This window comes from Rhinolophus sinicus, linkage group LG14 (genome assembly GCF_036562045.2).
Source record: "Rhinolophus sinicus isolate RSC01 linkage group LG14, ASM3656204v1, whole genome shotgun sequence".
NCBI classification, from domain to species: Eukaryota; Metazoa; Chordata; class Mammalia; order Chiroptera; family Rhinolophidae; genus Rhinolophus; species Rhinolophus sinicus.
This window is the reverse complement of record NC_133763.1, coordinates 20,393,845-20,465,933: the sequence shown is the minus strand read 5'-3', so window position 1 is coordinate 20,465,933 and position 72,089 is coordinate 20,393,845.

Here is a 72,089-nt window from a genome sequence, read left to right as displayed (position 1 = left end):
TTAAAAAAAATTCATTAAGAGTCATACCTGGACATCAGGCATAAACCAAGACTGTCGGGGACTAAGTGAGGCATGTGGTTATTGTACCTTTAACACCTAGGTGGTCCATTTTATATTTAGCTAGTTTTAACCAGGCTTGATGTTCATTCTGTCACACCTCAAGGCCATTACCAGTTCTTTACTGCTGACATTCACTTGGAGGTTTGCAGCCAATGGAATATCAGTTGTTAAATATTTCAAATATCATCACCATTTAAAATGTTCTTTCTTTTATGAAACCAAAATCTATAACTTTACTCATTGGTTATAATTATCTCTCTTTGAACCATGCAGAACCAATTTAATTCTCTGACACACATTCTGCACACATAGTATCCATTTAATTATTTGAAGATGACTATTTGGAGAAATCACTTTAAAGCTTGAAATAAAGCTTTAGACAACCTATGATTTCCAAAATACTGTTATAGCTTTATTAAATAATTAAACATAAAAAATAACCCCCAAAACCTAAAAAAGTAGAAGAAAATATTAATGTATATTTGTTTATCTTCTAAATTGGAAAGAATTTGCTTAGATTAAAACACATTGGAATGAAATAGAAGAGTTTAAAATTTTTGTGTACATTAAAATTTAAGACTTCTATAGGCAAAATGATGAATAATAACAAACCCAAAGAAACTAAAAAAATACAAAAACAAACAAACAAAAACACTGACATATACAATAAGGAAAACACTAAGACTAATTAACTGGCCAAATTATATGAAAAAAGAATTTACAGATGTAGAAATTAGATGATTAATAAACTTGAAAAACTATTCAACTTCACTAATAATCAAAGAAATTCAGATTAAGCAAAACAAGATAGGAATTTTCTTTATTGGAAAATATTTTTGAACTAATACCAAGTGCTAGAGAAGGATTCTTAGCCATTTACCAGTGGCAGAAAAATATTAAAAAACAATTTAGCATACATATGAAAAGACTGCATTTAGAAAGCACTATGATTAAATGAATTGCAAAAAGGCTTCTGCACACAAATATGCATCCCACTGATACTTACAATAGTGAAAACTTGGAAACAATCCAAATCTTCAGCAGTGGTTAGTGATATATCTTTACAGTGAAACAGTATGTGTTCTTAGGAAATGGTGTTTATGAACACTTTTTAAAAATACGAGCAAATACTTATGTCCCTATAAATGACAAAAAACATGCAAAAATTAGAAAAATCTATCAAATGAAAGAATATTTTTAAAATTATGCACGGAAAATAGTCCAAAAACAACTATGTATAAAGTCATGTTAACAGTGCTTGTCTTGATTTCCAGTCAAGATGGTGGACTAGGTAAATGCTCTGCTAGCCTCCTCTCATGACCACATCAAAGTTAAAACTAAGCTACAGAACAACCATCATTGAGAATCACTTGAAGTGTAGTTGAACCAAGTCCTACAACTAAGTACAAACAGAAGAAGCCACCATGAGACTGGTACAAGGGCACATATGTGGTCCTTCACTGGCTTGTGACCATTAAAAGTCATGAGGGCTACCTTAGCTATGGAGGTGCCCCTTGGAGGAGTGAGGGGTCTTAGCTCCACACCATGATCCCCAGCCCCGTGTTCCAGTGCTGGAGAGAGAAGTATCCATAAATTCTGGCTGTGGAAACTAACAGAGACTGGCTGAGGGAGGTGGAGGGCAGCTATGGAGTCCTCTTAAAGGACCAGGCACAGACTTACTTGCTGACAGACTCATTCACTCTGAGGTCCAGCAGTAGGGCAGCAGTTTGAAAGAAGCCAGGGACATATGGGGAGAAACTGAGTAGTCTGGTCTCAGGGACAGGACTGGAGGGGCAGCTTTCTCCCAGAAAGAAGCACTAGCAGAAGCCATTCATTCTTTGCTGAGCCCCTCCCGCTCCCAGCATGCAGACACGTGGCTGCCATATGTGAGTCTCCATCAACTTGGCTAACACTGATTGTCAACTCCTGCCCTGGTGAGTCCCTAAGACTCTGCCCTACCCAACTTGCGGGCACACCCAAGCCAATTCCAGCAGCTTTTCCATACACATGGCCTGTCTCGGCTCATGCTGCAGACTTTTCCAAAATCTCTCACAGGTTCACAAAGCACACACAAAAGCATCATCTGGCTTCAGCATGTCCCATGCTTCTTGCTGAGCAGCCCAAAGCCAGTCACTAGTGGCAACTGGCCTTGGTATATGGTTTGGACGTCCCAGGTACCTCTAAGCCTAGCGAGGGTGGCAGCCATCTACAGATTGTTTTGTGGTTCATTCCAGCTGGCCCCAGGCAGGGCACAGGCTGAAGCTGAACTTAGCCTGTGGGCAGGGTCCCTCCCACAAGGCCTGGGGCTAGCACTCCCAGTTGCCAGCATTGGAGTGAGCTGAAGCATCACCGGGTGGACAATATACCCAAAGGGCAGACTGGGCAGATACCAGAGACCTGTTAAAGTGGATCCTGCTTTCATAGGGTCAGCATCTGCACAATAGCTCCTCCGCTGTAGTCAAAACCAGTCCTCAAAACAAATCAGCCTATGGGTCAATCATTCCCATTGATATGCAAATAATAACTAAAGTTCAACTACAGCAGGAGGGCAAACACAACCCACACAAGGGACAAACCTGGAGCACCTGGCTCTAGTGACCAAGGAGACTGCACCACTGGGTCCCATAGGACACCTACTATGTAAGACCACTCTACCAAGTCTGAGAACTATAGCAAATCTACCTAATACATAGAAACAAACACAGGGAGGCAGCCAAAATGGGGAGACAAAGAAACATGTCCAAAATGACAGAACAGAACAAAACTCCAGAAAAAGAACTAAAGAAAATGGAGACAAGCAATCTACCAGATGCAGAGGTCCAATCATTGGTTATAAAGATGCTGAATGATCTCAGGAAGAACTTCAACAAAGAGATAGAAAACATAAAAATTGAGCTAAATATATATATATATATATATATATATATATATATATATATATATATATATATATATATAAAAGTCAGAAATAAAGCATACAATAAAATACACTGAGATGAAAAGTACATTAGAGGGAATCAGCAGTAGCTTAGATGAAGCAGAGGATCAAATCAGCAATTTAGAAGATCAGGTAGCAGAAAGTACCCAATCAGAAGAACAAGAATCAAAAAAAAAAAATTAGGATAGTTCAAGGGGCCTCTGGGACAAGAGCAAGGGTAACAGCATTCATAGGGATAACAACACCAAAAGGAGAAGAGAGAGAGCAAGGAACTGAAAACCTATTTGAAGAAATAATGATGAACACTTGCCTAATCTGGTGAAGGAAATAAACATACAAGCCCAGGCAGCACAGAAAGTCCCAAACAAGGTAAACCCAAAGAGGCCCACACCAAGACACATCATAATTAAAAAGCCAAAGGTGAAAGACAAACAAAGAATCTTAAAAGAAGCAAGAGAAAAGAAGTTAATTACCTACAATGGAACACCCATAAGTCTGCTTCACTGATTTCTAAACAGAAACTTTTCATGTCAGAAGGGATTGGCATGAAACATTCAGTGATGAAAAGCAAGGGCTTATAACCAAGATTACTCTATTAAGCAAAGGTATCATTTAGAATCAAAGGATAAATAAAGAGTTTACCTGACAAGAGAAAGCTAAAGGAGTTCATCACCACCAAACCAGTAATACAAGAAATGTTAGAGAGACTTCTTAAAGATGAAAAAAAATATATGAATAATAAAATGGCAACAACTACATATCTATCAATAATTATTTTAAATGCAAATGGATGAAATTATCCAATTAAAAGATAACATGGCTGAGTAGATAAGAAAAAAGACTCTTACATATGCTTCCTACAAGAGACTCTCTTCAGATTGAAAGAAACACACAGACTGAAAGTAAAGGGATGGAAAAAAGATATTTCATGAAAGTGGAAAAGAAAAAAACAAAAAGCTGTGGTAGAAATACTTATACCAGAAAAAATAGACTTTAAAACAAAGGCTATAACAAGAGTCAAAGAAGAACCCAATAATTCCTCTTTTGGGTATTTATCTGAAGAAAGCCAAAACGCTACTTTGAGAGGACGTGTGCATCCGTATGTTCATTGCAACATTGTTTACAATGGCCAGGATGTGGAGACAGCCCAGGTGTCCATCAGTGGATGAATGGATAAAGAGAAGGTGGTACATATACTCTTGTGCAATGGCCTTGGAAAGGAATGGGTTCTTGCCATCTGTGGCAGCATGGATGCACCTACAGGACATTGTGCTGAGTGGAGTATGTCAGACAGAAAAAGACAGATGCAATGTGATTTCACTTATAGGTGGATTCTAAAGAACAAAATAAATGGACAAACAAAACAGAAACAGGATCATAGATACAGAGAACATTTTGATGGTTGTCAGAGAGGCGGAGGGTTGAGGGGTGGGTGGAAAAGGGGAAGGGATTAAGAAGTATGAATTGGTAGTCACAAAATAGTCATGGGGATGTAAAGTAAAGCATAGAGAATATAGTCAATAATATGGTAATATCTATGTATAGTGAGTGCCAGGTGGGTACTAGACTAGTCAGGGGGATCACTTCTTAAATTATATAAATGTCTAACCACTGTGCTGTACACCTGAAATTAGTATAAAATAATATTGAATGTCAACTTTAATTGAAAAATTTAAAAAGGAAGGAAAAAGGTGAAGGGGAATAAGCTGTTCAAATTTCCAGGTATAAAACAAGTAAGTCATGGGGATGTAATGTACAGCATGGGGAATATAGTCAATAATATTGTGATAGCGTGGTACAGTGTCAGATGGTTGCTGAACTTATCATGGTGATCACTTCTTTAGGCATATAAATGTTAAATAACTATGGTATGAACCTGAGACCAATATAATATCATTTGTTAGCTATATTTTAATAAAAATCTTTAAAAAATACAGTGTTTTTCTTTGGGTGGTAGAAGTATGGATGAAGTTTCTTTTTTCTCTTTGGCAATTCTGTAGTTAGAAAAAGGTTATTTTAAACAATATGTATTTAAAGATAATTACGGCCTTTCCATTGATCCTTCTTTGCTCTTAAATCTGAATAACTTCTTTCAGCTCCTTTTCCTATTGCTTCCTCTGCGACCCACGTCATCCTTTGCTGGTGTGATACAAACAACTGAATCAAATACTTCATATCTGAGATAATCATTGAAGAACATTATTGCATCTTTTTTGTTTTAGATGCCATTTTGATATTAGTTAACTTTTTTGTATGTTTGCAGTCATATCCACTGTTGTTTTCTATGGAATGAAGTTCTCTAAGTTAATGCATATTAGCATTTTTTCCTGTGCAACTCACTTAAGTAATGTAGCCCTGCGCATATTCATGGCAGTGGTTCGCTCAAGGTGAGAGGTTGGGGTGGGGAAAGGAGAGGGTCCATCAGAAAGTTAGAAAGAGAAGGAATGGTGAGCAGATGCTGGGGTGGAAAAGGCTGATTGCTTGCCAAATTTCTTGTTTCCTTTTTTTGAACACATCACTGGACTAGAGTTCCCAGCCTCCCTTAAAATTGAATAGTCATGTAACTGAGTTCTAGATTATAGATGAGAGAGGGAGTAATGTTTGCGATTTCAAAGCTACACGAATGTCTTCCATACAAGATCCTTCATGCTCCTCCCCCCTGTGGCCAGCTGAAGCAGAGAAGGGATATTGGAAGCCATGTGCTAAAGATGGCAGAGCTCTGTCAGCCTGTATTCCTGAAGGATTGTATGAAAGAGGCTGCTCTGCCAAATCTGCTCACCTGCTCAGCATTGTTACGTAAGCAATAAATAGTTTCTTCTTGTGTCTCAGCAATTACATAATTTGGGATCTATTTATTAGAGCAGTTAGCCAATTTTAACTAATACAATATGTCCAAGTGACCTTAGTATTTCCTTGTATTTTTTCCTCATCTCTTTTGCACCAAGGGGGAGAATTTGCCCTAAATGCTTATTCCCAAATGATCCAATCAAGACACAGAAAGCCATGCTATATGGATACTGTAGATTTTATAGACCAAGATATAAGACTCCATATTTTATATTCATAAATTTCAACTTGTTGGGTGTATCTTATCATTTTGGCTTTTCAAATATTTATTTTATTTTAATTATATCATTCCCTATTTCTTGCCCTCTTCACATTTGATAAACATCCTTCCATATTCTCAGCAAAGCTCATTACTAAAAGTTATGAACCAGTTACATTAGTGAGAATTTATGTAGTTTATTAAGAATATAATTTAAAATATGGTAGTATATTTAGTTTTAAGCATTTTACCTGGAAAAAATGCTATTGCTTTTACCAATTAGCTTTTGCTGTATAACAAACCATGACACAATTTAGTGGCATCAAACAAGCATTTATTATTTCTCACTATTCTATATCCTGGCTGGATAGTGCTTTTGGTTTGGTCCAGCTCGGCTGCAACTGGAAGGTCCAGGATGGCCTCACTTACAGCCCCGGGACTTCGCCTGGGATAGTAAGAAAAGCTGGAAGGCTGGAACTGACCCTTCATCAGGAGGTTAGCTCATGCTTGTTCACATGGGGTCAAAGGGTTCCCAGGATTAGAGGAAATGGAAAGCCCCCTAGAATCAGTTGGGAGGCCCTACTCATGGGAAATCATGGTGGCCACTTTGCAACAAAACTACAGTGCTCTTATCTATTCATTTAAATGTATTTGCTATTTATAGCTACACCCAAAATACTGAGTTGTAACATGTAGAAGAAGTAAAGATATAAGACGGAAGTAATGAAGTTATGGGGTTTGAAGGACTATCTATACCAGAACACCTGTGCTAAGGGAAGCTGCTACAACTAACCACAAAGCTTATCTCTGAGCTTCTTATTAGTTGGGGGTGGGGGGTAGAGTGAGGGGGAGGATGAATATAGACTTCCTGATGGATTCCAGCTTCACAAATTCAAACCTGTTATACGGCAGCAGGCAGCATCCACAGTAGCATGTCAAATCCTAAGTCTTCCCTTCATATTTTCTCTATTTTCCCTCCATTTTCCTTTCCCCAATCCTCTCCTTATGCTCACTCATCCTTCATGACAGTGCTGTAGGGAATTAGCAAAAGCAGGCAGTGAGAGAAACAGAAGACGATAAAGCAAAATGGAGTGGTGATTGGAAAAGAGTCAGTGAATACTGTAGGCATGGGGGCCTTGAGAAAATTCAGACAGAAAATCAATTTCCATGTGAAGCTCAAGCTTGCTGCAGGTCTTTCACCTGTTCATCCTGTTTCCTTCCCCCGGAATGCTGTTTTTGCAGACCTTAGCCTGGTTCTTCCCTTCATGTCACTCGACCTCTGCCCTGGCATCACCTTGTTACAGACGTCTTTCCTGACCTCCACTACCCCAGTCCCACCTTATTCTCTACTCCTTTATCCTAAGGTTTATGTTCTTACTAGCCATAATCAGTCTCTGAATTCACTCATTCATTCACTGTTTAGTACGTGACTCATAAACTAGAATTGCATAATAGTTAAGCTCTCAAACTGGAGCACCTACATTCAGATCTTTACTCCACTCCTAATGCTGTTTTAACTATTTTCTCCGTTTCTTCATCTATAAAATGATAATGCACATAGAACTGAATTGTGAGCTTGAAGTGTGTCAGTTCACACAGTACACTTAGCAAGTGCCTGGCACATGGTCAAACCATGATAACTCGCACCAGTTCTCTCACTCACCGCCATGACTTCAGTCCCCAGAAGAGCACCTGCCACAGAGTAGATGCTCTTTTTTAAATAAATAAATAAATAAATAAATAAATACTTTTAAAAATAAATAATAAATGTTAGTTAAATATTGAATACATGTATAATAATCACAATTAACTCTTATTGGGTACTACTCCCTGCCGGTCATCATAGTGCTACAAAACTATGAACAAAGCATTGTTCTTCTTCTACCTAGTTCACATCTGAGGAATCCGAGCCTTTGCTTAAGTAGTTATCCAAGGTCACAAACTGGTATATAGCAAAGCCAGGGCACAAACCCAGGTTCGTGTGATACAAAACACATATTCTTCACCACTTGTCTTTGCTGCTTCTTTGTTTACTGCATTTTGATAAAGACATACATACTGTAGCTGTTTTAACTTAATTTTTGGAAGAATATATAATTCAAAAATACTTACTTGCTATATCCTATTATTTGTTAATCACAAGCATTTTTCTGGTCTGACATTTAAACCTGACCTTGAAGAAGGCAAGACAGAATTAATAGACCTAGAAGTGTAAGATAATTTCTTTGAAAGGATACTTCAGTCCAGTCTAGCCCTTTATTCTTAGAACTCCCGGACCAGTGTCACCAAATTGGCATATACCAGGTCTCCATTTCACTGTTCTATAGTAGTTAGGTTAACATGGTGTGAGTTGCATTTAATATCATTTCATAGCAGTGAAATACGTAACCACTCTTTTTGTAGAAGCAACAGGTGAATCTAGGACAAAGACTGGAATATTCAAATTTCTGTTTTGTTGTACTCTTTGTTGTGGCTCTCTTCTTGGTTCCTGTCATGTTATAACAGTTAAAACAAAACTGGGGTACCCAAACAAGTATCGGGAAAAAAATTATATGACATGTGCCTGGGAGAAGACACCAGAGTAACAGCTAAGCCAACATTATTTGAGATGTGCTGCTGTTCTTTTTGCCATCAGTGAACATCTGCTAAACTCAGGGGTAATTTACAAGTTCTCCTGGCACAGTTTGTAGAATGGTCAGTTGGTAAAGTTGTAGCTGGTAGGAAAGGAGACCTGAGGTGTTATTCTCCCATTGCCGGGTACATGAAGATGGTCTGAGCAAGTTACATGCTCGATAAAGCACTAGCAGTGTTTGAGCACCACTGCTACAACCCATATTCAGACCTTAATAGAAAAAGATGTGCAATGACGTCCAGCATGGCCTTTATCATAAAGCCATACCCTCAAAATCATACCATTTTGAAATGTGCTGTCAGAATTTATAAGGAATAATTGTATCTTCAAATAAGTGAATATTTCCTTAAAAATAACCAAAGATCATCTGCTGCTACCAAATGTTTTAATACTTCAGTCTTGGGTAGGAAATTCACAGCCCAGAGTTGAGATCAACACGGTCCTTATTTTCGGAGAACTTATAATAAATAAAAATGCAGGATTTTAGCAGCACTAGTCATGTGTTCATTCCTAGTACATTATGATGATTCTGTCTTATCATTGCTGTTTATTGAAATGTGTTGACTCTGGGGTGAGCAAATAATAGCGTTGCTATTAGAATGGAGTCCAGAAACTAATTTTTAAATTTAAGCATGATGTAACAGTTATCTTATTAGTTGATATTATTATTATTTTTTTTAATTTTACTGTAGATCATTTGCCCACTGTAGGGAAAATCATTCTTATCCTTGGTTTTGGTCAAGTGACAGGTGATTTCTCTCCATATAGAGACAGAATGGGGCAGAAGGGTCACAGGAGAACTTGAAGAGCTCCCTAGATTTAGAGGTGCAAACTGTCATCAGGCCACTACCTCAGGTTGCACACACACATGGACACACACACACACACACACACATACATATACACATGGACACCACATACATTTTTAATGAGTGCCATTTTCTAACCAAATAATCTTCCAGTCGTTGGTAAAATAAATATTTGCTTCTATTTTTGGTCATTTTAAGTGGTTCATTCAGCAACACTAGTGGATGACTACTCTGCTTTTATCAATTTTTTCTTTAATAGTATTTTTTTTTTTTAATGAAGTGATTAACTGCTGAGGACAAAACATCTGACCAGTGATTTTGAAATATATACAATTTTTCCTGAAGGGGGAACAATGTTCTTGGTATGTAAATGAGAATTAAATATCAAGCTTTAAAAATAAAATTATGTCTTCTAAAATTATGAAACAGGAATATTTATAATAGACAATTTTCTTCTCCTGATCTTTAGTTCCATGACCTACTGGAGGTCATTTTCTTTAAAGCTCTCTGAGGAGAAAGTGGCAACATTTTTACCCAACTGCATGCCCATGGCTGGGGAGGGGAACAGGCAACTAATCTAATCTCTTTGTCAAAAGCTGCTTCAAGTAGCTTTTGAATGACTAAAGATGACTTAACAGTAGCTTACGCTTCCCTGTGATGAAGTATAGTAATGATTGCGTAATTTCTTAGAATCCCAGTCCTCAAGGCAAAAGGAAGAAAATAACAAACATAAGAGTAAAACTCAGGCTCCCCATACGTTAGGATCCTTCTCTGACCTCCAAGGACTTGCTTGATTCCTCCCTCCTTTGAACTCCTCTTCTCCTTTTCTGCTTGTCCCTGGAGTGTGTCTCTGATTTCTAGTTGGACTCCATACTCATCTCAGGCTCCACACTCACCTTGGGCCAGATGACCTGCATCCATAGTGGCCACTACCATCCATAGCTCAGGGCTACTTGGCATCTTGGTCTGGGCATCGTATAATTACCTGAAACTTGGCATGTCTAAAATGGAATCAATCCCCTTTTCCCCAAACCCTCTTCCTCCTGTTTCGATGTGTCTTGACCAGTAACATAACGGGCATGCGGGACTCTAATCTGGACACCATCATAGACAAGACACTTCTTTCTCTTTCACCGCCAACCTCCAATTCGTCACTCATTTTATCAATTATGTTTCCATCGCCTCTCTTCTTCTCCATCCTCTCCATTTCCTCTGCTCCCCCTTCGTTCAGGCTGTCATCACTTCTTGTCTGGGTTATTGTGATTGCTTCTGAGCTGGTCTCTTTATCAAAAATACCACCCCAACCTTTTAATCAAGTTAATATCCATGAGTAAGTGTCCCACATAGTAGACTATCAGCTTTATGGAGAGAGAGATTGTCTCTGCCCTGACTTTAAAGCTCCAGCTTCTATCAGTGTCTGTGCCAAGGCACTGTCTGGGCATAGAGATGAGTTCCTGGCTGTGTGACTATGGATAAGCTACTTAACATGTTTTGCCTCTATTTTCACATCTGTAAAATGGAGCTAATACTGGGATTTACTGTATGCGTTTGTTTTAATATGTGTAAAGGGCTTAGATTAGTGCCTGTCACACAGTCAGCACTAAGTAAATGTTAGTGTTTACACTAAGCATTTAATATTTATTTGTGAAATGAATGAATTATTCCTAATTTAACTTTAGCTTGTCTTGTATTATTCTCTATTGTTTTGGGTCAAGTAGTTCCCAATAGATTCTAAATTTCTTGAATCTGGAGACCATGGACTTTCACTGTACCTAGAGAAGTGCTGAGCATAGTATTCATTCAATAAATACATACTTTTTGATTTATTATGCTAGAGAAATTAAATACTTCCCCCTGATAAAATCTTACAGTGTACTGGGAGACCATTCTTACAAACAGAGGCACTGACAGCCTTTGTTTTAGGTTCCCTTTTCAAGGAAGTTTGCATCATTGAACAGCCTGGAAAATAGAGCTAGGGGTTCCACTGGAACAAAGGGCAGGTTTGTTTGCTGTCCAGCACAGTAAAGATAATGTCTCTGTCATGCAGGGTGTCATGCGGGGTCTCTGGTCCCGCTCCCCACATAAGAATGCAGGATATGGTGACGTCAAAAAGGAACACCCAGGGAGTCATAAATAGGGGAGTCATACCACTATAGTCTTGCTGGTGGCTGGGTTGGAGACACAGGAAGCAGGAGCCACACTATCCGCAATCTGCCGTCCACTTCTCTGCCAACCAACCAACCCCACTTGCTAGCTGCAATCCGCCATGCTAACTGCAATCCGCTCTTGCTAGCTCAGCCACCATCTTCTTGCTGCCCCCCATTTTCTGCTAGCATAGCCATGGAAGTTATGTTAGTGGCCAATGGCTCACTGCTTACAGCTGATGGCCAACTAGCCACAGCTGATGGCCATCTAATCACAATTGATGGCCATTTACCACCTGAGCCAGCACCTTTCCACGTGAGGCCAAGAGCCTGGAAATTGCACTCTCAGCTCTGTCCTGTCCCCACAGTCTCCCTCCAGGGTAGAAGTTGGGTAAGTTTGCTTGTAGCCCATTATAAATGATTGAGGGAGTTTTCAGGTCAGGGCTTCTCAGCTGTGATACAAATCACTGGGTTCTCAGAACCACCAACGTGTGCCATTCCACCTTGTCCCCTGTGGGACATGAGGGGCAAGTGGAAACCACATGAACATGAAGCTCAGGCTCCTTGCCATGTCTTGAGTAAAGCTCCTTTGTCTCTGACCCAGAAGTCTCATGTCTTCTGGCAGCATCCACGATACTGTGACAGGCTCACTTGGTAGCTTGCAAGTAGAGTGAAACTTCAGACCCTTTACCATTCATGACATAACGTTGAAAAGAAAAGCATATTATTTAAATTGCTTGGTATATATGGTTCCAACTCCATTTAGAAGCATGGAGAAGTAAATAAATAAGACATCCAATTTAAATTCTCTAGGCACTGCATGCTCGAATTCCAGTTTCTCATGCTGCCTTTCAATACTGTTATTATGTGCTTCTGACCTGCGGAATAGAACCGAGTGAGGAGATCAAATAATGTTTCTTTGAATTTTGCTCTTAAACATAAAGAGTGCGCCTGAGAACATATTTAAAATACCAATATTTAGCTACAGAGCCTGGCAAATTTATGTGGTTGTACATTTACAAGAGGGCAGAGTCCAAGGAAGGTGGACTGTTTTAAAAAGAAAGAGGTGTGTTCTACTTAAAGCACAGCAGCATATGTGGCCAGGGTGGTGAAGGCGCCACAAATCCTGTAGTGTGGTGAACATTGAAAGAAGAGTCTAAGAGTTTCAAATTGAAATGTTTTCCTCACCATAGGCATGAGTTAAATGGGGCAGAATGACTTAATCAGACAGGCATTTGAACTAGATAACTTCTAAGATTTCCTAGGAGTTTAGAAAAGCAAAATGACTATGTTGACTTAAGTTAATAATACCTGTGATGTTGCTGTCCATGTAATTAATATATTTGATCCTGTGCCTTGATAAACAGAAGAGGCTCTTTCTGTTTGAATTTGATTAATCCACTGACAGATGGTTTTGCTGACAATGACTGCTGTTTGTCTCTGACACTATTTCTACATTGTATAACCATGCAGTCACGGTGTCTGCTCCAGCATCAAAACAAAAGTCTCTCATTGGTCTATCCATTCCCCAGGTCTATCCATTCCCCAGTGAGACATAACAATCCTTAATTCTAGACAATATTATTAACCATTTTATGCAAGGCAGGCACTCTGCTAAGTACTTTCCATGTCGTACCCCATTTAATTCTCAGAATAACCCTGTGATGTTGGCACTGTATGACCCCATTTTACAGATAAGGAAACTGAGATATAGAACATCATGTTGTTATCGAAAGTCACATAGAGTAAGTACCAGAGGGGAATTTGGATTCTGGGCAGTCAGAGTTCTAAGCTAGTGCTCTTATCAATTACACTTTTAAAATGCAGAATCAGATGTGGAGAGAAAAAAAAAATCTAGCAATTTATTAAGGAGGCATGAAATGTAAAAATTTTCCTAAGGTGTTAGAGGAAAAGATTCACGTGTTTTTCCTAGGATATCGAAATAACCCAACTGCCTTTTGTTTGTTTCTGTAAATTGTGATATTAAAGCTGAAACTCTGCAGGTTATTTTAAAAGAGAAAGTATTTCACAAAATGAACAGAATGGAAACTTTTTCTTTTTTCTTTTAAAGAAAACTTTGTTTTTTGATGACACTTTTGAACTTGCTGCTCAGTGGGAAACAAGCAGGTTTAAAAAGCTAGAGGTTTCTAAATACAGTTCAAAATCTGAACACGTTATGCCTGGGGAAAATTGCCTTCATAGTAAGAGTTTCAGTCAGTCATATGATATGACTATTCTACAGTTATGTGATATTTTAGGACTCTTCAAAGTTGGATATGTGGCAGTTCTTTTTTCCAGACTGAAGACTCAGGGTCAGTGCTGATGGATCAGGGATAAAAACCATTATCCCTTCAGGCTCAACAATAAGATTGTTAATTCTCGGATGACTGCTCTTGTGACAAGTAAATGATGAAGATCTGTTAAAAGTGGATTTTTAAAAAATAACAATGCTACTCTTCCAATATAAAAAAAAGTAATTAAATAAAGTTAGCTTTAAAGGGGGCACAGCTTTCCCTGAACTTAATGATATTTTCAAAACCATTGAAAAAACTATTAGGTCCAGATGGTTTATATTTGGGACTGGCAAACTGGGGCTAGACAGTAAATATTTCAGGCTTTTTAGGCCACATACAGTCTTTGCTGTAACTATTTAACTCTGTCATTGTGGTGTGAAAGCAGCCATAGGCAATACATAAACAAAATGAATTTTATATATGGACAATGAAATTGAATTTCATATAATTCCAATGTCACAAAATATTATTCTTTCCTTTGATTCTTTTCAATCTTTTAAACATAAAAAACTCATCATTAGTGCACAGACCACAGAAAAACAGGCAGAGGGCTGGGTGTAAGCTGTAGGCAGAGGGCTGGGTGTAACCTCAGGCCATGCTTCTTTATCCTGGCTTAATCTGACTTCATTTGGCAGTGACACATAGAATGAGCATAGCAGGTCAGGTTGGTGAAACGGTCTTGGCACATTGTCAACTCTTCTTGCTGCATCCCCTCTCCACTCTTGTGCCTCCCAAAGATGACTCGCATCCATTCAGGAGAGTGTAATATATACAGAGTGCATCAACTGCTTTAATGATTATAACTGCCAAATAAGGATGCACTGTTACAGTGTTATTACCTTTTCTTTAACTTTGTCAGTTGTCTTCATAGGAAGTGATTCAGGAGTTGCTACTGACTTTTCCTCAAGCCAGATAGCTTAACTGTGGTTTTTGCAATTATTTTTAACCTTTTAAACCGCAATTACTTTTGCACCAACCTAATAGTTCAACCTTTAGTGATAGCAAAAACAAAATGTTCTATGTTTCCAGCTGCTCAGAGATGCTGCTTATTATTGATGCAAAGCCTAGTCAGATAGACCCCATTACCTCTTCTTGGAAGACCACGTTTACTGACCTTCCTAGCAATTAGGTAGAGATTATACGACTGGTTTTGGCCAGCAGAATGTAGACCAAAGCAATGTATGTCATATGCAGGCCTGACTCCTAAAACATCCAGTTATCTTTAATGTCCTCCCCTTCTCTCTCTCACCTGCCCAGCTAGAAGCAAAGATGGCAGAGATATTGGACCTCTACCACAGAAGGAGTCACAGAACACAGAGCCCTCCAGAAGTGCTGCTTGACTTACCCTGGATATAGACTGAGCAAGAAATAAACTCTTACTGTTTTGAGCTACTAAAAACGTGGGGCTGTTTCTTAGAGCAGCTAGCATTAATTACACTGACTAATATAATTTTGCAGTCCTACCCAAGGATTTTATTCAACTTCCTTTCCTTGTCTTTGATGGGGTTTATTGACGATATTTTGTATTGCAGCAGTTGTACGTTTGTTGCTCATAATTATAACAGTAAGGAAAACTTGTTATAAAAGTTCACAAAACCATTAGTCATCTTTCTGGGTATTTGTCTCAGAGAAATGAAAATTTATATCCAGACAAAAACCTGTACAGTATTGTTCATAAGTAGCTTTATTTACAATAGCCAAAAACTGGACAACTGAAACGCCCCTCAATAAATGAATGGTTAAGTGAACTGTTATATCCATACCATAGAACACTGCTCAGGAATAAAAAGAAACAAACTATTGAAACATACAATGACTTGGAAAGATCTTGAGGGCACTATGTTGAGTGGAAAAAAGACAAAATCTCAGAGGGTCACACACTGTATTACTTGTATTCCATTTACATAAAACATTCCAGTAATGACAAAATTATACAGATGAAAAACACGTTAGTAGTGAATGCCAGGGGTTAAAGATGGTGGAGGTGGAGTTGGGGTTAAGGGTGGGAGTGGGGATGAGAGGGTGGGTGTGTGTGACTTCCTGGGTGGCATGAAAGAGGCCTTTGGAATGATGGAATAGTTCTGCATCCTGATTATGGTGCTGATTATATGAATATAACATATGATATGATATGATATGATATGATATGATATGATATGATATGATATGATAAAATGACACAGAAATATACACATACATTGTAGCAATGTCTATTTACTATCAAACTATGTAAAATGAAGCCATTGAGGGAAACTGGGTGAAGGGCACAGGGATCTCTTCATACTCTTTTTGCAACTTCCTGTTGCAAAAACAACAGTTGTTACAAAACAACCACCATCTATGAAGTCCTTACTCTGTGTTAAGCTCTAAGTGTTTTCCCTGTGTTATCTCATTTAATCCTCACAACAACATTTTGATGTAGGTATTTTTGTCCTTGTTTTACAGATAAAGAAACTAAGGATTTGAAAGGTAAAATAATACAGTGAGGGTCACACAACTAGAAAATGATGGAAGGAGGATTCAGTTAATTCACTTCCACAAATCCTGTTCTTCTCACCTATCTGTACATCTACCCTTTACTTCCTAAAAACAATGCCCAATCGCTCTAGGACCACTTGGTAAATGGTCATTCTGATAAGCAAAAGAAAAATATCAGAATTTAAAATATTTTTATGCTAAGTAGGAGTTCTAGATGACACCTACACATATAAAAATGGGTGGCTACATAATGTCAGAGGCAGAAGTCTCCACAGCTAAACATTCCAAAATGAAAGCAGAACACAGTTGCTTACTCAAATCTAACAATGTTTGCTAATTAACTATAGCCAAACTTTCCTCATTTGATGTGTAAATCCTATCCTGGCATGGAAATGATTTTTGTTTTTACTTTACTTTTCTGGTTGTATTTTATATCCAGGAGAGCATATAAATCATTTTTTCCCATAAATTTAAACAGAAAAATTCTGGGACTTCAAAATCATTCCACTTTTTTTTTTTTCTTTTTAAATTCAGAAGAATGCACGTGAGAATACAAAATTGGCTATGGGAATTTGTGCTTGTGGACACCTGAGTAATGCTCCCCTCTGGCTCACTTGATTATTTAGACTGGATTGGGTTTTGTAACTACATCCCAAACACAGCATTAGCCACTTCATGCTGGGCACCAGCACTGCCATTTGGGCATCTCTATGGGGTGTACCGACAGCTAAATGGACGTGTTGCCAAGAGCCCCACAGGGTGAGTGACGCTGATTGTGATCGTTTGTGTGATGCACCTAGGCTGCATGTGACAACAATGAATAGTTATTAGGCGTAGAGTGAAAATCTGCGATAGCCAAGAAATGGTAGGCTTTAATTTTAAGGGAGAGTTTAGGAGGAGAATAGCTCAACGATCAAATCCAAACTCCTACCGGGGGCCTGTAAGGCCCTACAAAATCTGCCCACTGCGTCTCTCTCCAAACTCATCACCTGCCAGTCTTCCATCACTCACCATGTTTTCAGCACATTGACCTTGCTATTTCTTGAGTGTGCCAAACTCAGTTCCACCACAGGACCTCGCACGTGCTGTTCCCCTGCAGCACACTTCCATGGGACCTTCACATAGCAACTCCACGGGCTTTAATCAGGCCACTCTTCAAATTACTTCTTCCCAGAGAAGCTCTCTCTCAAATATGGGCATTATGTGTCATTTGCTTATTATCTGACTCTCTCAATAAAACATAGTTCCTCATGGGCAGGGAAAATATCTGTTTTGTTCACTGCTGTATCTGAGCACTTAGAATCTATTTTCTGGCACATAATAAGCTCTACGTTTTACATGTTGAATGAAAAAAACAAAACACACATGGGTAAGTACTGGGCCCACTATAACTTGCCCTTTTGATCCAGCCAGGTGTTTATACTATACCTGCCAGCCCCAGGCTTGTTGTGTTTGGGATTTGGTTATTGTCTTTATATGAATCATGTGCAGACTTCTGAGCTACAGAAAGTTTATTGTCAAGGTTTCCTTCTTGTTAATGCCGTGTATGTTTTCTGAACCATCTGTCTGGGTTCAGGGCCTCTTGTTTCATTCTGGTCCTGTCTTCTCTAGGTTGTAGTATCCTTGCTGCTCATTCTGGTGCTTCAAGATTGACTGATGACTGGTCTTGGACCACTGGCTGGCAGTGACCTCTAGGCCCAGAAGAGGCCTCCACTCTAGACTATGGACCTGCTGACAATCCAGTGTGGCCTTGCCTACCTGCTCATTTTTATTAGTTATCTTGAGCCCTTAGCCTTCATTCAAATGCTCAGTCCAACTTCTCCCTCCAAGCTTACCCCCTCACAGGGCCCTATCCTCCCATCTGGACACAGCCCTTTCCCAGGGAAAAACTCTCAGAGAGACTTCATTGAAACTTAATTTGGGCCCTAAGCCAGGTAGCCCGGTATCAGAACAGTAGAAATACTGCACATGAAAATATGGCTTTACCATCCATCATATTCTACGAAATATCCTTTTGCTGTTTGAAAGGCCTGTTGTACGAGTCCTGCAGAAAGACTTGTCCTATGCAGATTATCAAATTTCATTGTTAAAACTACCTGAGGGATATTTAGATGGCAGTATCTAGATCAGAAGACCATCCTCACCCTTCAAGATTACTCTGCTTCAGTCTTCTAGAGTCATTGCCTTGAAGGCAATCATCTTGAGCCTTCCACGTCCAGGTTTTCTACACAGGAATTTTCCATGGAGAGCTTCCAGTAGCCTCAGGTTTCTTTCACAGGGCACACCTGTGAAATTTAAGTACTATGATGGATTGGGCAACTATGGTATTATCTGCGCACTTCAGACAAACTTAGAGAATTATAATGATGGGAAATATAAATAAAATTATGGGAAAAAATAATGATGGCAACATGTACTACCTTCTTTTCATTACACAAGAAAACAAAGTGTAGGAAATGTGCCAGATATATTTTTTTTACCTCTCCAGAGATCCGTCCAAGGCTTGCCAGATCTCACTGATCAACTTGCCTCGGATAAAACATTTCAGATCTTGATAACAAAGGAAAATTACAATGTAGTTATGCTTACTGTAGGACCATTTGCCAGTGGTCTGCCTTGAAGGTATAACCATGGAAATGTTACAGTGAACAAGGGACACAACAGAGGACTATGAGGAGTTATTGTAAAAGAGGCAGTTTATGCAGTGTCATGGATTTCAGTTTGTGTGATAGAGCTGGGCTTTTACAATTTGAAGTGGTAATAGCTTAACATGCTTAAGCCTGTAATTAGGTAATTAAACCTTATATTATTGTCTGCTTATAAACTTTAAATCATAAAATTGCTGTGATAAAGATAATTTTTAGAAGTAAATGAGTTTAAGCCTCTTACTTCTATATTTAAACAGGATTAAATCTATTGGATCTTGGCAAATAATTATCAATTGTTAAAAAAATGAGAAAAAGACCCATCATTTTTTTTTTTACGTCTATTAAAGGATCCTATCTGACATCCCAGCTCCTTCCAGCAATGTATAGAAAGGAATTATACACCATGACTAAGTGGAGCTCATTACATGGATGCAAGACTGGTTCAATAGTTGAAAGTCAATCAATATCACTCACTTTATTATCAGGCTAAAAAAGAAAAGGGATCTGACCTTATCAATTGAAGCAGAAAAAAGCATTTGAAAAAAATTCAACACCAACTATTGATTAAAACTCATATAGAAATAGGTATAGAAGGGAACTTTTTCAGCTTGATAGTTTATAAAAAACTTCCAGCAAATTTCATACTTACTGGTGAAAAACTGAATGCTTTTCCCCCAAGATAGAAAATAAGACATGAATGTCTGCTCTCATCACTGCTATTTAATACATTAATGGAAGTTTGGACAAGTGCCATACGGAGAGAAAAATGTAGTAAAAGACATATAAATCAGAAAGGAAGAAATAAACTATAGGTATTTGCAGATGAGATGATAGTCTATGTATAAAATCTCAAGGAATCTACAACAAGACTCCTAGAACCAGTAAATGAATTCAGCAAGGTCACAGGATACAAGATCAACATACAAAAAAAAAAAAAAAAAAAAATCACTGCATTTCTATATACTAGCAATAAACATATGGAAACTGAAATTAATAATACAAAACCATTTAAAATTGCTGAAAAGAAGTTAAAAGCTTGGGTGTAAATATAACAAAGCATGTATAGAACTTGTATGTTACTAGCTACAAAATGGTGAAATAAATCAAAGATCTAAATGGAAAGATATTGTGTTCGTGGCTTAGAAGACTCAACACAGTAAAATATATAATTCTCCCCATCCTGGTATATAGGTTTATTGAAATTGCTATAAAAAATATCAGCAAGGGTATTATTTTTTTGTAAAAATTCCATTTTTAGTTGTTATTGTTGAAATTATTCCAAAATATATAGAAAGGCAAACGAACTAGAATACCTGAAAGAACTTTGAAAAAAAGAAGACAGTATCTAATTTCAAGACTTACAGTAATCAGAACTATGTGGTATTGGTAGAAGGAAACACACATATAGATAGAACCATGGAACAGAATAGAGAACACAGAAATAGCCCCACACAAGTATAGCCAACTGTTTTTTGTTTGTTTGGTTTTTACAAAAGAAATTCAATAAAGGAACAACAGTCTTTTAAACAGAGCATGCAAGAAAAATTGTACATCCGCAGGCAAAAAAAAAAAAAAAAAATTAACCCCAACCTAAACTGTATATGTTATACAAAAATTAACTCAAAATTTGTCATAGGTTCTTCCTGCCACACCATGGTCTTACTGGGGGAACCAGCCCTCAAACAACTAAATGCCAACCTCAGACTTATTTCCTTCTTGCCCCTCAAATCCTGGTTGACTTTTCCCAACAAGCTATACTTGAGCCATAGGGAACATAATAAGGTTAAATGATAATACCCTATTAGCTGACTTTTGACGAGAGAGAGCTACTATAACCATGGAAGATATGTAATCTGATACACCAAAAAACAAACAAAAAAAACCTGTTACCATAGGCAGAAAGAATACGGCTGCACGGAGAGAGGGGGAGAAAAGGAAAGAGGTGGTAAGGAGAGACAAAGGAGGAAATAAATGAGGTCATCTTTAAGAAAAGTGCAGCTACCAGACCAGCTAGAACTAGATTTCAGAGGCAGAGAGCAGAGCCAGTACACCATCATGTCACTTTAGGTGAACTTTAGCTATAATAATTATAATGGATTATAATATAATTAGCATGGCAGCCAAAATAAATATCCACTCCCTGTGTCACCATGACAGTTCCGACAAGAGCCAAATAAGGACAAAAATCCCTCCTCCCGACAGGAAAGAGTGGCCAGGGCCTGCCTAGGAAGCCTATCACGCCACCCCTAAAGCTTGAATATTTCACACCCTCATTTTAATAAATTCCTAAGTCTCTTAGTTCTTTGGGGCAGCTGTTCTTCTCCAGGCTGGCCTGCTCTCCCCTACCAAGAGTGTACTGGTCCTTCTTTAATAAACCCACTGCTCGCTTGGCTTATTTGGTGCATCTGCATCCTTGAATTCTTTCCTGTGAAAATACCAAGAACCTGTGTTTTAGCAACAAAACAACTTTTACCTGATGCTTAGTGAGAAGGGAAACTTTGTTCACTCCCTGCTCATGGATATCTCTTGCCAAATACCAGGCAGGGTGATGACCCATCAGAGATGGGGAAAGCCAGACACTTGTCAAATACAGAGACCCTCTTCTTGAGGACAGGTAGTTATTTCAGACTATAGTGAAGGAGCACACTTTTTTGAAATTCTAGCCCTTCATAATTTGGATAGTATGTTGAGATATAGAAATTTAGTTAAAAAGACCCAATCCTTAAAGTCTGAACTCTGAGTTATTATAAATTGACAAAGAAATTACCTGAGATTAGTAACAGAAATAGATCATGATTAGAACTAACATTTATTGAGCATTCCACAAAAAAATATTATGAAGTAGGTACAACTATCGTTACTATTTTACAGATGAAACTGAACTACTTGTCCCAGCCAGAGGGCTAGTTAATGGAGAAGCAGGATTTGAACTTAGGTCTGGTCATGCTCCTCACCACTGATGGTGAGACAGGTTAGTTAGCATGTTGTTAGGAAGACAGGAAGGTCCCTGGTGGAATAAACAAAAGGCAGCCATATCCTGAAACTCCAGGTTCTGGAATAGCTCCTTCACTGCAGGACAAAGATATAAGAATGAGTCTTGAGGTTAATAAATTATCTCATAAATCCCTTTTGGCTGGACAAACGGAACAGATCTGATAGATAGGAATTGGTTCATTAATCCCTTTAGGGTGGGCAAACAGAACAAACCTAATAGTCGAATTCCATCAGAAGCTGCCAGCTCTCCTTCCCCAAACAGACAAGGGAAGGTATAAAAGTAAGAGCTTTTGCCTCAGTCAGAGGGCATTCCATTCGGGAACCCCCTCCTGCTCAAGAGCTGTAATCCTTTACTTTTAATAAACTATCCTCTTTTACAACTCCTCGCCTTTCCTTGGTCGGTGCTTCCATTCTTCAGTTTCACGAGACACAATCCCGGCACACTCACCCAGAAAATATTCCTACATCAATGAATCCTACATCAATGTAGGAAGCAACCTTTTCCCATGCAGAACCACGTGAGAACAGTGAACCATGAGACACTTAAAAGCATAGTTGCCAGATTTTATATTTCACAGACCAACATTATTTAAAGAAAACAAAAAACAAAAAACAAGTAAACGAAGAGGGAGCCAAAACAATATAGAGTTGCTAGTATTTATTGGGCCAAGTAAAAATATTTTTTAAAACCATTTTCCCCCATTATTTCATAAAAGGAAAAATATTACAATGTCAGAATGCATAAGAATATAATTTTAGAATAAAAGAAAGCCCTTTAAATTGAATAAATTTGTTTTATGAAAACCTTACTGCAGTAATCTTAATTTTTCTTTCTTTTATTTAACTGTTATGGAAGTCTCGGTTCTTCTTGCCAATGCAGTGAAGAACCAAAGGTCAGCAAGCTGATTACTATGCAAGCAGAGTTTATTAGTGATACATTCTCAGGGAAGACAACAGGCCTAGCTGAGGTGGGGGACAAGGGAACAGAGAGAAAAGGAGGGAGGGAGGGAAGGAGAGAGGGAGAGACAGAAAGAAATAGACAGCCCTTGTCCCAAGGACTTATTGCTTTCTGGGTGGGGTGAGGGAGTTATATATTGATTTGGTGGGAAAATTTGCACAGGCTCTTCCACAGGAGGGCATGACCTAAAACGGGTGGAGGTCTGTTGACTTGAATCCTTATCTTGCTCCACACCTCCTCTTGTCTGTTGTTGTAAAAACAGATATGTGGCTGCAGGCAGTCAATCAAAGCTAGTGATGAGCTTTTCCAGTAGGCACTATGGACCCCTTCCCATCCCTCCTCTTTCTCCTACATTTTCTAACTTCTACCTAACATAACTACGGATTAGTGAAAATGTCACAGATCGGCAATAGTCTACGGATTATCATTTGGAAAACACTAGTTTAAGGACCATGGAGAAATTCACTATGAAAGATGTAAAGAATCTGGACAAGACAAGGACAGAAATAACTCAGCATCTTCATCTGGGTGTTTGCTCAGTGTTGTTTGGAGTCATAGAAGTTAGTATCTCTCGAGCCCTGTAGAACCTCTCACCTATCTCTGTCTATTGGGAATTGTTAGGCCATATTTAGGCCAGCAACAGGAACCTTCTTATTTTAAAAGCCATCTTGTCTTGCTTTGTACCTTGTACTTGCTGGCTTGTGTTTGCCTTAGGCCTGGAGAAGCCACCTGGAATGTAGAGACCATCTTATCCTGTTTTGCTTTGTACTTTGTTTGTCTCATAGGGGGCTTGTGATCAGCAGGGGGGAGGGGGGCCTGGGCGGCCTGGGCTTCCAGAAGGAGGCCTGGGGGCCAGGTTGTGGGGCCAGAAGGCTTGGTCATGCCCTGAAACCCTTTGTTGCTAGAGACAATGCAGCAAAAAGCCCCTGAAGCATTGAAGGGGGAACAACCTCGTTTACCCCAGAGAGGTCATGGCCTTTTCTAGCCTGAACTCCCACAGCTCAAGCTCGTCAAATAAATTATAATTGACCAATTTTGGTCTCCCACGACTCATTCATTTCTCCAATGGTGCCTAACACACAGGTGTTTTAACCTAGATGCACAGAAACAATGGACAGGCTTGCGTAAGGAAAAAATAAGCCTTTTACTAAAGAAGTTATATGCTTGGGGTGTCACTATCCATCATGACCTGCCCAATTACCATAGGAATTTATGATCAGATCACTCTGAGAGTTTACTTTCCATAGAACCCTTTTTTCATTTACATTTTTAAAAATTCAGTGGCCAGGTCTTCCCATCTAGGACTTTGTCTCCCCTTCCACCACAATTCAGATTTTCCTACAGATTCAAATGTAGGTCGCTTTGAGTAAACCACCCTTCCCAGCTCAAACATTCTCGGAATCCTTATCTCAGGGCCACACCCTTGGCAGGCAGCTTTACCACAGGTTTTACTTCTGTTTTACAAGAAAGAACTCGATAATACAGAAACTGACCTATTATCTTATGCCAATACTGCAGTCTGTGTAATTTATAACTTCTATGTAGACAACATCTGCTGTTTTTACTTGCAAGGCATTCCTTACTCCTTTTGATAGCACTCCAGTTTGACTTTGAGGCATAATTCACACCCCTTGAAAATATTCTTGGAGGAACTGTCAATCAAGATGCTGCAGTACTGCAACCCCCATCCCCATCTTAAGGGGTTGGCACAAAACTCATGCTAGACCAATCAGAGTCCCTTCCAGGAATTTACAATTTGAATCTCTAACCTAGTAGCACAGGGTGGAAAAATCATTAGAGCTGAAACATTCCATTCTTGGCATCTTGAAGAGATTGTTTTTAATTCATGAAATGCAGGTTCCCGTAATTGTCCAATATCCTATTTTTCTTGATTTAGTCTTCCTTTCTGTTCTCTGCTATTTCGTAAACCTCCAATTATCCCACCTCTCCCACTCCCCCTTTTTTTTGGTTAAGTTAATCAGAATCTATTTTTAACACTTGCAATCACAAATACTCTAGCTCATACACTTCATTTATTACTCATAATATTCATAGTAAAAATTGCTGAAGTATATTGAGGCCTTACCATACCAGCATTATGTTAATTGTTTAGTATGTTTCCTGATCTCCACAATGACCTCAGGGGATGACACCTAGCATTCTTGCCATTTTACTGTTGAGCAAATTGAGGCTTAAAGCGATTAAATAGTTCACTTGAGATTACGACACTATCAGGTAGAGAGGGAACGAACCCTGGATCGGTCTCACCTCTCAAACTGCTTCTAATACTGACAAGTAAAGTGTATGTTGTTTTGATTCTATGGTATGATGGTATGAGCACAGATATTGTCAATGAAATGTATAAAGCCTGCAATTAAAACCAACCCTTTCCTGATCTTTTTATAGATAGTATTCTGAATATTTGAACTGTCAGTTTTGAGACCCATACTGAGAAATTATGGATAATTACTTTCAAGCATTGTCTTATTAAAGCCTTTATTTTTAACTGGCTATGCCATACATTGTATAAAGAACACATCTAGATATCTAGAGCAGTACTGTAATGCTGGCATGTCAAGCCAGAGGAAGGCATAGGAAGGAAAAGGTGGGTGATGGGCCCTCATTTAGTCAATCAACAATTGCTATTTGAGCACCTGTTCTGTGTTGTTTACACTATTAAACACTAGAGGTACTGAACAGAAAAAGACACAGCCCTTTGCAGCCCAAAGAGCTCAAGTGGATTAAGAGATAAATAAACAAACTAGAAAAATAATTTATGTGATAATTGAAATAATAATTATTTTAATTTAATTACAAATTTTGATTTACATAGATATATTGTAACGTATACACCACATATACAAAATTCAAATGAACACATTACAATGTTACATCAATGAATAAAAAAAGTTATTCAAACTGAAATAATCCTTTGACAATAACTAGAAATGATGAATACATCCAATATGCACTCTACACTATAATAATGATATCTTGCATGTTGCAATAGTTGTAAAACATAGTTTTAACAAAACAATAAAATTATGTTTAATGAAAAAAAATTTACATGTTGCGGAAAAGCGGCGAGGACCGAGAGACTCAAGCGGCATGCAGAGATCAGGGAGAACACAGCTTTATTATGCCGGCGAGCTCAGCAGGATTATTCCCAACAGATTGAGCACTCACTGGGGTCAGGCGCTTTGTTTTATAGGGTTAGGCCTCCGGGTTTGGGGGGGATTCGCGCCATTGCTATCGCGGCGCTAGGGATTGGTTAAATCTGGCTGGGGTGCTGGGGAGGTCCATCCCTAACAGCTGTGATCGCTCAATACTGTTTTGACGGGAAAGCCTTTAACTACTGTGCTTGCAGGAAAACTGTTCTGATAAGATATCGGAGGAGGGAGAGGACGGAAAGCTCCCAAGGCTGTGCTTGCAGGAAAAAAAACCATCCCAACATACACAGCTTCATTTATAAAATACACTTTTAAATTAACTGAACTTGGCTAACATTAAAAATCCATTTTCTCAGTTGCACTAACCACATTTCAAGGGCTCAGTAACCACAAGAGAAATGCTTGCTAAATAGTTAAACAAATATTTCAGAGTGATTTACATTTTCTCACTGATATCATACTGTATATGAATAAGTTAAATTTGAAGCATGAAGGAAGGAAAAGCTTACTTATGACCTAGCTATACAACTATGAGGATATATGTTGAAATGGAAACTTTTTATAATACAAATCAATAACTATTTTATAGATTCTACAGTATGCAGTTTTGGACATGAAACCCAGAGAGTTAACCTGTTCCTGATTCTCAATGACTCTTATTGCCAGTTGGTCTCTAGGCAAATCAGTTCAGTGTAGGTACCTGCTAAAGATATGGTCTATGTGAGGATTAGAAAAATGGCAGGCTAGGTTTTTGTTGTTGTTTTGTCATCCTACGGTCAGCTGGAGACTAGATCAGATCCTTCTACAAAAGAAATAGAAACAATATCTTTCAAAACTAGATTCCAGAGGAAACTACCAAGCCACTTCTAGGAATCAGGTTTGGGTGGTCTTTCCCATAGTTTAAAAACATGGATTGATACAGAACTCAGAAAAAAAGATGTCTTCATGGATCACAATTTCCCCAGACATTTCCTAAGATGGAATGAATTTTATTTCTTTTTCAGAATTACAGGTTATTGAAGATCTTGGCAGTCTCTATTATTGACAGAGTTTTGGACAAAGATTCAGAATACCTCTTTAACACAACTTGTGTGTCAATGTGCAACTCACAGATTTTTGGAGCTGCAATTTCCTTTTTATAAATGAGAACTTTGGGCTACATGATATCTCAATTCTTCTCTGATCCTAACTTTTAGAATTCCTCTTACCCATTTCATTTTTACTGTGTTGCCTACTGTGGTCTCCTTAGGCTCTTTAGCTGGGCTTTTCTCGTTACTCTTTCTCCTTCCCTTAGTTAAAGTGAGTCAGTGTGGGCTTCCATTGGAAAATTTTGTGAAGGCTTCTTCCTAGCAGGTCTACATTCCAAGCACTGGGTAGGGATGAGGAGCCTCTGTTGTCCAGGTCCTGTTGTAAGGTCAACTGGTAGTCATGTCTTCTTGATTACTTCTTGCAACAGAAACAATAAGGAACAAATAGTGACATAGCAGTCTTGGAACCAATCATATTGATAATTCCACTGTACAAAAGTGGTCTAAATACTGGAACAAGCAGAGGTTCATAGACTGAATATAAAGCAAAATTTAACCACATGCTACCTACAAGAAATGCAACAGTTTAAATATAAAGCAAATATAAATATAAAGTTGAGTTAAAAACAAAGATAGAAATAAGTATACCATGCAAATATTCACCATAAAAAAATATGGAAGGATTACATTACTATTATAGAAGTGGAATTCAGGACAAAAAATTGCACCCAAGATAAAGAATAACATTGCAAATGCTAGAAGACATAACAATCTCAAATGTGTATGCACCCAATTACAGAGCATCGATGTACATGGAACAAAAACTGAGAAAACTAAAGGAACTAGACATATTCATAAGTATAGATAAAAATTTCAACACTCCTCTTTTTGTCATTGTTAGAGTAAATAGACACAAAATCAGCAAGTCCATAGATTTAAACAATACTATCAACTAACTGAACCTACTTGACATTTATAGAACACTTACAAATCAGGCAGGTAACACATTCTTTTATTTTTTTATTTTTTCAGGGTCCACTTTATTCATTTTAGTACTGTACTCTTTATAAACATACCCACAGATTGTGCCTGACACATACCAATCAATAAGTTTCTTTTCACTAATAATGGCCATAACTTTAGAATATAAAATTAATTATAAACTGTTACTTTCCATAACACATTCATGTAAAGCATACTTGGAACATTAAACAAGATAGACCATTCCTTCAATCATTACAAAATATATATATCAATAAATTTCAAAAGGTTGAAATCATACAGAGCATGTGCTCAGACCACAACAGAATTAAATTACAAATAAATAACAAAAAAATTAGAAAATCCCCAAATATGTGAGAATTAAACAATATTTAAAAAAATAATCCATGAGTCAAACAGTAAGCATAAGGGAAATTAGAAAATATTTTGAATTGAATGATAATGAAAAACTAATGTCAAAATAATGTGATAAAACAGATTTCTGGTAAAGATGGCAGAGTAGATAAATGCTTTGTTCACCTCCTCTCAAAACCACATCAAAATTACAACTAAACTACAGAAAAACCATCATGGAAAATCACCTGAAGTCTAGCTGAACAGAAGTCCTACAACTAAGGACTTACAGAAGAAGCCACCTCGGGCCTGTTAGGAGGGACAGAGATGGAGAACAGGCTGGTCCCACACCCGCGTTTGGCAGTTAAAAATTGGGAGAGATATCTTGGCTGCAGAGGTCCTCTTGAAGGAGTGAGGGGTCCCAGCCCACACCAGTCTCCCTAGCTCAGCGTTCCAGTGCCAGGAAGAGAAGTCCCCATAACTTCTGGCTGTGAAAACCAGCAGAGATTGTGGCTGAGTGAGAGGAGGGCAGCTGGAGTTCTAGGCATTCCTCTTAAAGGACTGGAGCATGGACTTACTCACTGATGGACTCACTTGCTCTGAGCTCCAGCACTGACTCAGCAGCTCAAAAGGTGCCCAGGACATAAGAAGAGGAATGTAATTGTCTGGCTTCAGAGTGAGGGCTGGAGGGGCAGCTTTTTCCAGACAGCAGTGCTGGCAGAATCCTTTGGTTCTTTATTGAGCCCTCCCCCCACCCAGCATGGTGATGCCAGCAGCCACCATACCTGAGTTTCTATCAACCTGGCTAACACCTGCTGATTTCCTGAGACCCCACTCCACCCAAATATCCGGCACACCCAAGCCACTTCCAGTGGCTTTATCATACAAACAGCCTGTCTTGGCTCATGTTACATACTTTCCTAAAATCTCTTAAAAGTTCACAAAACACACAAAAAAGCAGCATCTGGCATCAGCATGTCCTCTGCCAAGCTGTCAGAAGCCTGGCACTAGCAGCCAGCTTTTATTTGTGGTTTGGCCTCTCCAGGCACCTCTAAGCCCAGAGCAGGTGGTGGCTATCTGCAGATTACTTGGTGGCTCTTGCCAGATGGTCCCGGGCTGGACAAGGCTGAAGCTGAACTCCACTTGCAGCAGGACCCCACCCAGGAGGCCCCAGGCTGGCAAGTTTCCAACCCAGGAGCATCACCTGGGGCCCCAACCAAGGATGACACACCCAAAGGGCAGACTGAGCAGGCACCAAGGAGGCCCCAGGCTGGCAAGCTTCCAACCCAGGAGCTTCTGCTAAAGTGAATCTTGCTCTGTAGGATCAGTCCCTGCACAACAGCTGCTCCACTGTAGTCACAGCCAGTCCTCACAACCAACTAGCTTGAGGGTCAATATTTACCATTGTTGTGCAAACAGTAACCAAGGCTTGCTTACAATAGAAATGCACATAAAACCAATATGAGGAACACACCTGGAGAACCCGGCTCAGGTGACAAGCGAGACTGCGACACTGGGCCCCACAGGACACCTACTACCTAAGACCACTCTACCAAGACCAGGAGACATAGCAGCCCTACCCAATACATAGAAACAGAGGGAGGCAGCCAAAATGAGACAGAGAAATATGTCCCAAATGAAAGAACAGAACAAAGATCCAGAAAAAGAACAAAACAAAGTGGAGACAAGCAATCTACCAGACGCAGAGTTCAAAACACTAGTTATAAGGATGCTCAGTGTTTTCAGGGAGGATTTCAACAAAGAGATAGGAAAGATAAAAATGGAGATAGAAAACATACAAAGAGCCAGTCAGAAATAAAGAATGCAATAAAAGAAATGAAGAATACATTAGAGATAATCAACAGTTGATTAGATGAAACTGAGGATCAAATCAGCAATTTAAAAGATAAGGTAGTAGAAAACACAGAATCAGGACAGCAAAAAGAAAAAAGAATCCAAAAAAATGAAGATGGTTTAAGGGGCCTCTGGGACAATATTAAGTGTAATAGCATTCACATCACAGGGGTACGAGAAGGAGAAGAGAGAGAGCAGGGATTGAAAAATTGTTTGAAGAAATAATGGGGATAAACTTCCCCAACCTAGTGAAGGAAATAAACATACAAACCCAAGATGCACAGAGAGTTCCAAACAAGATGAACCCAAAGAGGCCCAGACCAATACACATTATAATTAAGATGCCAAAGGTTAAAGACAAAAAAAAAAAAAATCTTAAAAATAGTAAGAGAAAGCAGTTGTTGCCTACAAGGGAGCTCCCATAAGACTGTCAGATAATAAACAGAAACTTTACAGGCCAGAAGGGAATGACATGAAATATTCAAAGTGATGAAAAGTAAGGAACTACAACCTAGATTACTCTACCCAGGAAAGCTATCATTTAGAATTAAAGGAAAGACAAAAAGCTAAAGGAGTTCATTACCACCAAACCAGTATTACAAGCAATGCTAGAGAGATTTTTACAAGAAGTAGTAGTAGTAGTAGTAGTAGTAGTAGGAGGAGGAGGAGGAGGAGGAGAAGGGAGAATAATAAAAAATATGAATAGTAAAATGACAATAACTACATGTCTATCAATAATTACTTTAAATGTAAATGGATTAAATGATCCAATCAAAAGATAGGGTGGATGAATGGATAAGAAAACAAGACCCTTACCTATGCTGCCTGCAAGAGACTCTCTTCAGATCAAAAGACACACAGAGACTGAAAATAAAGGGCTGGGAAGAGATATTTCTTGAAAATGGAAACAAACAACCAAAAAATCTAGTGTAGCATTACTTATACCAGACAAAATAGACTTTAAAACAAAGGCTATAACATGAGACAAAGAAGGACCCGGTAATCCTCTTCTGGGTATTTATCTGAAGAAACCTAAAACACTACTTTGAAGGGACATATGCATCCATATGTTCATCCAGTATTATTTATAATAGCCAAGATATGGTGGCAACCTGGATGTCCATTGGTGTGTCTGTCACTGGAGGCACACAGGAATATCCAAAAGAGGACTCAACCCAGAGCAGGGGTGACTGCGTTCTTGTCTCAGCTCAAGACAGAATTCAAAAGCGAGACAGATGCAGGAAAGTGAAAATAACTTACTGATAATGAAAGTTCACACCTGAGAAGAAAGTGAGGGCAAACTCAGAACAAGTCTTGCCAAGGAAGTCACAATGTTGCTGGGGGTGGGTGGGGGGGTTATCCCTTCCAGGGTGAGCACTGGTGATGTCCCATTGATGTGTTTCATTCATCTCCTCCCTGCAGGGGGACATTTTGTTTCCCACTTTTTTCCCTTATTTGGTTCCTCTGGAACTGTCATGGTGAAAGGTGTATGATGGGAGTCGTAGTAACCTCAATGCAAGTGACAATATAATGACATTAAAATTAATGAAAGTCAGGTCCCTGGTCATAGGGATTAGCCTTGGTGAATGAAACTGGCTCTTGTTTTTCTCCAGCTGCAGGTGCTGGATACAGTCACTTGCTACTTGTGTAACCAGCAAGGCACCTCATGTTGTGTCCTGGAGGGGGTTGTCAATTTCCTAGGCTACCTATCCTGCCTCAAACAGATGAGTGGATAAAGAAGAGATGATACATATATACAATGCAATATTGCTTAGCCATAAAAAAGAATGAAATCTTGCCATCTGCAACAACATGGATGGACCTAGATGGTATTGTGCTGACTGAAGTAAGTCAGACAGAGACAGACAAATACCATATGATTTCACTTACATGTGGAATCTAAAGAACATAATAAACAAACAAAACAGAAACAAATTCACAGATACAGAGAATGTTTAGATGGTTGCTAGATGGAAGGGGGGGTTGGGAAGGTGGGTAAAAAAAGGGGAAGGGATTACGAATTACATATTGATAGTTACAAAATAGTCCAGAGGATGTAATGTACAGCATAGGGAATATAGTCTATAATATTGTAATAAATATATATGGTGCCAGATGGGTACTAGATTTATTGGGGCAATTACTTTGTAAGTTACATAAATGTCTAATTACTATATTGTACATGTACATTTGAAACTAATATAATATTAGTATGCCAAACTAACATAATATTTTATTTTAGTTGTAAAATAAAAATATTATTTAAAAAGATAAAATATATGAGTCTAGAAAAAGAAAAAAATACTAAGGCAAATATTAAGTTTTAAATGATTGTATTAGAAAAGATAAAAGATTTAAAATCAATGACATAGGTAGTTTTAAAAAGTAAATTAAAACCAAAGAAGAAGAAGGCAAGAAATAATATATATAATGATTAAAATCAGTGTACTAGAAAATGGACAAACAATAGAGAAAATCAATAAAACACAAAGCTGGTTATTTTCAAAGATCAATAAAATAAATTCATTTCTAGTTAGACTGATAAAACAAGCAAAAAAGGGACACAAATGAGAACTATCAGAAAATTTAATGGAGCTATCACTACAGATATTGCAAGTATTAAAAGAATAATATGGGTATTATGAGCAATACTATGCTAATAAATTCAATAGCTCTGATGAAATTCCCTAAAAAAAAATCACACATTACCAAAAATAAGAAAAGAAAAGACAGGAAATCTGAATAGTCCTATATCAATAAAAAAAATTTGATTCCTTAGTTGAACATATTCCTACAAAGAACAACCGAGACCCAGATAGTTTCATTTATGAATTCTACTAATCTTACACAAACTGTTCCACATAAGAGAAGAGTTGTGAACAACTCTCTACTCATTTATTGAAGCCAGATTTATCTTACTAGCAAAACTACACAAAGATTCTAAAGTCTAAAGATGTAAAAATCTTTAAAAAAATGTTAACAAATTGAATTCAGTTATATATAGAAAACATGACAAATTATCAATAAATAGATTTTATCTCAAAAATATAAAGTTGACTTATCATTTGAAAATCAACCAACACAATTCCCCATATTAACTGAATAAAGGGGAAAATATATAAATATTTCAATAGATGCAAATTAAAACTATATTGAGATACCAGTACATACCAATTAGAATTGCTAAAAGTAAAAAGAAAGTATTAAATATTGACAAGAATGTGGAGCAATGGATGTTCCTGTTATTGGAGAGACGGTACACGTTACAACCACTTTGAAAAAGTGGTCATTCCATATAAAACTAAACATATCTTGCCATACAACTGAACAAGTGGCTTCTTAGATAATTATATTTACATAAGTGAAAAGAAAACATGCCACACAAAATTTGTATAGAAATGTTATTCATGATACTTCTACATGTAAACTACCATAAAAGGTCCATCAAATGTGAATTCATAACAGAAACTGTTGGAAATCCACACAACAGAATACTATTTAGCAATAAAATGTAATGAACTATTAATATATGCAACAATGTAGATAAATTTCAAAAAATTAGTTGAACAAAAAAAAAATCAGACTCAAAAAAGACCTTATTGAATGATTCCATTTAAATAATATTTTAGAACAGTCAAAATGAATCTACAAGTACAGAAACCCCACCAAGGGATGCCTGGAAGCTGTAGTGGGGAAAGGGAGGTTGAATGTATAGGGACACAGAAATTTTGGGGATGATGTGTCATAAATCTTGATTCTGACAGTGATTACATGAGAGTATGTTATACAATTCTTAAACTCATTGCACTATACATTTAAAATGAGTCTAATAAATCAATAAATTGATTTAACAATTTAAAACAAAGTAGAGAGAAGGCAGTAGTTGACAAATATAAATAAAGGAATATTGTCCAAGAGTTATCTGAAAAAATTAGAACTCAATTTACTTTTTGCCTCACCTTTGTCAACACAAATATAAAAGCAGAAACTTCCAGGGATGACTTAAGAGCTTAATAAATACAAATATTACAAGATTATCAGCAGATCGATTCTCTACTGTTCTTCTACCTCATTTTTACTTTGTTAATCTCATTTTCATTTAAAGTATTAGATGTTACATTTTACTTAGTGACATGTGTTTCTAAATGTTAGGAAAAAAAGAAACTATGTAAAATATTCATAGGGCAAAACTGCATTGTATAATAGTTTTTGTATTTATAAAAGTAATACATATTCACTGCAAAAAATTAGCAAACAAAAAATAAAAGGAGAATAAATTTCATACTTATAAATCTCAGTAATCTCATATATATGTAATATTATATACATATGTAATATTATATATATATATCTCAGGGGTGCCAAAATACTGTATACCAGTGAACACTTTAGTCAACATTGCTCAAGCAGTAGTTTGCCGTAATCAGAAGTGTATGGATGCTGATTTTACTATAATATAAGACCAGGTGTTTATAATGTAATATAATATAAAATAAAATAATGTAATATAGTATAATATAATATAATATAATATAATATAATATAATATAATATAATATAATATAATATAACATATACTGGGGCTTATATTAATTTTTGCTCCAAAAGATGCATTAGACTTGATTAGCTGGCTAGGTCTTATTTTTGGGGAAACACAGTACCTCGCGTGTGTGTGTGTGTATGTGTGTGTGTAATATATATATAATATATTACATAATTTTATATATGTATGTATATATATGTGTGTATATATATCTATATATCTATCTATATCTATATCTATATCTATATCTATATCTATATCTATATCTATATCTATATCTATATCTATATCTATATCTATATCTATATCTATATCTATATCTATCTATCTATATCTATATCATGTGTGTACATATATATAACAAATACTTAGGGCCTACTATATGTCAGGCATTGTGCTAGACAGTGAACAAAATAAATTCCTTTCCCAGTTGGGAGAGAAAGCCATTAATCCAATAATGTACAAAAAGACGTAGTATTTTATAGTATTTTGTAACCTGTTTGTGTACTTAAAAATATATTGAAAATATATTTCATGCCATCTATATTTTTTCATAATTTTTAGTGTCTGCATAATATCCCATTATATGGTTCTACCATCTTTTTTTTAGCCAAATTTTCTTTTATTAACCATTTAAGTAATTCTCCTTACCATTCTATTTTGCTGTTATTAATAACAATACTGATATAGCAAAATCTTTGTACCTACTTAAGTATTTACCAAGGATAATTAGTCCAAGAAATGAAATTAATTAAAAATACAGATTCTAAATAATTTGACATGTATTGATACATCTGTAATTTTATGTTAGATGTTTTATCCACCTAGATGTTTATGTGGTTGGGTTGCCGGTGGTCTTATGTAGTTGCAGAAGGAAAGCACTAAATTGTTTTCACTGAGACTTTGCTGCCCTTAAATTTTATCCCTATAAAATGTTACTGTCTCAAGAAATGAGGTACAGAACTACAAGTTCTAGTTTTGAATTTTCACAATTTAACCTTGAAAATGTTCACATTTCTGCTAATTAGTCCACATAAACCAATGTATATCCCAATGAGTACTATAAAAAAAATTGTGATATGAGTTCCTCAGTTGTTTGAACCAATCAATTTCTCCATAATTTAATCTGGGAAATACAAATGCAGAAAAATAAGAGGCTGAACTAGCTATGACTTTTGACGCTACTACCGATTGTCCAGAAGTAGTTGTTGATTGTTGTTGGCACATATTTTTAGGCTAACTCTCTTTCTTAGAAAACCCAGGGAGGTGCTTCCTTCTCATTCTGTCTATGTAATTCTTTTTGACATTAATGGTATATAGCAAAAAGATCAAGTACACAAAATATTAGCTAATAAGCTGATAGCAATAGAAACAATTTACACAAATAGAATCTACATGAATTCTTTGCGCCATGTTTTCATTAAACATAGAGCTATAAAGCACTCAATTTCTGAAGCAATCAAATTTATTGATGAAAAGCAGATGACCATAAAGGGATTGTTTTCTTCTCTCCCTCTTTCGGTAATTCCTTTTCAGATTGAAAAGAGCCCTATAGCGCTTGTAAGAAAGGAAGTGCTTCCATTATAAGGGTGTTTATGTTTAAATGTAGCGAATGAAACATTTTTCAGGTTGTAAAAGGCATTCTGAAGATCACGTGTTCAAAATTATCCTGCTCTACTCATCAGAAACTCAGTGAGGCTAGGTGATGACAGTCAAGTGTACTAGGGAACCCATCTCAGGTCAGTTCAGGTTTTCTTGGTAATAAGTTTCTTCATCCCCATCGTTTTATGTTGTTGTTGTTATAAATCTAAAATGAAAGCCTTATAGGCATAGAGAAATACTGACCTTCTGTAAAATCCAAAAGATCCTTATATTTTGGTAATGGCAATCTACTCACAGCAGAGAACTAGGAAAGGATTATGGAAAAATACAATTTGTCTTTAGTGGCAGCTCAACATCATTGGCAATATCCCTCCAATGTTAGATCTCAAGCTTAGTGATCACTGGCAATAATCAGTTCAACAACAGTAATAATTTCTTCATTTAAACTATACAATTAAAAGTTTTTGGACTGATTTATATTAGACATATACTTCTCCTTTATCTAAATCATTACTTTCAGCTATGGGTTGTATGGATTTATAGGCTGAGTGAATGTAGGCTATGTGTATATTAGACCTTATATGATATCCTATGAAATTTGAAGATTAAATACTAACAATTTTTGTAACTAGGTGAATTAGATCTTGTATTCACACAATGCAGAAGAATTCAAAGTATTTAAACCATTTGATTTATTCTCTTATAATTAAAAAAAAGAATAAAATTATGATGTTGGTCTATTGAATTTTCTAATTACCATTGGTTGTGGCATAATTTCCTAATTTTATCTACCCCAAACCAAATTTGTATCAGTTGGGATGCTTTGGCTTCAAGGCAAAGAATACTGAATTAAAAGTGACTATAAGAATAGAGGTTTATTAATAAAACTAAAGCAGCAAAAATTGCAGGGATGGGAATTTCAGCAAGTTAGTGACGCAGAGCTCTGGGTTGGCCTGAGTCACTTCTCTCCGATTCCGGTCACCATTAGGATGACTGTCACAGCACCACACTCCACACCTCCACGTATCAGAATCCAAAGGCTGTAAGACGGCAGCAGGGGCTTCACTTTGGGCATCTCCTTGTCAAGAAAGAAAATATTTCCAAAACCAATCCTACCTCCCCATTCCCCAAAATGGATTTCTCCTCAGCTGTCCTTGGCCAAGACAGGGTCATAAGCAAAGCTTTACCTGCAAAGGAAATAGGAAAGCTAGTTTCTAGAATTTCAGCCCCTTATAGTGGGAGGCAAGCACAGGACTAAAAAGGAAGAAGGGATGGAGAAAGGCTGTTGGCCAGGCAGCCATAGCACTTTCTGAATGAAGAGAAAGATACAATCATCTCACTTGTGACTCTTAATATCCTGGGGTTTTGATAGAGGCTGAAAGAGAGAGAACAAAGCATTTCCCATGTCAATTTACTTTCTAAAACAACTATTTCACAACTTCCGCTTTCCTTGGAGTTCTAAAAGTCTCTTTCTACTTCATTATTCTCAATCTATGGCCTTGGTCCTAATTTGAGTTAAAGACTAGACGCATTCACAGGAGGATTCCCATGTGCCTCTGTCTTCAAACCTCCATCCTGCTGAGACCTGAACACACGGACTGTCTGCATTCCTGAGGCAGTAGATGGACTGTCTTTTCCTGCCAATCCCTTAATTTTCACATGGGATCCCATCTTCTCTCACCTACTGAAGGTCTTGACTCCCCAAATTATCTCATCTCTCTCCTGCACGAGTATAGTCAGTAATTCTGCTTTCTGTTGGAGGAATCTTGTCAATAAGCCAATAAGCTGTGATCGCTCCCGTCTCAATAGAACAAAAGAAAAACCATCCTTGGCTCTTAATACCCGTCTGGAAATCACACTTTCTTCCAGTCCATTTTCATAGTAAAACATTTTGAAAAAGTTGGCTTGTCTCTGCTAGTGTTAATGGACTGAATCTGTTCAAATGCTCAGTAGTTGCTGCCAAAAGACAACTCTAAGGTTATTTTATGAGAAGGAACTTTATTTAGAGCCAGCAAGCAAGGTCATACCAGGGACTCTTCCCAGACCAGTGTGTCCCTGGAAAAACATCTAATCCATTTTTATTAGAGGAAAGCATGCATAAACATCAAAGTAGACTTTGTCATTTCATGTATAGGTGGGGATATTCCAGCACATGTGTAGTCAGGAAACATGGCTAGACATATACCTAATGTTCAAAAATGGTTGGAAAATCTCTGCTCTGGGTGGAGATTCTAGTATTACAATGAGGGATAATGAGGGAAATTCATAAGGAGATCACTGGACGGTCCTTCAGGCTGCTCCAGCTGGTCTCAGGTGTTTTCAGCTGGTTCACCACTGGAATTCTCCACCCTGGGTTTGTTCCTGAAAAACAGTACTGGCAATCATCAACCTCAGGGATTGCGCAGGTATGGATAAACATCTGACTAAGTCTTCGTCTTTCTGTGAAACTTTCAACAAGTTACAATGTAGCACTATACAAACCTCACAAATTTTAGAGTGAAATGAGTGGGGTCAGGTTAATTGAGCAAAGTTATATACGCTAAACAAAGTTAATCTATGCGAGGCTACATGTGTAGGTTAGGATATATTAGCTGCTGCTTCTTTACTTATTTTCTCTTCAACTCATTCCAGTCAGGCTTTGAACCTACAACTTCACTACAACTATTCACTAAAACTACTTACTTTGACAAATCTAACAAGTCTGATTTTTCTCAACATACAGTTTTTGATACAGCTGAACAATCTCTTCCTCTTGAAACCACGTCTTCCCTTGGCTTTCAGGGCACAGCATTTGCCTCGTTTTCCTCCTACTCACTTGCTGCTTTTTCCCAACCTCTCAATGTGGAAGCACCTAGGGCCGAGTCTTCTGTTGTGTTGTTTTTATTTCTCTACTCAAGCCCTGGGTTTCCTCCTCAAAGCTCATGGATTTAAGTATGTTGGACTCTCCACCAGTTTCCACTTGTACATCTGTCTGTCTGACATATCCTCTAGTAGGCAAATCGTCAAAAATAGAACTCTTGATTGTCCCCCATAACCAGCTCATTCCCAGGACTTCCCCGTCTCCATACATCCAGTTGTACAGGCCAGAAACTCAGTATTCATTCTTGATTCTTCCCTTTCCATCACTCTCCAGTGCTAATCTCTTAGCAAGTTCTGTCATCTTGGTTTTCAAATATATTCCAACATGTCTACTTTTTCCTATCTCCATCACTATGTACCACCATCATCCTTAGCTTCAATTATAAATGGCCTCCTAGCTGATCTCCTTACTTCTGTTCTTGCTTATCTGTAATATTGTATCCATATAACTTTCTATTTTACTCATAATAAAATCCAAAATTGTGCCTTGACCTAGAAGACCTACATGATCTGGCCCCTGCCTTACTCTTTGAGCTTATCTCCTATGTGCTTCTTTTCAACAAGTGTCTTCAGACACTGTGTCTCCTGAGTGTTCTTCACATCAGCCACATTTGTATTATTCTGTAAGTTTTTCCAGTTGCTGTTCACTCTTCCAGGGATAATGCTGTCCCAGAAGACACCCCTCTCATTACTTGCTCCCCACTTAATTCATGTCTATATTTAGATGCTACGTCAAGAAGTCATCAGTATTCATCCTAGTATCTAAAATAGCACCTGTCACAGCCACTCCCACATCAGTTTTTATTTCTTTGTTATATTTTTCGTGTTGCTTATCTCTTCCTGACATTATTCTAAATTTTAATTTGTTGTCCATATATTATATGTACTTGTTTACTAGAACATAAGCTCTATAAGGGCAGTCATCTTTATTGCTATGTCCCCATTACCTAAAACAGTGCTTACACATAGTAGTCAGTACCATATCTTTGTTGAATGAAGCAGTGAATCAATGAAAATACTGAAACATCTTTTTAACATTGTGGGGAAGGAAAATATGGTTTCAATGGGTATAAAAGCCCTGCATCACATAAGATTTTTGAAATTTAAAAAAAATAATTACATTTAATGATATACCAGGGCCAGAGCTGTGGTGATATCATGAGGACTGTTGTGTTTGGCATGTCTAGATGACTGGCAAGATGTAGATTCAGATTCTGATTATAAACTAGGGGAACAGAGATCACATATATTTTATTCAATTTGCTTAGCCACTGAGGACATAACTGCACCGTAGAGTCTCAAGACCATTGTGAGGAGGGCATCATTATTATGTGGTTGATCACCAAGTATTTCTTGAATATTTTATTCAAAGATTTTTCCTGATAAAAGTATACTGAAAATAAATGCAGAAATACACATATCTGGGTGTTAAAAAAACCCACATTACTTTGCTTTAAAAGCTCATACAAAATCTAACTCTTGAATTCTATCACGATAAGAAGTTCAATCTAGGGATTGTTTTATTGGCCTCACCCTGAGTTCCACAAGCATCTGGAGGCATGTAACTCTGTAGTGCTCAAAAATTGGGGGTAAGTTCGCTGACCCCCCTGAAATGCTTCTTCTCTAAGTTGTGGTCCTTTGAAAGGCATGTGGCCCACCCCAAGTGCTCAGTAGAGAAACAGGGGGCCTCTATTGCAGCTCCCACCAACTCAGGTCCTTCATCTCTTGCAGGCTGCATGAAATGTGGGGCTTTGATCTTCACTTCAAGGAACCTGCCCCTCTCACCTCTGCGCCCAGTCATTTGTTTCCTTCCTCCTGTCAGGGAAACAACTGATTCAGGCCAATTTGGTTTTTTCAGTCTCAAAGCTTCTGAGATCCTTCCAAGCCCTTGGACAGTTCAAATTATTTCAAGAGCAAAAGTTCCTAACTCTATCCTAGGCATAAGGACTCAAAGCCTACACACTTCATTCTTTTTAACATTTTTACAACGAGTAGAAAAATCCACTAATCCACAAATTAATATCACCATCAATTTTCCTCTCAGATGGATGAAAATGTGCATGTTCTCCAGTAGGACAAATAGTATGTCTGTTACCATGTATATTGCATGTAATCCTGGGGCACCAAGATTCTATAATGACCAAGGAATCAATGATAGCATGAAAAGAGACTCAGTGATAGGAAAGAACATTGGTGTGACTGTTACCACTATTACCAAACAATAAAGCTGTGATTATTGTATACTACTACTTTGCAAATCTGTCTAATATGATTAAAGTGTTCACAATTATTTAATTATGAAGTTTCATGTTGGTGTGAATATGAATGCAAAGTCAAGAAAGTCATAAGAAAAGAAAGTCATCACTTTATAATGATTATTGAACATACACACAGCAGGTCTGTGTTAGTGGCTGATTATATAAAAATGAACAAAACATATCCCTTCTCAAAGGGATCACAGCTTAGGACAATACTCCTTTGATAGGAAATGTGACAATTTACACATTGCATTTTGCTCTCTGTGAGTTATTTGGCACAACTTCCATCAAAGAAATATCAATTATCTGTCATCCTTAACCTTTTAGGGACTTAGAAAAGAAGTAATTTATAAGATTTGATTCTATCATTAAGGAAATGGTAGCTAAAGAAGCAGCAACCGCATATCATCATTTCAGTTTCAGATCTTTAGAATGCAATTGTAATCCAATTTCCACATTGTCAGAACATAAATTTTCATCTAAAGTAAAACTTAATATAAGCTTTAAACATTCTTACTCCCAAATCTTAGATTTTGCAACAATGAAAAGAAACGGTATATCTTATGAGGATGTATTTGTCTAATTATAAACAAACAATTTCCTACATGGGTTTCTCATGGAGGTTCTTATATTACGTGTCCTGTTAGGTGAGAAACATGGCCAGTTAAATAAGATTCTTTTTCGGTTTTTGGAACCACAGCAGATTTGCTAATAAGATTATTGTCATGTTAGTTGATGATGAGGATACTGTAGAAGTGCAAAATATACTGGTTCTATATAATTTTACAGAACCAGCCAGATAATTGCAATAGAGCTGGAAAATGAGTTACATGCATAACAAGTGGGTTAAGGAAATATCTTGATATTCATCCAGTTGAACAGAAGTTGTTTTTGAAGAGCTATTTTAAATATGTTTTATATTTATATGGTGCAAGTATAGACACAAATATTTTTAGATTTTGTAAACTTTTAGACTGACCATTTTGTTCTATATTAAACTTAAATTTCTGAGGCCAATACCTGAACTTGAAATAATTCTAATAATGTTCTAATGGTATGTATTGGCTATGGGTTATTTTTTAGCAAAAATACTCCTAATAAATTCACAAATATCTAAGCGGCGCTTTTGTTCTGGTTCTCGTGCAGCATTGCTCCTAATTTCTAAAATGGAAGGATATAATGTATGAGCACCAGAAGTACCATGCACAAATATTTACATTTGAGTGAGAATTTAGAAAAACAAAGTGTAATACTTTACCTTGCTATTCCATATAACTAATTTTGGGAAAATGCTAATAGTGTTTGGTTGGATTTAGTGCAGGAGGTGCTGTAAGTAATAGGAGTGTGGGATTAATTAACGGAGCCACAGACTGTTGTGTTTCAGATTCTCTTCTGCAGAAAAGAACAAAGTGAAAGCTCTGGAGTTACTGCAGAGGGTGGAACTCTTATTTAGTCAAAGCAGCTCTGCTTTCTTCTGTTTTAAACATTGACATTCCACATATGATTTGGTGCTGAATTTAAAAAAAATTAAAACCACTGTTTTCACTGTTAAATACCTATGACTTGGTTAAGTGAAACCATGGAGAATGGAGTGGAGAAGACAAAGAGTGTTTTCTGAAGTGCTCATTCCTATGGATTTAATACAAGGATGTTTATTTCAGCATTCATTCCTTATTTACAAATATTTGTTGAGCATGTACTATGAACTTGGCACTGTTTGGGCACCCTCGGCAATAGCAAAAATAGGAAAAATCTGAATGTCTATAAACATGGGCATGGTTGAATAAATTGGGATCCATCCAGTCTCTGGAAAGCCATACAGCTTTTAAAAAAGTGTGAGCTGGATTTCTTGGTATTAACATATGTTCAAAATATGTTGCTCAATGAAAAACAAGTTATACAGAATGTATACATGTACACACACACATATATTATTATTATTTTTTTACACACATATATTATGTTACACAGAATATGATTCCATTTTTATAAACAAAAAGAAAAATCTCTCAATATAAATGGATGTTTGTATGTGTTTACATGAACAGAAGGTTATGATAGAATAGGTAGGAAATCATGTACATTGTTTCTCTCAAAGTTTGGAGTTAAGGGACAGGGAGAGAGATTTGGTCATATGCATGGAATAGTTGGGACTATTCATATTTTTATCCATTTCTGTACTGTATGGCTTTTAATGATGAGCACACATTAGTCTTTTAAATCTACAATGCAGAAAACAATTTTAAAACAAGTTCCTCTTTTACTGTTGTTATATGACGTCTTCTAAATTTAAAGTGACCTTAAATCATGGTAGATAAGAATTATTAAATATACCTACAATTCTTATGCTGAGAACATTAATGCTTCAAATATAAAGGAAAAGTATGACTTTGTGCTCTTTACTTACTGGGCTCTCATCAAGGTTTGTCTTGATTAAGAATTTTCAGACACAAAAAAATAGTATGTATTTTTGCTTTAAATAAAATGTGAGATATAATTACATATAATAAATGCAAATATTTCTGGTTTATATTTCAATTAATTTTAATAAAATATATACACTCATAGAATCTCATCAAGATATAGTATATTTCCACCACCCCTACAAGTTCCTTTTACTCTTCTTTGCAGACAATAACCACTCCTTCCATATCTAGGCAATCACTGATCTGATTTCTATCACCATAGCTTACCTATTCCATAGTGTATAAATTCAATCATATATTATGTATTCTGTTGTTTCTGGGTTTTTTGCTCAACGTAATATTTTTTATTCACCCATGTTGCGTTGTGATGTGATTTCTTTTTATTGCTGAGTGGTGTTCCATTGTATAAGTATATGTTGCGACCTGCACAACACAAGCCGTGGGAATGCGAGGGAGGCGGCGAGGGTTAAACTATCTTAAAGAGACAGAGACTCAAATACAGTTAAATCACAGAGGACCGAGGGACTCGCAGCCTCAAGGGACTGGAGCCCCAAATTGGGTCATCCTGGGTATTTATTGATTTCTTACAATAAGCATCACAAGATTAAAGGCAGGGTCCGCGAAATTCTCATACCACACCTTAAAATTCTTCCAATTCCCAGATATCTGTCCCAAAGCAACCGATGTTTATTGTCCCCACGCGACTAAGGTGGGTGTGTTCAACCCCCTGGGGGAGCAAGTCTCACAAGGTAAAACCATCCCAAGAGCTAAGCAGGAAGAGCGATATCTTATCACTCTAAGAAGTCCTTTGCATAGCAGAGTGCAGGACAATTGGGGCATGCATTAGCAGCTTCCCATAATGGTGAGGAGGAGGGGTATGGCTACCTCCTGACTTTTATTATGTTAACTCATGGGGGTCCCAATGGGGTCCCGTCTGGCTTAAGTCGTTCCTCCCATGAGGAATCATTACTCGTCTTTGACTGCAGACCCAGCTTACAAGGACCAAATATAGAGACTTAGGATAAATGAACTCAACCCCAAAGAGGGACAGTTCCACAAAACTTTCTTTCCCTAAGGAAAGATTGAAGGGGACAAACGGCTAGGCTGCTGTGTGACCACAAGTATATATCACAATTTTTCATCTATTTACCAGTTAATGGATGTTTGAACTGATTCCAGTTATTAGTTATTATGAATAAAGTAGTTACCGTGTTTCCCCAAAAATAAACCTAGCCAGACAATCAGCTCTAATGCATCTTTTGGAGCAAAAATTAATATAAGACCTGGTCTTATTTTACTATAACATAAGACTGGGTCTAATATAATACAATATAATATAATATAATATAATATAATATAATATAATATAATATAATATAATACAATACAAAACAATACCAGGTCTTATGTTAATTTTTGCTCTAACAGACGCATTAGAGCTGATTGTCTGGCTAGGTCTTATTTTCGGGGAAACAGGGCATGAACATTTGTGTCTGTGTCTTTTATTGTTGACACATTTGTTATTTTTTTGGGGAAAATATCCAGGAGTGAAATTACTGGTGATTGTATATTTAAGTTTATAATAATCTACCAAACTCTTATCCAAAGTGGGTGTATTTGTCAGGGTTCTCCAGAGGAAAAGAACCAATAGGACACATATCTCTATCTCTATCTCTATCTCTATCTCTATCTCTATCTCTATCTCTATCTCTATCTCTATCTCTATCTCTATCTCTATCTCTATCTCTATCTCTATCTCTATCTCTATCTCTATCTCTATCTCTATCTCTATCTATCTATCTCTATCATCTCTGTCTATCTCTGTCTCTATCCCTAGCCAAGAAATCCCACAATCTTCTGCCTGCAAACTGGAAAACCAGGAAAGCCGGCGGTTTAATTCAGTCCTGAGTCCAAAGGCCTGAGAATGGGGAGAAGGGCTCATGAAGTACGTCCCTGTCTGAATCCAAACATGCAAGAACAAGCAGCGCTTTTGTCTGAGAGCAGAAGATGGATATCTCAAGCACAAAGAGCAAATTTGCCTTTCCTCCACCTTTTGGTGCTATTCAGGCCTTCAGTGGATTGGATGGTGCTCACCTGCGTTGCTGAGGGCAGTCTTCTTTACTCAGTCCAACTGATTCAAATGCTAATATCATTCAGATACACCCTCAGACACAAACCCAGAAATGCTTTACCAGCTATCTGGCCATCCTTTAGCCAAGTCGACACCTAAAATTAACCATCACCGTAGTTATATCATTTTATACTCACACCAGTTGTGTATGAATTCCAGTTTCTCCACACTCTTGCCAACATTTGAGATTATCACTCTTTTTATTTCCTTTTACTATTAGTCAGTCTAGGCCTTTTGAGCCTTGCCTTTGCTTGGGGCCCACTCCAAACTCTTTGGAGTGTACTTTTTCTCCTTGAATAATGCCACCTTGAGCCTTGAGGCTTTGAGCTGCTTTTTTGTGCTCAGCTCACTCCCAATTCTTTGGAGAGTCCTATCTTTTCTAATAAACTACTGTCTTACCACTCTAAAACATGGTATCTCATGGTGGTTTTAATGTGCATTTATCTAATGATTAATGATGTTGAACATCTTTTTATGTGCCTGTCATTCTCATATAATCTTTTGTGAAGTGATATTCAAACAGTGTGTATTTTTTAAATTGGTTTGTCATATGATTATTGAATTATTGGAGTTCTTTATATATTCTGGATACAAGACTTCTGTTAGATATATACATTTTCAAATACTTTCTTTAAGTCTGTGGCTTGCTTTTCTATTTCTGTAATGATGTCTTTTGAAGAGCAGATATTTTAGTTTTGAGTTCAATTTATTTGTTTTACAGTATGTGCTTTCTTTATCTTGAGAAATTACCACATACCACAAAACTGAAATTTTCAAGAAGATTTCTGCTTTGAGTTTTTTAGTTTAAATCTGTGATCCATATCAAATTTATTTCTTCGTATGGTGTTCCATACAACTATCCAGTTGTCAGAGCACCCTTTGTTGAAAAACTATTTTCCCTTATTAAATTATTTTGGCATCTTTATAAACATTTCACCATATATGTGTGGGTCAATTTTTCAAATCTCTGTTTTGGTTCATTGATCTATCTGTTTATCATTATGCTCACATCACACTGTCTTGATTATCGTGGTTGTATTAGAAAGTCTTGAAATCCGGTAGTCAAAGTCACACAGCTTTGTTATTTTGAGGTGTTTTTTTTTTTTTAAGCTTTTTTTTTTTTCAAAATTATTTTAGACATTTTGGGTCTTTTGCTTTTTTCAGTTTTAAAACCAGCTTGTCAATTTATACAAAAAAAGCTTGTTGAGAGTTTGGGATTGCATAGAATCTATAGATCAATTTGGGGAGAAATAATATCTAAACAATATGGACACATCCAATCAATGAACATGATATATCTCTCCATTTACTTAGTTCTTCTCTAATTTCTCTTAGAAACTTTTGTAGGTTTTACATACAGGTTTTGACCATGTTTTGTTAAATTTATATATATGTATTTTATATTTTTGATGCTATTGAAAATTATTGCTTCTTAAATTTCTTTTTCCAATGATTTGAAGTATATACGTTTGATTTTTTTTTTAGTATAGCAATGTTTTCAAAGTTGCTAAATTCATTTACTAAATTCAGCAGTTTTTTTTCATTCTTTAGACTATTCTACATATACAATTATGTTATCCACTAATAGTTTTAAATTTCTTTCTAATTTATGAGTTTTTTAATGTATTCTCTTTGCTATATTTAGCTAGGACTTTCAGGACAATATTGATTAAAAGTATTTAGTAGACTTTGTTGTTTTGCTTCCAATCTTAAGGGAAAAACATTCTGTATTATTAAGTATCTTATTAACTCTAGATTTTTCATATATTCACTTAATCAATTTGAGGAAGTTTCTTTCTATGCCTAGTTTTTGGAAAGTTGTTAACATAAGTAGGTATTAAATTTCATTAAATGCATTTGTTGCATCTATTGAGATGACCATATGATTTTCTAAGTTCTGTTAATATATGAATTACATTGAATTTTCAAATATTATACAAAGTTTGCATTCCTTTGACAAATCTCCCTTGGTTATGATATATACTCATTTTTATATACTATTGGAGTCTATATGCCAACATTTTGGTAAGGAATTTTATGTTTATGTTTATTAAGGATTTGCATGTGTAGTTTTCTTTTTCTCAAATGGCTTTGTCTGGTATTATTCAAAATCATATAGACTCATAATATGAGTTTGAAAATGTCAACTTTTGTTTTTCTGAAGGAGTTTATGGAATTGTAATTTTTTCAGTTTTAAAATCTCATTGATTTTTGGCTTCCTGTCTTTATTTTCCTCTTTCTACTTATATTTAAATTCAATTTGGTGTATTTTCTTCTAGTTTTTGAAGGCAGCAGCTTAGATTATTAATGATAATCTCTTTCTCTAACATAATAATTTAAAGCTATAAATTTTCCCTTACATTCTGCTTTACCTGTGTCTCACAAATTTTGATATGCTGTACTTTCTTTATCATTCAGCTTGAAATATTTTCTAATGTCTGTTGTGATTAATTCTTTGACCCAAGTGTTGTTGAGAAGTTTTATTTTTAAAAACTCCTAGTATTTGGGGCTATCCAGTATATCTTTCTGTTATTGATTTTTAATTTGAATCTGGCATAGTCAGAAAACATTACCTGTTTGATTTCAGTTATTTTAAATTTATTGAAATTTTTTTTCTTAATTTTTTATTGGGAAATATTGGGGAACAATGTGTTTTTCCAGGACCCATCAGCTCTAAATCGTCATTGTCCTTCAATCTAAGTAGTTGTGGAGGGCGCAGCTCATCTGCAAGTCCAGTCGCTGTTTTGAATCTAGTTGCAAGGGGTGCAGCCCACCTTCCTATGGGGGAATTGAACCAGCAAATCTGTTGTTAAGAGCTCACGCTCTAACCAACTGAACCATCCAGCCACCCCTAGTGAAATTTTTATTTCTTCATTATTTTAATTTTCCTTTAAGTATCTGAATATATTTTAATAGCTTTTTAGAAAACTTGATCTGCAAATTCCATCATCTTTGTCATTCTTGTTCTGATTTCATTGACTGAATTTTGTACTCATGTGTCATATTTCTTTCCTTCTTCACATATCCATTAATTTTAATCAGATGCTTATTATTGTTCATATTATATTGTGTGTCTAGTCTGGTTAACTTCCTTGAAAGATGGTTAAGTTTTATTCTATCAGGTAGTTAATTTAGTTGCAGATGAGCTTGATCCCTTTGAAGATTATTTTTAAGCTTTTTAAGGTGAGTTTGGAGCAGCCTTTACTCTAAAACTAGTTTGGTTCTCTTCTTAAGTAATGGCATGTCTTGAGTCTGTTCTGAAAGTTCTGGTTATTCAATGAGGTTGCTTTATGCTAGTTGGTTGGAACTCAAATATCCCATCGCCTGGTGCAATCTATGGTAATGTTTCCTTTCTCACTGTCTTGAAGACTCACTCTACACATATCAAATTTAGTAGTTAGTCAAAAACCCTAGGGTCAATGAAGATATTTGGAGCTGTCTTTCTGCATAGTCCCCTTTACTCTGGGACTCTTTATGCAAATTCCTGTTACTTGAGTCTCCCTAATATTTTATTATTATCTTTCCAGCTCAAGAAGACTTCCATATACAATTCTCGCTCAGGGCCAGCTTTGTAGTTGCATGACCCTGCAAGTGAGTGCTTTCTTAAATTTGCATCCTGTGCAACTCATTTGCTTCACCCTAATCCTAGCCCTGTTCCTCCTTTACTATTCCCCATGCCAGGCAGTAAACACAGGAGATCGAAAGTTTTATTGTTTTCATGTCCCTTCTTTTGGGGATCATTATCCTGAGCTCTCTGTTGTTAAATGTTTAAAAAAGTATTGATTTCATACATTTTACCCAGATTTTTAGTTGCTTAAGGGGGGAGTGTGAATCCAGTCTCTGCTCTTCCATCTTGGCCAGAGCAAAAATCCCCTAAACCCTGTTAAAAATCTAAGTGAATGTCTTAAAGACTTGTCAAATCATGTTGAAAAAAATTTGTAAGAACAAAGTACAAAAATAATCAAGAAAAAATAACCAATTGTTAAATGAGATAAGTTAGTCAAACTTATACCCACTCAGTAATACGAGAATTTCTCTTAAATCTTACCATATCTTAAAATGTATTTAATATGTATTTTATATATTCATAGTTTAAATATACTTTAAATATATATAAAAATATATTTATATTTTAGTCCAGTAAAATTGAATTCAGACTTCTGTCCTTCAGAACTATAAGAGAACAAATATGTTGTTTTAAGCATATGCTATACATATATGTATATATAAAATAGCAAAGACATACTTCTATGTTTTTCATAGTGTTATTTAAAGTAGACGTTACAATAATTAATACTTATATATTCTTTTACAATTTTAATGAATATTCATACATGTTGTTTCTTGTGATTCTAATATAAAACCTGTGAGACATACAGGGTATCACTAGACCTAGAAGATACATGTCTTAATTCCAAATCATTACCAGATTAAATAAATGCAATATATGTATTTAAATAGCTCTAAAATCCTCCTGGCTCATGTAAGTTACCACATATTGTAGAAGTACAGATAATAGTGAAGACAAGTTAGAACAAAAGAGGGAACTGAGAGTTTCCACTTAAATAATACTTGGGTATCTACTAGCCTGTGGGTTGGTTATTTTTCAAATGTAAATACAAATGCAGGGCATGGATGAAGATGAGGCTTTATAAAGAAAGCCAAAAAGAGTAGTTGCCCACCCGTTGATTCATTTTTTTTCCCTATACTTCCAAGTCAGAAAGACAAAAGCATAATAAAAATGATAGTTTTTAATTAATACTTATTGTACGATCAGTCCTGTGCTAAGTGCCTAATATAGAATTTAATTCTAACATCAACGCATATATGTGGTAGGTACAGTTATTAACCACTTTTAATGTACAAACTAAAGTTTAGAGAGATCAAGAACCTGGCTCCAATGTATGTAGTTAGTGGGTGACTGAGCCTGCACATGCTCTAACTTGAAATTTCAACTTTAAAGCCCACACTCTTAACCGTAATTATATCACTACCTCATAAAAGGCATCCTGCTTATTCCCTCATCGTGTTGAGACAAAGGTTCTTAACTTTTTCTTTGCCACATTCTTGCTTATTTCAATTATCACAGGCTTCATCATAAAACTAATATATTATCCAAACAATATTAAGTTGACTTTAGAACTGTTGCATGTGAAACTTGGCACAGAGTGAAAGAGGAGTAGCTAAGTCAAACACATAAAGATGAGCATCACAGATTTGAAAGATTAAAGTGACTTTTTGTTCCAATAATTTCCAAGACTATGCCAATCTCCAAATCCTTGTGTATTGAAGCCCCTAAAGTGTTGAATAAAATATAAAAATGACTTTTAAGTTATAGCTGAGATAGCAGGACTCACTCAGGTGCCAGAAATAAAGAACAATAAACTAGATCACAGATTTCCATCAAGATATGAAATAAACTTGGTTCTCTCTTCCAAAGTCAAACCTGAAGAAACGATAAAAAGGAAGGAGAAGAGGATTTGTGGAATTAAAAAAAAAGAAAAAAAAAGAAAAAGAAAGGTGAGGACAGACTTGTGTGTGGATGGGCAGCTGCATCCTGGGCAAAGGACTTCCAGCGGCAGCAATGAGAGGAGAGTTTAGAAGAAGGCTGCAAGCAATACTATGGCTTCTTGCTGAGTTGTTTTAGAACAATTAGTGCTTTCCTGCTTCAGGACAGATGTTGCAGACAAAAGTGTAGACTACTGCTATTCATGGAGTAATAAACAGTGGGGCAGGGCAAAGCCGTGGAATGGGTGGCCAGCCTCATCAGGCATTCATTGACTCTCCAAACCCTGAAGCAGGATGGATTAAAACCTGGGAGACTAACTTCTCACAATCCTTTTTCCTATTGCATTGTCTGTGGAATGGTCACGAAGAGGAGCACCCAAGCAGTGCTTCTCTGGTGCATGGGTGTCCTTGTCCTGGGAGCCCTGCCCTCTTCTCTCCTTAACCTCACTGGGAGGGAGCCAGACCCTGTCTGGCTCCTGCTCTTCCCAAGAAACTTTGCCAGATGAATAGCTGATGTATCCATGAGAACTTGAGCTCGTGAGCTCAAGTATGTAAACACCAGATGAATACCAACACTATGAAAGAGAGACAATCAACTGAACAACATGTAATACACAAAGCAGAATTTTGATAAATTAAATAATGATCAATATACTTAAGGCAATAAGGAAATTAGCACTATGAAATATGAGCAGTCAACACACAAGCTAATGCTGCAGAGACGAATGAAGGATTATTAGGCTAGAAATTGGTTGGGCATCAATACCTATGTGTGCACTCAAGAGACCTTAGGTACTCTTGCTGAGGACTGTATTTCAGCAGTCTAGAAAAACAATTTGTTCACTGACTCAAGGAAAATGTTCTCTTTTCTCAGTTAGAGTGAGAAAGTTACCTTTGAAAACTTCCAAAAATTAGTATCTATACCTTCTAAATGGAGTGAGAAACTCCAGGCTGAAAAATCAAATTAAAAATGTTCCTTTATTGGTGACACTCCTAGAGAGCCTGGCAGGAGAAAATGCAAAACTGCTCCTATTGTCCAGACTTCATAGGAGTTCAACAGACAAACCTCTCCTAAAGATAAGTTTACAATAAAATATGACAGAACTCTTGAGGAAACAGTCACCATGAGCAAAGGTCAGCATTTAGCACTCTAACAGATTGTTATGGAAAGAAACTAAAAAGATGATTTTTAAAACTATGTTGAAAATAATTTATAATAACAGAAGTATTTGAGACCTAAGAAAAGAATAAGTGTTTTTATTTTTTTAAGGAAAATAAAAAAAAATAGAATGCTAGGAATAAAACATACAGCTAGCAAAATTAAAAATGAAATGGATTTAATAACAGATTAGGCTATACAACTGATGAAATTATCCAAAATATAGCCCAAGGATTTATTAGGATGAAAATGTGACAGAAAGTTGGAGATGTTGAGGAAAGAAAAAGAAGGGCTAACCCATGTATAACCAGAGTTCCAGCAGAAGAGACTAGAAATGATTGAGGGAAAAGATACATTTGAAGGTAGAATGACAAATAATTTTCAAAAGTCACTGGAAGATAATCCTTAGATTCAAGAAACACAAGTAGTCTTAAGATTTTTTAAATATCCACACTTTGAATATGGTTAACTACAGTATACACAACAACAACAACAACAACAACAACAACAAATGTTGAAGCCAGAGGGAAAAGACAGGAGCTGCTTACAGCTGACTTCTCCACAGCTTTAGGAGGGTCTTCAAACTGCTGAGGGAAAATTTCTTATAGGTGGAATTCTCTATCTGTATTAGTTTTCTAGGGCTGCTGTAACAACATGCCAGACTGGGTGGCTTGACCATCTCTGTCAGCATCTCTCTAAGCTTGCCTGTGCTCGAGAGAGTTTAAAGAAGATCATCAAAGAATGTATTAATTCGCAAACATTTGATTGTCAACTGTAAACCAGATGCTCCTAGGTATAAGATATATAAGACAGGTTCCTATTCTGCAGAGATTACCAATTCAAAGGTGAAAAGGGTTGTTAAAAAAGGGTTCTTTTCCCCCCTCCATGGCTTTCAAGGTCCCTTGAAGTTAACTAAGTATTCTAAATCAGTGTACCTCAAACTCTAGTCTAGATAAGAAACACCTAGGCATCTTGTTAAAATGCAAATTTGAATTCAGCTGGTCTGCATTTCTAACAAGTTCTCAGGTGATGCTGAGCTGATGTTGTTGGTCTTTGCTCTCACTTCAATGAAAAGACCTCAGAGTTAACTTTCCTTTACTTCAAGCCATCATATACGAGATCTGACAATTAAGTTCGAGAACTCATCCCAGAAAAAGTGCTACATATCTCATTGCTGAATATAACTACAGTCACCTTCGAAATACTCCCCTTGGGAAGCTATGTACCCATGTCAGTTCCTAGTCCACCCTTCAAAGCAATTTTGGAATTTTTTCTGGAATGGCCATCAGAGCTGTCGTCATATTACCCTTGATGTCCTGAATGTCATCAAAGTGTCTTTCTTTCAATATTTCCTTTATTTTCAGGTAAAGAAAGAAGTCACTGGGAGCCAGATCAGGTGAGTAGGGAGGGTGTTCCAGTACAGTTATTTGTTTACTGGCTAAAAACTCCCTCATAGACAGTGCCGTGTGAGTTGGTGCATTGTCGTGATGCAAGAGCCATGAATTGTTGGTGAAAAGTTAAGGTTGGTTTCATCTAACTTTTTCACACAGGCTTTTCACCACTTCCAAATAGTAAACTTGGTTAACTGTTGGTCCAGTTGGTACAAATTCATAATAAACAATATCTCTGATATCAAAAAAGGTTAGCAACATCATTGCAACAAGTTCTCAGACTTAATTGTCAGACCTCGTATTGCTTTGCTGTTGTGGTATGATTCAAGCATTATAAAGTGCTCCACTGACAATTCTGTTCTGTTTGTTTTATAAAATTGTGTCTATTAACCTTACTCTATTCAGTTGAATGAACTCATGTCACTTAACTAAGTTGACATTTTTTGAAAATTATACTGATGGCTAACAAAGAGCAAATGATAGTTTTGCTTCAGAGTACATTGTGGTTTTCCTAATTATAATGCAGGTCTATGTTAGAACAAATGCCATTTCAACAGTAAAATTAAACCAGAAGAATGTCAGGCATATATATGCCAAAACACTGGAAAGAAAAAAGTCATTCTGCAAAGATTATCCATTTTTCTTTCAACTATTTTGTCTTTTCTCAGCAGGCTCCTGCTCATCCCTCTCCCTCTAGAACTTTCTGGGAAGGAAATGCAGTCTCTTAAACTCTTGTTTGACTTGTTATTCACTTATGACCATATTACTGCACCAAACCAGAACATTTAACTTCCTTGCCTCTATGCTCAGAATAGTCTAGAATTCTCTTTTCCCTACACATTCCCTATTATTTTCATACAGATCGAACCAGCTATTTGACAGTGACATCTAGTAACAAATATTTTGTATGACTCAAATTTTTACTTAACACTTAGTCTGTATGTACTCTATTATATGGAAGGTCAAAAGTTATAGATTAATGTGCCTTTAAAAATAAGAACTAATCAAATTGGGTAGCAGTAAATTTCCCCAGGGATGAGTAATTCTTCAACAAGACTCCTAATTTTGTTTCTGTCTGCATTTCTCTAGATTGACTACAGCTTATGTAGCTATATAACATACACGTACATAGGGATGAAAGGCAAAGGAGGACCAAAGAGAGGGGTGCATGGTGAAGATGAAAAGTTGCTCCAGCAAATAGAAATAGGACTGAGCAGGCTCTCCTAGGGAAGAATTCAGATTGATGCAGATTAATGCAAGAAATCTGAGAGAAACATAGTGATTCTAGTTTATAACAATTCACAAATAAGTAAAAATTTAAAAATAATATTTTGATTTTTCAAACTGCTGTATAATAGGTCAATGCAGAAAAAGCAAGATTAAATACTCTAATAGAGATGTTAAAAATCACTCTGTTACTTTCATAAAACTAGATTTTAATTCTTAAATTCTTAACTCAAGTCTAAGTATAGAGTAAATTATCAATAAATATTAGCTATTTTTTATAACTAGTTAAATTGCTTTCCTTCTTGTTTTTCATATTTAGTACTGGATGCTTTATAATATATTTTATTTAGAAATTAATCTTAAAATATAAAAATTTAAGAGGCATCAGTAGAATCAGACTATGTACTCCCCATGTTTCTTAGATTTCTATACATAAAACTTTTATCTAGCTTGAAAAACAAAACAAAACAAAAAACCATGGTAACCTGGTAACAAGAGCTATAGGTAGGAATATAGTCTGGAACATAAGCTAATCTCCTGGAGATATAACCCAAAGTTTTGTGCCACAACTGCCATGTTACACATGTAATTAAAAAATGATTGGGTGGTAGTGGTTTGAGGGATTCTCCTTTTTGAGGAGAATCAAAATGGAAAATACTGATATGTAGAAGAGATAACTAATATAAGCTCATAGAGCATAGGTCTGGAAAATACCTTGAGACATCAGCTCATTCATATTTCTGACCTCAAGTTGGATTACACCTAAACCATTCATGTCAGATAAAAATAATTCTTTCCAAGGATGTTCAGAGAAGGGGTCATGATTGGACTCAAAGCAAGATGTCCTGGAGATCCTTCCCCCACATTTATTTAAAGTTATTCCTGGTTGTTTTATTAATGGAAAGGAGAGAGAGAGAGAGAGAGAGAGAGAGAGAGAGAGAGAGAGAGAGAGAGAGAGAGAAAATTCACATAGAAAGTTCACTGATAACGAGGATCGATCTGTTTACTTGGTGATGTTTCCTCATCCCCTGAGATAATGCAGGAATTTCATGTCCGATATATTAAGTGCCATTTGAGCTCAATGAAAAGTGATGGGAGTTCTGCTCAAAGGCTTGTATGAAACATAATGATGAACATCAGGGTCCCATGATGTCCAGTGAAGTGATAAGAGTAGATTAGAGAAGTCAAATAATCCATCTAGGAATATAACGTGAGGACATATTTACCATCCAGGAAGTCATCTTCTTTCTTATTAAGAAAAACAAAAAAGGAATTCTAAAGCATTTCAAATGCATTTTATTTAAAACAAAAAACAGAGTGAGAAAGATGATTTTCTTTGTGATAATCATGCTATGGTTCACCCAAAATAGCTTCATGACTGTGTATATGAAGTCAAGAAGCCCATATAAAGATGTTAAGAATTAGAAATGAATGAGGATGCAGTTATACATCCTGGGCCTTCTTTTGTCCATAAACACTAATGGATTTGTCCAGGTTATTTTCGCTAATTCTAAACAAACTATTCTAACAGAACAGTAAACTTTACTTGGTTAGTAACAATGATTTATTCTTCCTTAATTAATACAACTCCATCTCTACTTTTTTCTTTTTTAATCTCGGTCTCCTTTTATTTGAAGCCTGATCATTTAGAAGCGCCACAAAATAAACCCCAACAAGTGAGTCTCATGCAGATGGATGATTGCAGTGACTTAACCAGAATCTCTTAGCACCAGGTAGATGGTAACTGGACCAATATTCCTAATGCTAAGTCACTGCTGTTCACTAAACATACTGCTTTTTCTTGGGACTTTTTTCTTTTATAAATGTTTCTGTTACTAGATGTACATTCTCTTGTGAAATCCATATGACTGAACGGGGATAGATTTCCAAATTTTATAGTATCCATGCAGGTCCTCAGGATACTAGAGGACGATATATAGATGATTGTTTTCAACTCTGGTTGAACATTAAAATCATCCAAGGGAATTTTTTAAATATCTCAGTGTTTGAATTTTAATTAACTGAAACCAAACATCTTGCAGAGGAACATGGACCTCCATGTTTGTAGAAAGCTCTCTAGAAGAGTCTGTTGTACAGTGAAGGTCAAGAACGACTGCTGTAGATAATATCTGTGTTTGGTAAAGGCTGTATTCTACAGTGCACTACAATAAATCATTGCTACCAGCAGAGGGCCTGCTATGTCTTACACAAAAGCTTAAACAATGTGAATGATTTTAAGCTCAGCTCTCTGCAAACCCTTGAGCTGACATCCTGGGATACGGGACCGGCAGCAAGACCTCTACTGCACTCTAATTTGTAAGTGTGCAAAAGCCACTCAACAAAGCATAATCCCAAACAGATGTCTATTACAATAATTTCACTGGGAAGCTATAGATTTTCATTTTGAAAGCCATTTTCTCTGGCAATTCAGACAAGTTTTAGGGAAAGACCTTTGAGATAAAATTGACGGCTAATTGCTTTCTGAAAGCCAAAAGCTAAGCAAAGCTGACAGGGCCTAATTTTTTTCTTTAGAAGTTTATGCATGTATTTGTCCTTTTCTAATTAATTTTGTGTGTCTGTGTGTGTGTGTTTTTCTCCCAAGAGTATTGTGGGGACAGAGCCAGGAGTGCAGTTTCCAGGCTCTAGGCCTCACGTGGAAAGGTACTGGCTCAGGTAGTAAATGGCCATCAACTGTGATTGGATGGCCATCAGCTGTGGCTAGTTGGCCGTCAGCTGTAACCAGTGAGCCATTGGCCACTAATATAACTGCTATGGCTACGCTAGCAGAAATTGGGGGCCAGCAAGAAGATGGTGGCTGAGCCGGCAAGCGGCACAGTGAGGGTTGAGAATTGTGTGGCTCCTGTTTCCTGTGTCTCCAACCCAGCCGCCAGCAAGAATATAGTGGTATGACTCCCCCATCTATGACTCTGTGGGTGTTCCTTTTTGGCTTCACCATGTCCTGTGTTCTTATGTGGGGAACGGGAGCTGAGACCCCGCATGACACCCTGCATGACAAGTGTGCTGAAACAAAAGAGCCCAGAAGAATAATATGTTTGCATATGCATCGCTTGTGATACTTGTCTCATTTGTTCCCATGGGATTTTAATTTATAGAGGGGACTGAGTGATGACACAGAGAGGTCATTGAAAGAAGAATGTTTTACTTACATTTCCCGATAGAAGAGGGCATGCCGTGCCACTCAGGACCACTGGGAAGCACCAAGTTCTGGTCAGGAGCAGAAGCAGGAGTGGCCAAAGTCTTTACTGAGGTTTGGCTTAGGCCAAAGCCTTTACTGGGGTTTCTGTGGGAAAGGCAAGGCGGGGCAGAGTGAACAGTTCTGAATTGGCTCTTTTGAGTGATTCTGGCATGCTTGGGCAATAGGGGTGGTCTCAGTTGCCTGGTACCTGGCCCTGGGATGATTTATGCGTACAGGTTTGGTGTGTGTTAGATAAAGGAAATAGTTGGGAGTTAGTTTGCATATGAAAGATGAGCTCTTGGCCTTGCCCTTTGCTATCTCTAAGAATTGGCTGGCCCTGGGAGGGTGGTCTCTCCCCAGTAGCAAGATTTATAAGGTGTAAAAACACCAGAAGATACAAAAAAGGAGTAATAGAGTACAACCATCTGAACAAAAAAATTGCGTGGGCTGGATATTGCTGGGGCACTGTGTGGCTGTTGGGGGAGAAGTCTCTTTGAGGTTCTCAGTGTAGCTAGTCATCGACAAGGGTCCGTCCTGGCCATTGCTGAGCAGGAATACAGAAGGACAGTTTTCTTTCCGTCTTCAGGTGAGTAACAAGACGAAGTGAGGGTGAAGTCTCAAAATCTGATTATTATGTGTTCTGAAAAACAGAGGGGTGTTGTTTATTTATCATTCTTGTTCATGCAGCTTCTCCTATATTTCTAAAACTTCATTGATATATTGGTCTGAAATGAAGAAACTTAACAAAAATTGGAAAACATTTTTCTCTCTTCCTAAAGCAGAAATTAAAAGCCTAAAACAGAAGAAATCTTCAAAGTTCTGTATACTATATGTAGCTTTAGTGTTGGGGCTGCTCACTCGCAGGTTGTGAAATAATTCACAAGGCAGACAGAAATGCAGAAGGAAGATTTATTAAAGTAAGAGGAGGGTCAGCTGGGCAGGCTCTGCTGGAGACAACTGCCCTGAGTCTTTGTTTCATCTGAAATTTTATATTTTCTGACAAGGATGTAAATTGCTTCGGCCTGTAATGGAATCTTCTCCTGAGTTCGGCTTTGTTTTGTTGGTTGGGGTGGGGGAAGGTGTGGTTAAACTGGTGATTGCAACCTTTGTATATGTTATATAGAGTTAAGTTGGAGCCAGGAGTGGATCCCATACAGATGCAAAACCTCTCCCAAGTCACAGGGCCAATACTGGGCAGGAAGTAAACAGAACCACTGAAACTGGTATGCACAGTAAAAGTATAGTAAACAGAGTCATTAAGGTTTGCTGGGAGAAGAGAGAGGCAAAGAAAAAAAGAAAACTTTCAAAGAATCCCAAGCTAAATTACACTTGTTTAATCCAAGTGTAGAGGTCCAAGTTAGAGGTCCAAATCTCAAAATGCAAGCTTTAGTGCCACCATTACATTTAATATATTGTCGACAAAAAAACATCTCATTTGTACCCATGGGATTTTAATTTATAGAGGAGACTGAGTGACAACACAGAGAGGTCATTGAAAGAAGAATGTTTTATTTACATTTCTCGAGAGAAGAGGGCATGCCGTGCCACTCAGGACCACAGGGGAAGCACCAAGTTCTGGTCAGGAGCAGAAGCAGGAGTGAGGTGGAAAGCTGAGGCTAAAGCCTTTACTGGGCTTTACAAAAACTGAGAGAAAGCTTATATGTGTTTATTTGAACCAAACTGATGACAATTGCCAGGAAGCAGACTCTCAATGGATTGAGAAAATGCTCCACAAAATGGCGGTTTGCAGCTTATTTTATATGTAAAGCAAAGGAGGAGGGTTACATGAAATCTATTGGTGGTAGATGAAGGGGGTGGTAGATTAAAGTGGGGAAGTCTCTGGGGTTGGATAAAAGTAGATTGGAGAGACAGCAACTTTTTTCACATAGGTGGGTACAAGATAGTGAATAGTTCACTTTTTACAGCACATAGAGATAGTAATCAGGGGACATAATAATAATGAAGGATTCTGTGGTTTCCTGTTCTGGTCTGGAAAAAAGGGATTACTGACATTCCAAGGGCATGTTATCCTAGATGCCAAAAAACAATAGATAGGCTCCCTTAAGGTAGAGATTCACCTTTGTCAAGGGAGCTACAGACTAAAGATGTGACTTCCGCTGTGGCCCACCTTAGGAATTTTCATGTTCATGCCATCCTATGGGGTTATTTTCAGTCTCCTGAGCTTGTCAGGTTTAACCTGTGGCCCTTTTCCATCCACAATGTTTAGTTGACCTAATGGATCTCTTAAATTAAAAACATGTTCTTTTCCAGATTGTATGTCTAATTATGCCCAGAATATTTGTAGAATCAGAATTTTGGGGCAATATTTTTATTGGATATTTTATAGTGTATTTTCATTTTATATTTGTCTTTGTACATGGAAAAATGAAGCACGTTATAAGGAAAGTCAGTTATGATCAAATACTAAAAATTGGGGGGGACTGCTGAAAAAAGTGAGAAAAGAAAAATAGAGCTTTCCTTTTTCTATGTCTATGTTTTAGGGATTAGCACAACAAAGACGCGAAAGCATTACTTTGGGTAAAACTATATATTGACACAAAATATATTTGCAAAGGAGACTTGTACCCTAGGTGGGTACAACTTTAATATTAGCTGAAGAGAACTGTGGAATAATGCTGTTCTCTTACATTGTTTTATTTATGGGACTAAGATCCTTCCTCTTTAGCCACTGGTGTATGTAGCTAGAATAAGATTACTCAGGAATGACTGAAAACCCCACAAGTAGGAGGCGACGTAGATACAATTTGTTAACTGTTCAGGCAGAGTGTGTTAACATCCCTCCTCAGCCACTGGGTCCTGTGTTTGTGGGTCACCTCTATGGGCAACACATAGATTCTTCTACTCTCAGTTTTTGAACATTATCACTTTGAGCTAAAACATTACTTCTGTAGCCTCACCGGAGGCCAACCAAGTTGGGCAATTGAGAAGAAGCGTTTATTTTCAGAGCACCAGAGACCTGCGAAGGCAGCAGGTTAACACCTCCAAAAACTGCCTCAACATTCTCAGACCAGCTTGGGTATTTAAGGGAAAATCTGGGCATTCCTCCAGAGGCTATGGTTCCGGGGGTCTGCATGGAGCCTTCCCTCTGGCAACGTTGCTCTCCGGTGGCATTGGCAACCTAGGAACAATGATGGGAGTAGTCTGGAAAGAATGCTGGACCATAGAGATTGTGATCAATAAGCATAAGGGTATTAATCATAAGTTTCAGGGTAATTTTCTAAAACAGGGAACTGGGTGGGACGGGGGATATTCCAAGCTCAAGCCACAGGGGTCAAGAAAAAGTGAGGCTGGGATGCTGCGAGGCGTCCCATCCAAGCACTGCTTCAATACTATTGGAAACCCACAGAATTATTTTTCCATTTGTATTTAAGTAGTACTTATCCCTGCAAAAATCAGAGGAAATTTGTTCTCTGTCTTATTCTCAAGTGTTTACAATTTTAAAAGGTAACAATATACCTCATCTCTCTTTCACCTGAGAATTAAAGAAATAAATGTATTGATTTAAAGGTAGCTAGTTTAGGTTTTAATTAACTTAAATAATTTACCTAATCAATTTCATGAATCGTTCAATTTATATTTTATATATAGCCTATATTCCCTGCATGTATCACCCATATTCCCTGAAACAGACTTTTTTCAGGGTATGTGAATGAGTTATCAGTGTTGCCATTTTTATTTTATTTTATTTTTTATTTTGTGAGGCACAAGTTTGGAATGTGAATGGGGACAGATTAAATCAAAGAGTTGTTTTTTTTTCCTTTTTTCTTTTTGCAGAATTCAGTCTTATGCTTCAAGCCCCATGAATAGGGAGCTTCGAAAGCACAGTGCTGCTTCTTGGTTTGGCTTTGCTGTGGTCTGTGGGAGTCTTCAGGAGTCCTGTGGAAGGCTGTGACATGCTTCATTACTGTGGTGGGAAGCTGAGTGTAGGTGGTTCATGTTCTCTGCTATTTAGTATGAGGAACAAAGAGAACTTGAATATAATATGCTACAGGCATTTTTTTTTTTTATGGATGACTCACATTCTAAATGATTGCTCTTTAAAGCCACAGTTAAATAATACCAAAATGTTGTGGGAGCAGAATAACCAACCCAAATAGAGGTTACAGTTAGATCATACATGATTATTTTGGGCCTCCTCAGTAGAAGATTGTATTCAGCGCTATAGGGTACAGCTGGGGAGGTGGGGCTAGAAACCGTTCAGGAAACTTTTATGGGGCGTTACTCCGTGGCAGACATTTTGCTGAGCACTGATGATTTAGTCACGAGAAAGCATGATCCTTGCTCTCGATAAATGTGTAGTCTGTGTAGATATCAAATATATATTTAAAAAATGCCACGCAGTATAGTATATACCAACCAGAAATAGAAAGCAGAGTGTAGTCAAATATCAAAAAAAGAAAGGCTGAAGCAGTTTTTGAGCTTAAAAATCTTTTCAAGCATCCATAAAAATACACATTAACAACTTAAAACTTAGAAGGCATCATGTAAGTAAGAATGAACATATCAAACAAGTACTAAGAGACAAAGATTATTGTGCCAAACACTGTGCTGAATAACTTACATGCATTATTCAATTCCATTCACATGAAATCAGAGGAGGTAGCAATGCCATTAGTCACCATTTTTCTAAAATGAGGAAACTGAGGCTTATCAAGGTGAAATGTCTTGCTCCAGATCAGTCGGACTCAAAGTGGTCCACAAAATGCTGCTGTTCTGCGAACGGTTTATCGTTGACCCATAATGAGTAAGTGTTGGAAACTTAACAACAATTTTACAGAGTAATTTTATGACTGTTGAATTGAATGACAGAAAATACAGGTTTGAGTTCTGTGTATCTTTACTTTTTTAATTGTGGCAAAATATACGTAGATTTTTACCATTTAAACCATTTTTAAGTGTATAATTCAGTCACATTAAGTACATTCACAATGTTATATAACTTTAACCACTATTTACAGAATTTTGCATCACCCCAAACAAAAACTCTGTACTCCTTAATTCCCCATTGTCCCCTTCCTTCAGACCCTGGTAACCTCTGTTTTATTTTCTTTCTCATGAATTTGCCTATTCTAGATATGTCACATAAGGAAACTCATACAATACTTGTCTTTTGTATCTGGCTTATTTCACTTAACATAATGTTTTCAAGATTCATCCATATTGTTGTGTGTATCAGAACTTCATTCTTTTATATGGCTGAATAATATTTCATTTTGTATACATACCACATCTTGTTTATACGTTAGTGTGTTGATGTGTTATTTCCACCTTTTGGATATTGTGGCTAATGCTGCTATGAACATTGGCCTACAAGTATTGGATTGCCTGTTTGAAGTATATATCTCAGTAGATTTCTGGGTCATATAATAATTCTACGGTTAACTCTTTTAATTCTATGTTTTCTACAACAAGACTTCAATTTTGTCAACAATCTTGCCAACGTAATTTTCCATTTTTTTGGAGTATAGCCATCCTAGTAAGTGTAAAGTAGTGTGTAAGTGTAAAGTAAGTGTAAACTGTGGTGTTGATCTGCATTGCCCTAATGACTACTAATTTCAAGTATTTTTTAATGTGCCTATTGGCCATTAGTATATCTTCTTTGGAAGAATGCTTATCCAAGTATTTGCTCATTTAAAACAAAAATTGAGTTTTTGTCCTTTTGTTGTTGAATTTTAGGAGTTTTTTATACATTCTAAATATTAACCTCTTATCAGATATATGATTTACAAATATTTTCTCCTGTGAGTTGTCTTTTAACTCTCTCAATGATGTTCTTTGATGGATAAAAGTTTTTAATTTTGATGAAGTCCAATTTATCTTTTTTGTTGTTATTGCCAATGCTTTTCACGTAATATTTAAGAAACCATGGCTATATCCAAACTCATAAAGATTTGCCTCTGTTTTCCTCTAAAAGTTCTATAGTTTTTACTTTTAAATCTGGGTCCTTAATTCATATTGAGTTAATGTTTGCATATGGTATAAAGTAAAGGCCGAAGTTTATCCTTTAGCATGTGGAAATGCACTTGTCTCAACATCATTTGTTGAAGATTATTATTCTTTAAGATTTTTGTATCATTGTCAAAAATCATCTGCCTATATATGTGAGGGTTTATTTCTGGGCTCTTATTTCTATTCCGTTGGTCTATAGGTCTGTCCTTATTTCAGTTCCACACGTGCGATTTTGATTAATGTAGCTTTGTAGTACGTTTTGAAATCAGAAATTATGTGTCCTCCAATTGTGATTTTTTTTTTTTTTTTGCATTTCTGTTTTGGCTCTCCAGAGTCTCTTGAAATTCCATGTGAATTTTACAATGGGTTTCTCCATATCTGCAAAAAACTCTATTGGAATTTTGATAGGGATCGCATAGAAGTTGTAAACTATTTAGGTAATATTGTCATGTTAACAATACTAAGTCTTTCATTCCGTGAACAAGGGATGTCTTTTTTAAAATTTTTATTTAGGTCTTTAATTTCTTTCAGCAATAATTTGTAGTTTTCAATGTATAAGTCTGTACCTCCACGGTCAAATTAATTTCTAAGTATTTCATTTGTTTTCATGCTATTGTAAATGCAATTGTTTTCTTAATTTCTTTTCAGATTGTTGTGCATAGAAATACAGCTAAATTAGTTGTGTGTTGATTGAATATCCTGCAACTTTGGTGATTTCACTTATTCTAACAGCTTTATTTGTATGTGTGTGTATTCATTAGTTTTTTACACAAAAGATGGACTTCTTTTCCAATTTGGATATCTTTTATTTCCTTTTTTTGCATAATTGCTCTAGGTAGAACTTCCAAGACTATGTGAAATAAAACTGGTGGAAGTGGGCATCCTTGTCTTGTTTTTGATGTTAGGGAAAAAGCTTTCAGTCTTTCACCACTGACTATGACATTAACTGTGAGTTTTTCACATGGACTTTATCATTTTTAGGAAATGTATTCCTAATTTATGTATCATTTTATCATGAAAGAGTACTGGATTTTGTCAAATGCTTTCTCTTCATCAATTGAAATGATCATGAGGAGTTTTTCCTTCATTTTATTAACGAGTGACTGATTTTGTATATTGAAATAAACTTGCATTACTGAGATATATCACATTTGGTCATGGTGTATAATTCTTTTCACTCTTTTGCTGTGATGTTGGGATATGTTTTCCTATGGCTTGCATATCAACAAAAAAGATGTTTTGTAAGCCATGTTGTGTAACATTTTGTAATTAATTTTTTATGTCATCAATGCCATTAGATTTTTATTTATCTATACTTAAATCTAATTGATGCCACTTAGTATGTTTTGAATATTTTTTGCTAAAATTCAATATAATGGCACATTTATTACCATCTAACAAAGGTTTAAAATAAAAATAATGTCATTTATGTACAAAGCAGCTCAAAATGTTATTAAATGCATAAAATAGTCAAAATATCAACTTTTTATTTTTTTGTGGATTTTTAACATTTTGAAAAAAACAAAATCAATTTGTGCAGTGAAAGAGTCAATATTCTGCTGAATTTAGTTTGTTGGTATTATGTTGACGGTTTTTGCATCTATATTCATAAGTGATAATGGTCTATAGTTTTCTCATAGTATTTTTGTCTGGCATCAGTGTCTGGCTAGTACTGTCCTCATAGGAATGAGTTAGGTGTGCTTCTATTTCTCTTTTTGAAACAGTTTGAGAAGGATTGGTGTTAATTCTTCTTCAAGCATTTGGTAGAATTAACCAGTGGAGTCATCTGGTCCTGGACTCTCCTTTGTTAGGAGGTTTTTGATCACTGATTAATTCTCTTTACTTGTTTTAGGTATACTCAGATTTTCCGTTTCTTCTTCAAAAGGTTTTAATAGTTTGTGGTTTTGTTTTCATTTATCTCCAGGTATTTCCTAATTTCCTTGAAATTTATTCTTTGATCTAATGTTTAAGAGTATAGTTTTACATTTACACACATGTATAAGTTTTTCAGTTTTTCTTCTCAATATCCTAGTTTCATTCCACTGTGGTCAGGAAAAAAACTTTGCATGATTTTAATCTTTTCAAATTTATTAAAACTTATTTTGTGGCCTAACATGTAACTTATTCTGGAGAATGTTCCAGTACACTTGAGAAAAATATGAGTGTTCTGCATATGTTTGTACATGTTTGTTAGTTTTAATTTGTCTAATGTGTTGTTCTGTCCTTTGTTTCCTTATTGATCTGTCTGGTTGTTCTACATATTAATGAAAGTAGGGTACTGAAGTCTCTAAGTATTATTATAAAACTGTTTCTTGCTAAATTTTTAGCAATTTTTGTCATGTATCTTGGAATTCTGTTAATTATGTATGTGTTTCTAATTGTTATGTCTTACTAATGTAATGCACCATTTATCAATATATAATGTCCTTCTTTGATGCTTGTAACCTTTTTGACTTGAGGTCTATTTTGTCTGATAGTAATATAGCCACCCCAGCTCTCTTTTAGTTTCTATTTACATGGAATATCTTTATCCATCCTTACTTTCAACCTCTTTGTATTGTAATAAAGTGACTGTCTTGTAGAAAGCATGTAGATGAATCATGTTGCTGTTGCTGTTTATATCCATTCTACCAATCTCTGCCTTTAGATAGGAGAGTTTAATTCAATAACATTGAAACTAAGTACTGATAAGAAAGAATTTACTTCCTTCATCTAGTTATTTGTCTTCTGTATATCTTAAATGTTTTTTGTTGTTCCTCAAGTCCTCCAATAATGCATTTTTTTTGTATTTAGTTAATTTTTTTATAGTATACCATTTTCACTCTCTTTTTCTTTTTCATATATCTATAAATTACTCAGTGATTACCTTAGGGATTACAATTATCAACTTAAACATTAGCAACTTAGTTTCAATAGTATAAAACCAACATATAACCAATTTAGTTTCAATAGTACACAAACACTCTGCTCTTATACATCTCCTTCTGACCCCTTTATGTTGTAACTGACACTGACTATATCTTTGTATATTGTATGCTCCCTGATAGAGATTTCTAGTTATTGTTTTATGCATTTGCCCTTTAAATCATATGGAAATAAAAGAGTAGTTGCAAACCAAAAGTACAATAATATTAGCTTTTATATTTACCAATGTAGTTACTTTTACCGGTGGGTTTTTTATTTTTTTTATGGCTTTGAGTTCCTGCTAATATCTTTTCATTTCAGCCTGAAGAACTCTCTTTAGCACTTCTTACCCCCGCTTCCCACACAACTCTTATTGGACATAATTTTGTTAGATTTATTAATACTTAAACTTTTTTAGTACACCTTTGAGGTTTGGAAGTTCTTCAGGCATAGCAGCTAGCATCACCTTCAACCATTCATATACCATTTGACTCATTTACTCAATGGATCATGTTTTTCCATTTTCTGTTTCCAGCGCTCAAAACATAAGAGTATTATGTGACTTCTCCAAACTTCATAATCCTTAGCCAGGCTTTCACCAAATGTAATTGATTTCCCATTGAAAAGTTGTTCCTTTCCAATGGCCATCTTTCACATCCGTCTCTCTGCACTTCAGTATTCACATTCAACAAATATTTATTCTACTCCCATTTTGGTTCAGGTCCTGTAGTGAGATTATAAAGATAAGTAAGAAAGACATGGTTTCAATCTAGAGTCTGCTGGGCACACAACAGTGTTCTAACTAAACTTCTTCTGGACCATCTGGGTCATTATATACACCTCTCCAGATAAATCTTCTCACATACTTTATTTTGCGTATTCCTATTACTCATTAGATAAAATGCAAGCCTCTTGACCTAATGTGAAGCCTTGCCCTTATCTATTTGTCATACATTTTCTCCCACTTTCAATCACAATACTTTGATCTTTGTCATGGCACCCCTCTTTCTAGTTCAACATATCACGTTTATTTCCGAATCCAGGTCTTTGTGTTATACCTCACCTGTTTCCTTTTCTCCTTTTCCCTTTACCCAGTCAGGTTTACAGTGATTTTATCTATCCTATTTATGAAGACCTGCTTTCAAAAAACACTGGGAAACTCATTTGCATTCAAATCTGCTACTGATCATAACAAAAGGTGTTCTTTCTCACAGATTTCTTTTTTTTCTTTTTTTATTGAGAACAAATGTCTAAATAAAATAAAAATAATTTACTATTTGATAATTATGACCACAGACTTTAGAAACTAAAAGATTTTCCACATCCCAAACACCAGACCATCAGTTTCTACTCTGATGGGGGTTAAACATACTGTTTGGGGAATTGGGGGTCTGGATCAGGAAGTGGAGCCAGACTCTAGAAAACTACTGAATGATTCAGTGTTATTTCTAGGACTACAGGAATAAAAAGACACAACTGCAGTGATCAAATATTCCAATTAAATTTTACTTCAGGGAAAATTAGATACAAACAAACATAAGAAAACTGAAAAGAACCACAAGGCACAAATTAACCTGGCTTTAATTTCCTTTCACCAAAACTTCTTGTGATTTCTCTTATGTAAAGGTACCTGGGCACCACATTAAGCTGTGAAGGATGCATAGGAGGGGAGAATGGACAATGTTTGATGTCTTGAAAGTAATTATGGATAAATTTCACAATAGCAATATGATACTGCCATTTTTTAAATGTACCGTTCTATCACTGATCTATTGGCTGATCATTCAAATTACTTTAATAATATGGTGCTTCTATAAATCCTAAAGGTAAAAATGGGATATGTCGTATGCTTTCTATAAGTATTCAGGATCAACTGTAAATGACAAGGACGGAGTAAGAGTGTCAGCATTGCCGGGCATGAACACTTCCTTAAAGCATATTTTTCCTTCTTGTCCCTTGATTGATGAGTTTAATATATTCCTGTGCACACTGCCCATTGCATAAGACCAGAAGCTGCTAGTTAGGGGATAATGAGCGTAATGTTGTAATGCGAAGCTTGAAGGAGATTTTAAGATTGAATTTGTACTGTTGTATTGCACTGCAAGTGTTCCTGTGTGAAATCCATATTTTTATATGACATTTGAGGGAATACAAAAAACAAACAAAGTGCACCACAGGTATCAACATTATTGCATGCGTTGAATGTTCTCTTAAAAAACAATCCACCTGTTTCAGCTTCTGAAAAATCTGCCAACAAAGAACGATGTTTGTACTTAATATGCCAACAGGAAATATCTCTAAGCTGACACGTCATCCTGTCATGTTGCAATGCAATATGGTCTTGGCGTCTTCCAGGAAGCACCCAGGGGAAGCAGGTAAGCTTTAATGTTCCTCTAATTGGTTTTGGGTTGCCACTTCTGGAACTTTGAGAACTTCTTTCAACTCACACTGAGAGCCCTCTATGGACTTTGGTTTTGCACCTATATTTTTATAGCATACCATTAATACAATAAACCAAATGGCACAGCATATTCTGTCCCAGGCATCCCAGCAATTGAGTACTGGCTCTATTACCTACTAGTTGAATGACTGGGTAAGTTATTTAGACTTTCTGAGGTTTAGTGACCTCATCTGAGCAATGGGAACAGTGAAAGCCATCTTATATGGTTTTGTGAGGATTGAACAATTCAAATACATGAAGTGAAGAACTTATTAGGTCTGTTTAGAAGATATTAGTTTCCCCTTCCTTTATAAGATGATTTACGCAAATTTGACCATAGCACCAAGTCCACACTTGCTGCAAATAGTTATTTTTTGACAATATGAAGTTAGAAGGGATTATAGCTGTCTCATTCCTGGGCAGATCAGGGGTTCTGTGGTGCTACCACATAAACATATGTTAGAAACCAACACAGAGCAGATGTTGTGAGCCTTTGTTATCACTGATAGCAGAGAGTTGACCCCACAAATATGGAACTGTAGTAGTTTTCTATTGTGAATGGCAAATTACCACAAGTTTAGCAGCTTAAAACAACATCCATTTATTATCTGTGTTTCTTTGGGTTAGGAGTCCAGGCATGGCTTGACTGGGTTCTCTGCTCAAGGTCTCCCAAGATGACAGTCAAGGGATTGGCCACATTGCAGTTCTTATCTGGAGCTCAGGGTGCTCTTCCAAGATCATTCAGGTGTTGTCAGAGTTCAGTTCCTTGTAGTGGTGCAAGTGAGGCTCTCAGCCTAGAGATAGCCCCTCTCCATAGGCAGTTCACAGCATGGCTGTTTGCTTTCGTCCTTGAGGCAAGCAGGAGAGCGCCTCTGATATCTCACCTTCTTTGAAAAGATCCTTTTATTATGCCAGGTGCACCCAAGAGGACATCAGTTTTGATGAACTTAATGTCAATTGATTAGTAACTAAATCGCGATGCTCATATCCTATGATAATCACAGGTTCTTGCCATACTCAAGGGGAGAGGATCCTGTACGGCATGTACAACAGGCAGTATGCATCTTGAAACTCTGCCTGCGATAGTCATGTGGCCGAGACCCAGTGAGACATCTTCAGGAGAAGGCCATCTTCAAATTGATACTTGAAAACAAAATATTCATTTTGAGCAACGTTTAAGGAGCTGATGTAGAAGTGAAAAATCTGTATGACTCTATACTCTTAGGTACTAGCTGTATGTTATTTTATAAGCTTCTTAATAGTTCTAAGACTTTGGTTTTATGTAGGATGAGGAAACTGTATCTCAGAGAGAATAAATGACTCACCCAAGGCCATACAGCTTTGTCTCTGTGGGAGTTGGGACTTGAACCTGTGTCTATCTTCTTTAGCCCAGATTTTTCCAATATAACTATTCTATTTTTCCTTTTAAAAGTAGGGTCAGTCACATATAGAAAAATATTTTTTCATGCATGCTCTATAGTATGGTCATAAATGATTCCTGGATGTATGTCAGGTGCATACAAAAATAAGAACATAGTCAAATTGAACTTCTGTATCTTGAGAGGACACAGACATGATTTTTTAAAATTATTTTAAAAACATAATCAGGAAAAGGATTTAGTTATGGAGGGTGAGATTAGATTGCTTTATTGAAAATTGAGATCTATAGAAGATTTGAGTTAGCTATAAATGACACTGATTAAACATTTGTTTACTCTTCTATGTGAACAGAATTTGTCAGTTACTCCCGTAATTGGGATTTACATAGGACCATTCTTTTTTATTTGATTAAAATTAGCTCTTTTGTATGTCCTCAATATATATTATTTCATATTAGTTTTTACTTCCATATTATTATATTATTTATGCCTTACTTCCATATTATTTTCAGTAGAAAATGGCTTAACTGGGGTTTTCTTTCAGTTTTAGGTATATAAACTTACAGTGTAATTATCTAAAAAAAGTTGTTTAGGAGTGAAGGTGTGAAATGTAATATGAAACTTATTAAGTAAATTGTTGAATGTAAAAAGCCAGTAAGAGTTTTGGGGAAAATTATTTATGCAAAGTAAAGGACCCTTGATACATGC